Consider the following 72,089-nt stretch of genomic DNA (forward strand, 5'->3'; position numbering starts at 1 on the left):
ACCCATAAAAAGGATGAAATTTGAGCATTATTAGAGAATTGAGTACATGGAGTAAAAACATCAGATTTTGCACCCTGATGGGGTCAGCAAACACCATGAGTACAGATCTAAAGTTCTAAACTATACAGGTCAGATCAGAACCAGTTATCTGTGCTGCAGGCACCTTTTCTTTGTAAACAAAGAAAAATGCGTAAATGTTTGGTCTCTCAAGTCTAATTAGGATGTTTGAATTACAATAATGATGGACAATAAATAATGAACGTCTGCCTGTCTAAATTATATGTGTGGAAACAAGGCTCCAGGCCCTGTCTGGTTATCCGTTTTCAGAGAGCTGTTTGTGTTGAAGTCCTAAGCGACAAAAGATATCCACTGTACACTTCTCTGTTTTCCTCTTCGCAGCCCACGTATCTGACCTGCAGTTGTTTGGGCCTGCAACGCACAGTGTGTAGGCGTGCTTTTTCAGCCCTAACGAAGGGTGGGAGGTCACCGAGCCTAGGCGGGAGAACAGACGTCTTTCATAAGCATTTCTAACATAAACACATCTGACCAAAAGACAAAACAACAAAATAAACAAACACTCAGAGACACAACAAATGGAATAGTGTGTTGACTGTCTTCAGGTGTGAACCTCGATAGCGTCCTTGTGGAATGCACACATACAGTGTGGCCTCCGTGAAACCAGAGAAAAGAGTGTTTTGAATGAAAACTTTTGACGGCTGCTTCTTCATCTCACAGAAAGCACTTTTCTCGAGGATAATTATGCAGCAAACGCTGGTTTCTGCCTGCTGACTGACTCAGAGGAATAAGAGAAATGACAAAACACCGTGGTAGGGGCTCCAGAGAACACTAACGCTTGATGCAGTGGCATGAGACCACATCCCCCAAACACAGAAAGAGGTGTCTTGTCTTTGATGCCGGCCATACCCCAGGTTTTCCTTTTTCTTTTTCTGTGCTAGCTCCCACTGATGCTATGTGGGAACCTCGTCAGGTATTATGGATGTCAGAGGCGTGACGGCCAGATCTAATTACCAGGCTTCACTGCTCTGTCCAGATCCCCATGTCAAAATGAATGGTGTGGATTGGCAGGGTCCGCTGGTCCTGGGTCTCTGGTGTACCCATTAGGAAGCAGACTCAACAGCCTGATTAGTTCTACAGCCTCACGTCTGATGGAGGAGAAGCTCTAGGTCCACCTGAAGTTGTTATGTAGTGAAGGCAATGCTTACTAGTTAGGGCTCAAATGGCGAGGGTTACAACAAGGTCAGTGCTTTGGTGTAAATGGGATATGTGTGCAGAGTAAGAAATCCTAGTGTAATGATAACTGTTGTTGAAGAGATATAGGAATGTTATAAAAATGTAACAAAATATATTTGGTCATTTCTTCTTCAGAATTCATCAATTTCATTTGAATTTCATTTGTTATTAACATCTAAAGTGACCCTTTAGAAATTAAACCATTATGGATGACAAAAAAAATAGACAGCTAAGTTCCTGATTATCAGGGCATGCTGTGTTACTGAGACTGGAGGAGTCACGCTTGCAGGATATAGCCCATCCTCCGAGGCTCATCGTCTGGACGAGTTTGCAGCCAGGGCTTGCTGCTGCATGCTGTTTTATTGTTCGCCGCTGTGATAATGAGCCCATCACCCAACCGTTGTATGGGAAGCACAGCCTCTCGCCTAATCCACACGGGGAAGGCCGAGAGAGAGAGAGAGGAATAGAGAGAGAGAGAGAGAGAGAGAGAGAGAGGAATAGGTGGCTGCTGTGATGAGTGTCGTCCTCCAGCACAAACAATGCCATCGTTTAGCAGTGACAACCTTTATTCTTCTCTGATCACACATCCGCCCTATTTGATTTCTCACATCATCCTCTTCAAGGGCTCCAGTGCAGTGGCCCTCTCCCTCATTCCTCCTCCAGCACTCGGCCCAGCTAAACAAGTCGTCTAAGGCACCCTATGATTTTCTGGTAGATGAGCTCAGTTGAGGCGGTAACTGGAGAAAATTGCCTTGAATCACCTAATATCTTTTTTTTCCCTGCAAGGTTTCATGAAGGTCATTGGTGAGAATAATGTTCTTTACACTCCCCCGTAGATGACAATCACCCTCCTAATTTGCCACAGAATAGTTTGTGTGAGGAAACAAAGTATAGTAAACACCACCTTGTTCATCGCAATGGTGCTGACTGTGAAAAACAGACAGGACAAACTGGCTTCTACTGATAAAATAACAGAGGTTAAATAACCACAAACCAGTAGGATGATAGTTGAAGATGATAGCAGCATTATGAGAACAGTATGCCATCTAAGTCATCACCACAAAGATCAAGTCATTCTCCAATTGTTCTCATGAATTTCACAATACACTTGGTACCATACACCACCACCGCATGGGGAAAAAAGGTTGTGTGTTGTTATATTTATCCACGATCTGAGATGTTGCTATTCATGTTTTAACGGCGGCAGGAATGACAAATAGGGAGGTGATGCTTATTGTGTTCTCCACAGGCGCAGTGGTATGTGCGCGCACAGCTGTCAGTGCAGTGCAGGCCTAACTGCTCTACGAAGGGACCTGGCCCATGTGGTAGAGCTTAGAGCTCCACATCAAAAGGAGAACTTCAGAGGAACACTACGGCAGTATCTCTACCCAATCCCATCTCACTGACTCATTTGCCTTGTGCTATGTTGAGCAGAGCACATTACTGATAATGGTAGACAGACTTCTGAGATTTCTCAGTGCTGATAGTACATTGTGATCTGCATTCTTTGAATAGCATGGCTGCATTGTGTTCTTTACTGAACATACAGCCAATTGTTTGGATTCTTCCTCTGAGGATCTGTCCTCATGAGCCAAATGTTATATGTAGTGCAGGGAAAGGATGTATTAGACTTATTGCAATCAGCTTGATGATTCAATTGATTTGGCTATTGTTCTGAGCAGTGTGCAGGCAATATTGTAGCCTAATTTGCAAAACCATACTATTTTTCAAAGATTGCCATTCTGAAAAATTGGACTTTTGCTGTGTTATTCAGTCATTGAACTGGACCTAACACACAAAGTGTTCAGAGGTATAGCAGTGACAGTACAGTGGAACAGTTTTAAGGCCATCCTTGACTTTCATTACATTATTCTTTGCTTTTTTACTTGATATCAGGTCTATTCTGGAGCGGCATGTCTAAGTTTATTGGCTTCACAAGTCGATAAACTGAGGGTGAACTGACCGCTGTTCATCAGTGAGGCCTGCCTTATCTTACAAGGGTGTTTTCCATTGGGTAACGCACACTAGAATCAGACCAACATAGGCCTACGAAACTCTATTATCCTCGCTATAAAGGGCTAATGACCCAACAACGGGAATACCTTTGCCAGGGCACCCATCTCCTCGAAAGGGCTGAAGGATAAGGAGTCATTAAAGCAGCGTTATCTGGTCCAGATAGCATTGGCATGTCTGCGAAGATCATTATTTTCGCCCCTGGAGCCGTTTGCGAAACGGGGGAGACGGGCCTGCGCGCAACCCAGCACTAACTCCAGGGTCAGTAGCTGCGCAGGGATGAAGCCGCTAACGATACACGGGCTGGCAGTTAATGTTTTTTCTAAATGCTCCTAATGACTATTTTGTGGGAGAACTTGGGTGATTTTTTTGTTGTTTTCCTTTTGTGCTTCGTCAGCTCGCAGTTGCTGTGGGGGACATAGATGCAATGTTTCTCTTTTTTTCTCTTTCTCTATGTCTCTCTCGCCCATCTTCATTTCTTTTTGTGTCAAGGAGCGATATTTAACAAACGCCCTTGTGAGTTGTGAGTGCATCGCTTCACAACAAAGGGCTTCTCATGAAGCACTGTTAACTGCATTGGAATCCCTGTGGATGATCCAATGGTTTCCTTAAATGAGATATTGGTCTCGAAGAAATAAAGGATAATGTTTGGCGAATTCAAATATTTGCACATTATGGAGAGGTTCCCCAAGCAGAAAGACTGTCACATGTCAATTGTGCTATCTTGGTACAGTAAACTTAAACTTAAAACTTTTTAAACCTGGTCAAATCACTTTTAAGTGGACCAGTGAAATGCACAGTACAACACAGTACCATTCTCAGTGTGTTTTTTCTTTCCAGCAAGCGGAGGCGTATATTCCTCTTGCCTGCTCTAGATTATGTCACTAGCAATAATAGGAACCTTAGTCTTGGAAAGAAACTGATGGTCAGTTCAAAGACATATGATTCAATTAGGCACAATCTCAAACAATTACAGTGTAATGACATGATGTAGGCGACTAAGGCAGGACTTTCTTCCAATTTAGTTCCTGCTGAATTGGTTGCAGGGGCTTTGCTTCTGAAGCCATCCATTGAACGTCTTAACAGCTTGAGTCTAATCAAAGTTTTTTTTCTCCCTGTGTGTTTCAGGCTAAAGAAATTCAATTAGTTTAATTGGCCTGCTTATTGTGTGGTATAATGTAATGTAAGCACTGCTGTTGTCAAACTTCACAGGATACTTTAAACTGTCTCACTAATTAGAGGGAGAACTTTAATCTCTGTGCTTTTCTTCTGCACTGAGGAGGATTTTCAAACGCTTTCCCAGTATTCTTTCAAACTACAAAATGGTTCAGATCTTCAGAGGGTCGAACCCCGATCTGAGAACACTAATAAAATCTGAATCTTGCATGGGGAAACTATGAATCAATACCATATGCTGGCATCAAATACTATCTGTAATATTGCATTATGAACACATTTAACCAGTTAATGCATTTTATCATCTTCCTTGGACATAAGGCGGCATAAGAATGGTATTGTTTGGCATTTTAAAAAGCCCTCTTGCATTTCGTTTCTCTATAAAAGGTAGAGAAGAGTGTTTTTTGGAGAAGAGATGACAACAAAATGGCTGACAACATGATTGCACTTACGATCAATCATATTGCAAGGACCGAACCATGGTCTGATGGTTGGGGTAATGGACTGGTGAACAGAGGGGTTTCTGGTGGCTGGTTTGCATCTACTTTTATGCCCTTGAGCAAGGCACTTAACCCAAATTGCTTCAGTAAACATGGTGCCATAGAAATGGATGACACTCCATGCAAAGCTGAACGGCTACTCCATTGACAGCTGCTAGCCTGGCTGAGGCGAGGACAGTATAGAATGAGGAATGCACACACCATTAACACAATAAAACTGTATTACATTTGTGCTTAAAATGATTACAATACAGTATGTACAAGCGTTGCTCTAAAATAACATCTCATGCTGAATGACACATAAAAAGAAATCATTATACAACAGCAAGCAAAGGAATATTTTCTTTATGTACAACCATGATTTACAAATCAGTTCATATTCCTATAATTTCTCCTGCTCTGTACCCGCAGGGTTGAAGCGCGTGATCGTTGCCTGTCGTCACCAGGATGGCGGTCTGCTGTTGCCTACAGGTTGCACAGTAGCCAGCTCTTTTTCCAAGTTTGCCAGCTGACTTGTGTCAACAACGAAATGGCATCCCACCGGAAAGGTGACCTCTCGAGCCAGGGATTTAAGGTGACATTTACCCCTCCAGAACAGGTGACCAGCGGTGTCTTAAGGCAACCACATTGGCATTTTGCTTGACAAATGTGGCCTGAGCGCCGTAAGAGACATCGACGAAAGTAAGAACAGAAAAGGTACAATACAACACTCATGTCAAAATGTGTCGTCAGTGATTGATCAGTGATTGAATTCAAGTATAAACACATTGGGAGTGAGGCCTTAGAGGACTAAGTGATCACTGAAAGCATATTAAATAAATACATTGTACAAAAAGAGTTCTCCACCCACACTTCCTCCCCAGGCCCCTCCCACCTCTGCCATCACCAACCTGCTGTTAAGGGACACACTTCAACTCTTCTCTTGCTTTGTGTGTATGCACACGCACACACAAACACACACACGCACACACACACACTCTCTCAAGCCTTTATGAGGCCATTTGTTAACTTAAAGGCAGACAAAGCTTACTGAAAATGTTAATTTGTTGCACTAGAATGGTACTGATCTGTTTTCTGAGTCCAGTCTGCACTGGGGATCGTAAAGACAAGTCTCAAGAAAGTTAAATACTGTGTTTCAGTGATGGCAGCAGGTTAGTAGACATTGCCATTGCGAGGGAAAAAGACAGAGAGAAAAAGAAACCCATTCAACCTGAGATCTTATGTTGACCTGGCACCCTGCTTGCAAATGTGTGTGTTTTTTTTATTTTTTTATTTCAGCCATTTACATTGATTGTTTTTTTTTTACTTGAGGGTCCTCAGTCCAGGAAAGAAATGGGAATTTTTCGCAGTTGTGGTGATATGGAGCGGAGAGTCTGGTGGTCTTTCGAGGGGGGTTGGCTGATGGGGCTGGCTGGCTCCATAAGGCTTGTGTTGGTGGCAGGAGGGAGGCAGCATCTTCATGAAAGAGCAAAACGTTCACTATCGACTGTCACATTATAAAGGGGCTCTCCCCCCTCTCCCCACGAAAAAAAGAAACCTTCAGAGTCTATGGCTATTCTGTACACTGGAGTCCCGCTGGAGGGTTCTGTTGGGTATGTACATGTGATGATGGGCGCTGGAGAGGAATTTAGTGCTTTTGGCATCTGATTGCAGGTGCTCCGTTAGTTAGTCTTCATTTTCATGTCGGATTCAGCCCCCCACCGTCCCGTCCCTCTCGCGGTCAGGAGATGTCAGCGGACTTGGGGCGCGTAGCCCTCCTTCATCAGCCCCTCCTCGTAGTCAGTCTGGCACAGGATCATGTTGTTCTTCAGGAAGAATTTATCTCCCACACAAAACCTAGAAGACAGAGCAGAGAACACAACGCTGTTTACATAACATCAAACAGCTCTACCGAACTACTGTTTGACCCTCTCCCCCACCAGCCAACAACTAAACCAGCTTCATCGGTTTTGAGTCTGATATTCAAAGATACTGAGAATCTCCTGCATTATTAGTATAGGAGTCGGCCCTGACCTAAAGGAGCATTGTGTTCCACTGTATGTAGACACGGCGTATCTCCAGTGTGAATCACAACAGCACGGTGCTTCTCCACACCTGCAGTGGTTTCATAAATAAATCCCACACACCACAGTCCCAGACGTTCCTTTTTTTCCAGAATGGGCCAAAGTCGCACTTGACCTTTTTGGAGTGAAGATTATGTCGGATGAGGAGAGACAGAGCGAGAGAGAGAAAGAGAGAGAGAGAGAGAGAGAGGCACAGTGAGGGAGAGAAAGAGAAGCTTGGAGGAAGAGAGCACATGGGAGGAGGTGAGGAGCGAGAGAGAGAGAGAAAGAGAGAGTAAGAGAGAGAGATAGAGCTCCTTTGGCATCGTGAGCCGTCCTGAGGGCCGCTTATCTTGCTCACAGCAAGAGTTCGACAAGGTCGGAGTGTGAGCAAGCGCTTATGTTTACCGGCACGGCTGGCTGGTGTTTGACTTAGCCTCTCTCCCTGAGCCCGGCTCTGGCCAAGGGGCCGGTGGGGGGCTGTGCTGGTGCTGGTGGTGGTGGTGGTGGTGGTGGTGGGGCCCCAGCTACCTGCCACTGCGGGGCTCAGCTCAGCACAGCCTGGCAGCATTAAAAGCCTATTATTCCTCATGGCAGGGGGCTTCAGCAGATGCCTCCTCTACTTCTCACTCAAACAGTAGGCAACACCTGATTATCACAATTTAAGAGTAAACAGTTAGTGGGATTAGAAAACCCGAGCACAAATGAAATGGGCCGATCTTTACGGCCTGTGTTGAATGTACTGTTCAGCAATAACAAGGCTGTGACTCTGAAGAAGCCCCAGAGTTTTATATAACCTTTTCTCAACTTTTGTCCCTGCCAGTGAGAACTTGTATGGGTTGTTTTGTTGTCAGGAAGCCTATGGTTAGAGCACTGCTATTACAAAGGTTCAAGTACCAACGAGTAATATGCATCCATTGTGCTTGTTGACAGAGAGATTAACACAAAGCCGAGGTGTGCTTAATGTAATGGTGTCATCCGCTCCAATAAAAATGTCCTGTTTAAATGACACATTCTTCCTAGGAATCCATTAGTGTCTGTCTTGGGTGACACTGTGGCCCACTCCTCCTCCGCACAACCTCGTCCCTCGTTTTTTCTCTCTCTCTCCCTCTCACTGCTTAACCGCTCCTACTATATTTATTTACAGAGGGCTTTTTTTTTTTGCTTCCTCCCTTTCCCCCTTGTCACCCCCCCCCCCACACACTCCCCATTTCAAATTGTTTCTGCTTGGTGAAATGTCAACAGCATATGTGACATCTGTGTGCCAATTATGACAGGGATATTACATTTGGCCCATCAGAGATAAACGGAACAACTGCCCTTGTGTTGCCCTTCGCCTCTCACTTTATCCAATTAGAGCCCAACACACACCGCTGTCAGCATTAGGTAGATGGGCCTTTCACATTTACCTGCAGTCACATTTGCTTTAGTGTGGATTTCTCCTTCTAAACTGATAACTGCGTTCAATTTTAAAAGAATAATTGACATAAATAAAACCTATTTTTAAAAGTGACAATCAGGGAACATATTCAAAAGCCCAGCTTTAATTAATATACTGGGTGATGTGAAATAGGTCTAGCAGAAAAAGATATAGTGATTCAGACACTGCAGAAGTGGATCATTTCCCATTCAAATTTAGACGCAACAAAGTCAAAGCAGCCAATTTGCAGTGCTAATTTCTCCCACAGCGCCAATGCTCTCTAGTAAATCCGCAATTGTAAAGTCTCATGACTAGTTATGTGTGTCCAGACTAAAGCCAAGTGGAGCACATGAGAAAAAAAAAGAATCAATGTTATTTTGCGGACTTGTGCTCAGAAGCCAAGACACATTAAATGTTCGGACGCCAGTGAGGCTTCCAAACGCAGCCCTAGCTCTGCTCTCACTGAGCTGGCCAGGGCAGACCTCGTCCCCTTATCACCGCTGACCTCCCCTGCCCTGTCACCCAGCTCGGGCCCCTGGAGTGCTGCAGGCCTCTCGGGGGAGCCTGCGGAGAGCACCGTCCCACCGGCTCATCAGGCAGAAATTGGGCCAGGAGAGGCTGGATGATGAGGCCAGGGAGGAGGACAGGCCCATCGATTAGCTGTCTCCGCAGGCCTGATCTGTGGCTAACGGTCGGCTGAAACCTCATCCCTTCCCTTCCATACCGCTCCCCTCCCCCTTACAATCACACACACACACACACACACACACACACACACGTACGCACATGCTCACACACTCCCTCCCTTCTCTTCCTTGTCACCTTCCCAGGGAAATAACACTGACGCAGGTAAGGGGGGATTTATAACGGAATCACTAGTTTAAGGTCAAACTGTAGACATGGGCAGTCCAACACTGCAATAGGAATTCAGGGGGGTATATGGTAAAAAAAAAAAACAATAGGAGTCTGCATGCCAACGTGTGAAAAACTGCCTGGAAGAAGTTATTTCTGATCATAAATTTGACAGACCTAGCAGGTCTGACCAAAATCGGATTGTGTTGCTATTGGCTATTGTAGCATCAACTAGCCTGTCTTGTGATGCTATTGCAAAAGCTAATCCACTGGATACTACAAATAATAACATCACTAACCACATTAGTAAAAGCAAGAATACAGTCTCCAATTTCTAATCTCCCACCAGGACAGTCATAGAGCGAACTAACCGAAAACAGCCAAACACCAGGGAACCATTCCAGCTCAGTGCAACTCTTGGAAAAAAATCAGGCTTGCCTCATTGTTGGCCTCAACTGTAGTGTTGTGTGGGCTGGACTGACTAATAAAGCAACTCAAAATGAGATGATGGTCGTGTGTGTGTGTGTGTGTGTGTGTGTGTGTGTGTGTGTGTGTGCGTGCGTGTGTGCGTGCGTGCGTGTGTGCGTAGGGGGCTGGAGCATTTCTGTGCTTGCGTACAAACTTGATCGTAGCAATTTAACCTTCAAACAGTGACACTAGCTGCAGCTGACCGTGGGGAGTGGTGCGTAATTACACTTGGTGACCCCTGGTGACCCCTCTTGGCTGTTACGTTCATCAGGCTTCCCAGTTTTCAGACGAATGTTTAAAAAAAAAAAAAAAAAAACAACCACCGTTCAATGGTGTGTACACTGCTTCATGCAAGTCTTAGTTGCCTTGGTGGTTGGCAGAGCAATAGAAATAAGATGAAAGCCTTTACATGGATGGACAAATCTGACTTATCTGACATTAACATCTAACTTTTAGTGCATCTCTTAAGATTCCAGAGACCTCACAGCTAAATCAAGTGATTCATCTTAAAACAGCAGTTGTGATGTATGCCAGAAAATGCATGCAGCCATTCAGATCCTGCACTGTGCCTAATTCCAACTGCTCTTCCACTAGGCAATATCAGATGACTAATCGTCAGGCAGCTGACAGGATCTGCCTGTCCTTACTGATATTTATCCAAGTAGATCAGTGAGCAGATGCGCACTCGTACGAGTGTGCGGCGCACGAGAATCGCTGTGACGGACCTGTCACCACGAGAGGCGTGCTGCGAGTCCCACATCCTTTATTTCGGAGATAGAAAAAAAAAACGTGAAAATCTGTGCGGCTTTCGCAAAGCTTTGCAAGACAACAAAGCTGCTCAGACAATTCGGGTGGCTCGTGTGTCGGCTGAGATAATGTCTCGTCACTTTGTTGACAAATGAATTTGCTCGTGGTCAGATGACAGGGAGAGGCGAGATTTGCATATCGCACTGTAGATGCCACGGCTCTCCTGTGTCGTGTTGTGACAGTGGAGAACTGATTCACCTATTGCTCCCAAAGCTGGCAGACATCATCAATTCACAGGCCTCCGCCAGGATCTGCACTAGGTGCTCTCATACTCCCCTTCCGTCTCTTCATTTCTCTTTATTCCTCTGCGATCACTTTCTCTCTCTCCCTCTCTCCATCTCTCTCCTTTGATCCCTCTCTCTGTTCTTATCGCTCTCCTTCACTCTCTCATGTCTGTGCATTTGTTCAGGCTTGGAGGCAATAAGATACGGAGGTCTGTTAAGGACATTCAGCACAAGCATTACTCCTCAGAAATCTCCCAAGGTGTCAAGGAATGAAATAGAAAACAACAACAAAAAAAACCTAAAATGTAGCAAGGCTAAATCTGAGAAACAGCTACAATTAAGGCAGTTGCCATGCCATAAATCTTCGGTTGGGCCTCTAGAGGAATTGTGATGGGCAAGTGAGCGACGTCAGGAGGCCATGGTGGGAGCGTGCAAACTGCACTGATGTCAATTTTATTAAACAGTTGATCGGCTGCCCTAATGCGAAAAGAAAGGTTTGCCCGCGCTTAAATGGGTTTTTACTGCCGTGGACCGGACTTGCCTGGCTCGAGCCGGGCTGATGAAGATGAGCTGACTCCTTGCATTAGGTGAGGCTGTGTCGTGCAGCCGGGGGGAGTGGCAAGACATTAACCGCGCGCTAATTGTGCGTAGCCAGACCGCGTGATCCACTCCAGTTCGACACAGCGCTTCCCAGGTCTTTTGGCCGGGTTTAACTATGCATGTGTGTTTGTATGTATGTGTGTGTGTGTGTGTGTGTGTGTGTGTGTGTGTGTTGACAGAACTCATTGCAAAAAAGCACTTTCAGCATAGAGCAGCACAACACTGGTCTCTCAGCAGGCCACGTGTTCAGAAATAAAAGTCCTCCTCACAGGACAAAAACAGCACTCGATCTCCTGACAAAAATCACGTGTTCTCACCTGGCTGTGAAAACCAATTAGATGCTATTTAAAAATCTCGTACATGCAGCTTGTCGTGCCTATTAAAGCTTGGTTTCGAGGAAAGACAAAAAGGGATTATTTGCTCTTAATGAACATATGTGCAGCTCATTCCATCTTAGCCAAGTCCCAAATTGTGTTCTCTGCAAGCCCCCTCTCTGGCCATTTCTCCAGCAGTCTCTCTCTTTATTTCTCTCTCCCTCCCTCTCTCTCTCTCTCTCTCCCTCCCTCCCTCTCTCTCTCTGTCTCTCTCTCTCCCTCCCTCCCTCCCTCTCTCTCTCTCCCTCCCTCTCTCTCTCTCTCTCTCTGTCTCTCTCTCTCCCTCCCTCCCTCCCTCTCTCTCTCTCTCCCTCCCTCTCTCTCTCTCTCTCTCTCCCTCCCTCTCTCTCTCTCTTTCTCTCTCTCTCTCTGGGTGTATGTATGTGGGGATGAGGGCCAGGCCTGGGCCTGTGACTCACCTCTGATTGCAGAGCTGGCAGGCGAAGCAGTCCAGGTGGTAGACATTCTCCTTCGCTCGCATCACCATCTCGAAGGCCGGGATGAGCTTGCTGCAAGCCGCACAGTTCCCCGTCACGCCAAACAACCTGTGCAGAGAGACCACAAAGAGCAACAACCCCTCTACGTTAGGGAAAAAAAACACACACACACAACCCACACAAACAAAAAGAGTTTTCACATCCAGTAAAATGCGGCCAGGCTTGAGAGCGCAGAATAAGACATGAATGAGCCATCCTCCGAGGGGAAAAGCATTAAGGCTGATTTGAGAGGCTGATATAAGAGTGGCTCATAGTTAGATGATATCAAGGACAGGGCCCTTAACTGACACTAGTCATGTCGGCCATGTGAGCGTGTGCCACAGACATGGACTTGATAAGGTTGTGTTGTGGAACTGGAGCGCCACTGGCCCCACTGCCCAGAGAGCGACCCTATTATTTCAGCTTTCAGGGCATTAGTGTGAGGATTCATTAGGGATTCATGGCTACAGCTACACTGTGACCTAGACTGAGTATTATGGGGGGGAAATATCTGATAACGAAATCATACAACAAAATAACCTATTAGGCCGACTTCTTGAGGCACTTTTAGCCATCGTTGTTAAAATGATAAAACTGCACGCCACTCTCGGAGTCTGTGAGAGATCACAATCTGATAAATGATCTCAGGGCCCAGGATATGCAGGGTTGTTTATTAACCTTCAGAAAGTATGTTTCCCACAGGCGAAAAAAAGCAGATAAATTGTGCCCTCATGTATACCTACAGAATTAAGGGCTACTGTCAACACACCTTGAGACAATGAAGGATATCTCTTGTAGCACTGGAGGTAGCAGGGAGAGAAGGGTGGAAAGCAACTCTGATCTGATGGATCTGTGCTGATTTAATTAAAGGAATTATGCCTTTCCCTTTGAGCTGTCTAAATATAGATACATTTGTGTTATCTTCTCTTTGCTCTCTCTGTGCAAATGTACATCGCCTGAAGGGCTCCACATGAAATAGATGAAATGATGACAGAGGTTTTTTTTTTGGAGAGGCTTGCAATTGATCTAAAATATTTTAAAATGAATAAAAATGAGGATGGTAGATTTAAGATGAGATAATAACCAAGCAGTAGCTTTTATTTATTTATTTATTTATTTATGTTGCACTCTATGACTTAGACACAAAGCAAGAGTGTTTGCCGTATTCAAGCACATTTGTCTGCAGAAGGGGGGTGGGGGGGTGGGGGGTCTTTCCATTTCCTTGCCACAAAAGTCTAAGTTGCGCTAAGCGCTTCTGCTGATAAATGATGGAGGATATGTGCGTGAAGAGTGATGCTTAAAGGTTTTCTCTTGTCAAGTCGAATCAAAATAGTGCTCTATTTTGCCTTCCCTGCTTTCTCTATGCATCCTCTCCAAGTCTCTTGCAAATTTAAAGCAGCCTACACCTTTGAATGGGACTGTCACGCTATTTTGCTTTGTATAACCGAGGACAAAGGTCTGCACTTCTCACAAAGTACCCGAGCTATCGACTGTGTTCAACCATTCATGGATGGCTTCAGTAGTACCCCAATAGTTTCTTGTATTACGAAACCCAGAATATCAGAAATAGTGGCAAGAAATGTGCTTGGCTGGCAATAAGGTATTGTGGTGTCTCTTCAGTCACTATACCACATATAGATGTTAGACTTTAAAAAAATCAGATACCATTACATAAAGTTTAGGTGCAAACTCTGTGGCTGCTTTGGCACAGACTACATTTACCTATGCAGTATTTTGGATATTGGAGCATGTCTTTAGCAACATGAAGAGCTGTACTGTAGACTGTGTGGTTTAAAAAAGTAAAAAGCGGAAGACCCATGAGTTCCCACAGCTCAGATTCAAACTCTTGCCTATTTCTCTTCCCCATGTTTTCTGCATAATTCATCCAGTATAGTCCTATGCTGCTTTAACCAGCACTTTAAATGATTAAAGGAAACTCTGAACCTGCCCTGGCTGAGGGGAACAATACATACATTGCATTTCTCAAATCAAACATTCTGTTTAGAGCATCCGACACACAGACACACAGAGAGGCAGGGGTGTTGGGAGTGCCGGGGCTAATAATAGACATCAAAGATTCATCCCGACTGAACCGAGAGCCGCGGCAGCAGCCACCCCTTTTACTTGTGTGGCTGTGCGGCAAACGCGCCTTCAAAACTCCCAACAACAACCGAGCATTCCCAGAAACTCCTGTGCCTCACCCTGCAGGGGGTGGAGGGGGAGTGGAAGCCGGCGAGAGGGGGGGTGGAGGCAGCGGAGGTGGAGGTGGAGGGGGAGATGGATGGAGCCTACCTGCCACTCGTCTCTCACCGCTCCGTCAGCTTGACGCCACAGCCGCTAATGGCTCTCAAGGGAGGTGGCAAATTAAGCGTAGTTGGCTCGTAATGAATTCAAAGGCACACTTTGGAACACAGCCTCTGCTGGAGACACCAGAACCCTTCTGCGCGCACACCCACACACACACACACACACACACACAAACCCAAGGCTCCTTTTCCACTCCGTAGTGGGTTTTAGTGGAGATGATCATGATTGGAATACACAGGAAGTGGATAGACAGAGCGGAGATGGCTGAGCCTCTGTGTGAGGGTTGCGAATATCGGCCTTCGAGGTCTAGCTGGGAGTCCAAAAGAGAATAGTGTATGTACTGCACAGGCCTAACGTACACCAAAATCCATAGCTGGCACTGTAACATGTATATTTGAAGAGAGAGCGGATGCAACATTAAATGAAAATTCCTGTCAGCTTCAATCAGTATTTGAAAGAGAATGCCAAATCATAGCAGTACCTTATTTGAGACAAAGACATTCCCAAAGAATTATAGTATCATTCGGCTCAATGGTACCTATTTGATGAGAGAAAAACAGACACCAATTAAATTATTCCACAAGGCTTTAGCCCAGTGGTCGCTAGAAGTGTCTCTGCCTCACAGCAAGACTGTAATCATTAAATGGTGTCCCATTGGAAAATGCACAGGCACTGTCACCTCAGTGCACCCGCTGAGCAGCACAATCTATGTAATTTACTCTGTATCAGACTGAACCATGTGAACACCACAGCTCACCACAGCCACCGCTATGCAGCCCGCAACGTAAACAAGACACTGTGGTTTTTTGGTCCAGCAACGCTGTGGACTTAAAGCTGCAACGCGTAGTTGTAGGCATGAGCAGCATGTTGAAAAATCAGGGATGCCTGTCTAATGTGACGGCATACACAATGGTGTACCAATCGGCAAAAGCGCGTTGTTTATTTGACATGAAATAACAAAGGATCGGCGCTATTTCTGTGCATCCAGGTCCACTTCCAGGCTCATTCGTTTGAGCAGGTATTCTGTGAGCATCAAGGGCAACAAATGAAGCGCTACTTTGTTCCAGGGACTTATTGCATTTTTTCCCCCCCACCAACTTTTTTTTCGGACAGGGGTACAGGGGAGGAAAAGAGAGAGAGGGATAACACTGCCACCTCAAGAGCCATTTGAAATTCTGACAGCGGTTCCCTCCTCGCCCCCCCCCCTCCTCTCCGCCACCCCTGCGACTTCAATTGCTCTGGCCTCGGCGTGCATTCATCAGCTGCCGAATTAGAATTTGTTTCCTCACAAACCATTGATCATCGGCCTATTACCAGCCAAATGACAGTTAATTACCCACTACATTAACCACCGGGACCCGGGGACCGGCTCCCCGTGCCATCAGTCAACATGATGAATGTGGCAAGTTCAGTAATGCACGACCGTTCCCTCGTCCGCCTGCCACGCTGAGAGCAACCCCTGGATCTCACTTCCCCGGCACCCGGGGAAAATCTATGGCAATCTGCATAATTACAGGCTCAGGGTTAATAACAGACAAATGATTTGTTGCGTCTGAAACAGGGGCTTTCGGCGGGAACACGTCGCGCCGCGTCCAGTGGCTCTGAAGAGCGAGCGGACAGCATGGTGGACACTGGAGAAGTTTGGTAAACTTAAGGGAACCGTGTGGGTGGAGGTGGGAAGGGAGAAGGGTGTATGTTAGTCAAGGCGTGGGGGTGGTGACGGGTGGGGGTGGGGGTGGGGTGGTGACGGGTGGGGGTGGGGGAGGGGGTGGGGGTGGGGTGGCGCTGGCACATGTAATCAGACTTTCAACACTTTTTTCAATTTGGGGGCCTCCTGCATGTGTGATTTTCGGAGATTAAACAACTCTCACAGCAAAATTATTTCAATTACTACGGGCGTGACCTGGGAATTGTCCGTTGGATAAGATTTTCCTCCATGAGTGCCTCGCCTTGCCTGGCTGCTGGCTCTATCAGTTCTAATCTGCACCTGGACTCTGATATCCTAATGATGAATTATGGCCTCCACTCGGTGCGAGGGCCGGGCGCGCAGAAACATTCGAGTGAAGTGTCAGTCGCCTGCGACCGCCGCTGATAACTGAGCTAATTAAATCTAAGACAATGCATATGATTACAACACATGAACAGTTGCGCTCTCTTTCACTTTTACTCGTTCCCTCAGTCACTCACTCATTCTCTCTCTCTCTCTCACTCTCTATCATTCTTCAGTCCTGGTGAAAAGGATCTAGGCTCCCATCACCAGACTGTATGTGAACACGTGCCTCAAATAATAACTTTTTTATCATCAGATGTTGTGAGCATGAGGGTTTCTAATGGGGTAATTTTTGTAAACAACTGCCAAAGAACATGGCTGCTTTTGACAATGACGGCATTATCTCCTTGAAAACAGCTATACTAATAAAAGATAAGGAGCCAAATTGAAGTCACTGACTTATGCACAGCAGCGAGCAGATTCTGCGGCTTTCTCTTAAGGCTATATGAAGTGTCATTACGGACGACGGAAGAATAGATCACGCTCTAAGAGCCCATGAATACAGACAAAATGACAAAGATGAGTCAGGAACAGATTATGCTACTCTTTCCACTGAAAAACACAGTACAGGAAAATAATTATGCCCTCCCTTAACACAAGCACCAGACAAAAAAAGGGGAATGGAAGACCTTTCAGAGACAAAATTTGGCAGGGCTGTACGGGGATTTGGAGGGCATTTTGAAGAGGGTGTAATGAAAGTTTTCAACCCCCGCCGGGGCCAGATGTGCACTCCGATAGGCACTTCTTGGTGCCAACCCACCTGCAATCGCAAGCTGGGTGCCAGGGTGTACCACGCTAGCCCTGCAATTATCTGCACCAAACATGCACGGTCCCACGAGTCACTGCTCTTCACAGCTAATTAAGCTAATCTCCACTGGAGGGTACCATCCAAAAACATAATGTGTCCAGGCGACTGAACTCACAACCATTTAGTTCAAATGGAAATGCCGCCGTTGTGAGCTGGAGCTGCACACATGGAGACAAAATGGTGGCGGTAAAAACAGTGGGGCGCCTGCTTTCTAAAGGGAGATGCTGAAAGAGTGTTTGGTTGGGCGAGCGCAACGAGATGCAGCAGCTGCCTTCTGCAATGTGCTCACACTGGATGTGTTGCTCCAGGCTTTATCAGAGAACTAGACAATCTGGACCTTTACGTAATAATCAACAGGTCAAGCACAGTAATTGATTGGCTCTCGGAATATGCAATGGAGGGGCTGAAGATGCAGTGGTAAACAGAATAAAATGGGCCGCCTCTTATCGTGGCTAAAGCACTAAAATTCATCTGAAGCACTGACGTGAGGCCCTGATGGCTTTTCATTCAGCTGCCACAAATCTTGAGCAGCATTACATTTCTTGTGCTTCAGTGAAGGAAAACAATGCCACTTTACCCTTGACCCAACCACAGCAAAGTATGACCTCTCCATCAGGATAATTTAGCGCGGGAGAAAAATAGAGGATTAAGTATTTGCAACCCTACTTCAGATTCGATCGATGGTGATTACAGGTGCCCATTTTGACCCCTCTGCGTTTTCAGATTACATGTGAAAAGCCCAATTTAATTACAGGAAGTCAAGAACGCACACATTTGCAAGATTGGGCATTATTGGCGAGGTAATTGCCAGACGTGTGAAGTGAATTGTAGTGTAGGGAGGTTAATGGTGGCCAAGCTTTTTCCAAGCACAACATAGCAATTACAGAATGCCTTTAGAGCTTTTAACATCTACGCACCATCTCATTACTCTGAAAACAGGGCTGAGAGAGGACATCACATTTCTTTGTTTTGTGGAGTTCTTTTAGGGGGTGGATGAGACATAAATTTCTGTCAAAAGAACAAAAAGTAGCTTTTATGTGTAATGTGGTGATGCATTCGCTTAACAGTACTAAGAGTACAGCAAGAAAATCACAGTGACAACAGCACAGCACTGTAAAAAGCCCAAGACGCGGCCGTGCTGTGGAAACACTCATGCCTGTGGTCTTGTTTTGATATGGATTCAACTTAAATCTAAACATTTTTTCCATTGCTAATGTATCCTGAAGTGTTAAGTGTGCTGGTGTGCTGTAAAAGGTCTCCATCACTACATCATGCTAACATGAATGCTATTCAGGACACTGGAGTCTTCCCATAGCACACATGTCCTACTACATGCCTCTTTATATTCCACTGGACTAAATGACAGGCTGTTACCTTACAAGATCCTGATGCATTCTAAATAGCCATGCTGTTGAAATGAGCACACTGCCTGGGGGGTATCAATTCAGCATTCATGTTTGAGAAGCTGCCAATTTCTATACTATTTCATGCTACTTTAAGCTTAAGTGAACTCAAACCTGACTGTGAGGAGCCATAGGCAGGGAAGTTATGGAAAACCCCCAGCCACAGGGCCTCACAGTACACGCACAGAGGGCTAGCAACTTCCAGAAGTCTCGGAGAAGACAAAGAAGTCTCCATGGTACTTCATTTGCAGATCTCATCTTTAAAGTGAACTTCAAAACCCATACCTGATTAACTCCCTTCGCTTTCATAAAAATGAATTAGAGAATTAAGAAATACTTAATGAAGGATTTTAATTAGGCGGAATCCTAAATGGCACCCTGCATTCGGCTGCAGGGCTGTTTTTGTGGACATAATGATTGAAATGCTTTAATCACTGATAAAGTAAAGATTGAGATTTAAAAAAAAAAGGAGAATTCCCTCTGGTGCTGAATTGAAAATCCACCCAGAAAGTAATTAGAGGAATGAACTCTTGATCAATATGTTTTTTTCCTCTTCCTCTTATGAATCAAATTAATTATACACTCTCTTCCATATCAAAAAGCTTTCACTGCTCTGTGCCCAGTAAATATGGGATATCACAGTAATGTATAAATGTATAAAGCCAGCACTACCTACACTTCCTGGGGGTGTAATGACTTGTTATTGTTCAGACAGGGGGTCGCAAGGAAAATCAGACAAAATGATCTCACTAACCAAGTCTCACAGTGGAAGAGTCTCTAATGAATGAACCAAGAGCAGCCAATTATGAGAACATACAAAAGAAGTGGATCTAATCAAATCCAAATGTGCAAGTGTGAAGAACAGGCCCTGCAACCAGACCACTGCAACAACTCTGTTATTCATCTGAGAAGACATTCCAGAGTTTTCTATGTATTGGCTCAATTAATCTTTATGTCTTTCATGGCTTTAGATGGACATACTGTATCATCTCTAGGTACTAAATGTTATTTTTCACTTATAGCACAGTATATCTATACATACCCCTTACTGAGAGAGCCACTCATATAACCTACAGCACTGTATTTAATGGGTTTAAGGTCTAGTCCTATGGGGCCGTAGCTCTTATAGACCCTTTCAACAATAAAAACAAAAACAATGCTTAAACGTTCTATTTGGTTCCCAATCTACTTCCTCTGCATTAAGATAACATATGGAATGTTAAAACGGAAGCCTTGTGGGGCCAACTATGTAACTGATAATGGAACTCTCTTGAAAGGGTTTATAGGCTGTGTTCGGAATAATAAGAAACCATTGCTGCCAATAAGGAACCAATGTTGAACCAATGCCTGCTTCTTTTACCTCCCCATCTTCATTCTCATAATCAACTGTGTTTACAGAAATTCACTAAGAGACTAGTTAAACAGTTTAGTTCACTTGGTGTGCTACTACCTTTGAAAAGGCAAAGTGATATTATATCATCTTGGCTGAGTTTTTACATTCTGTGCACATGACGAAATCTGGATCATTTTGATGTAAGAATGCATTTCTGCCGTTGTGGCTATGTTCACATTTGTGCATGTGCAGTATTTCGTAATGCTGGGTAGGCATCGAGACCTTGACCAGCACATAAAACCTAAAAATAAATGAGATGGAGGGATGGAAATGTAATGGTCAGCCGATGAGCATCTCGCCCTGCTTTCCTTCTTAACCGAAGTCGGTTTACTGAATGTTGTCTCTCTCAGCAGCAGCAAAGCAACCAATCAATCAGCACTGGCCTTTTGCATGAAAAAGAGGGAAATTGTGTTGGTGCGCCTCATGCGGCTCTCTCTCAGTGCAGCCTGTAGATGATTGATCAGGGCTTCCTTAATGCGGAGGAGCTGGGCTGAGAAATCACCGGGCCTGACTTGTACAGACGGCTGGAGCTTTGACGTGAATGCCGACGATCCCTTTGATTGCCTCTTTAGCATTTCAGAGAGATTAAAAGAGTATGGAAAAGTGTCGGAGATTCTGCACAATCAATGCTGCAGCTTTAGCAGCCGGTCCTGGCTCCTCTCTCAATCTCTCACTCTCGCTCTCTCTCTCAGGCGAGCCCAGTGCCCTCACACACACACACACATGCACATAAACACAGCGCACATACACATACAAACACATTACATAAAGCAAAATACACACAGACACAAATACATAAACACTCACACATCCAGACAGTCAGAAATGTTCAAACATAAAGAGGAGAGAGAGAGAGAGAGAGAGAGAAGGCGAGAGATATCCATCCAGGCACTATACTGGACTAATCCCATGGCCTCATTTTCCTGGGCTGAGGAGATTTAATGAAGGGACCAGGCATGAGTTTGGGTGTACATTGATTACTTCCAGCCCTCCTAACCCCTCTCACTTCACATCCTGAATTATAGATTTGATGGCAGCCGAATAATAGGACCTCCAATAGATCCCAACCTGAGTCTCCATGCATTTCCCATGCATCTGACAATCCGTTTTATACGGGCCTCAGCAGGCTTCCTTCAGAACAATGCCATCTAATTTAATAACTTCAGAGCGAGGAGCACAGATGGTTTCGCCGGCTTGTTTATATATTTCTTTCAGAATGGCAGACATTACAGTATTTTGATGTGGATTTAACAAACTGTCTGTTTTGTCTGGGCTAGCTCTCTTGACAGCAGATAAATAGTCATTCAGGAGAGTCTTACCTGGCAGTTGACAGGCTCATTGTCAGGTGTGGCTTAATAAACTTGTTAATTTCTTGGGTGAGACTGACTTGTTTGTTAGTGTGCCTGGGCCAAGGGCAAAGCCGACACATCTCATTTGCATGTTCCTCTTTTCTTGGGTTTCCTCATGAATAAATCAGGGCGGTAAAATGGCCGCATTTACATCTCATTTTACACAGACGCAGCACAAGCACCGCAGCCGCCCACTCGGCTTTGTGACGCAATGAAGTGTTTTTCTTTTTCATTATTATTTTCTGAGACCATTAGAGTCATGATAAAATTGCATCTTTTATAATGCATTTAAATGATGTATTGAAAATGAAATAGTATGTGCTTATGAATTTCTTGAATTTCCCCTGGGGATCAATAAAGTATCTATCTATCTATCTATCTATCTATGTGTTGCCAGGCAACTTCAAGCCAATCTTGGCTGTCATTGATAGGGTGGTCAGAGATGTCTTTCGAGCAGCTATGCTGTGTTACAGTATAGTCAAGTGAGTGTACGGCGGGAGGTCCTACATATTACATACTCAAAACAGATCAGAAATAGCCCATAAGAATTTGATGATCTGAGAGATCTCTCTGGCCTTCCAAAGAGCAGGCTGTGTGGGGAGATGGGGAGCATGCAGTGGTGTCTAGCAGTTCCGCTAGGCCGCACACTAATTGAGAAGTCGCTCAGGGACTGAGTGGCGGGGGGCTTCGCTGCACTGCGTAACCTATCCAAATCCAGCCTCCATAAACGGCCCTGACATTGACCAATTGCCATCTGGAGCCCCTCCCCCACCACCTCAACCCCATCCTCTAGTCCCCCCCCCCCATTCGCTTGCCCCCATCCCTACCCCATGCCCCTCTACCCTGAGTGGGGGGGGGGGCGGCTCCTGCCTACACGTCCCATACACCCCCACTTCATCTCCATAAGGGCCTCATTAGGCTTACGGGTGTGACGGAGGACCTATGTCCCGCCCTCCCCTCCTCACATGGTAGCCCCGGCTAATTGCCGGTGAGTGGGGCTGACGGCCGCGCGGCGGCCCTGATGAAGTGCGGGGAGCTGCCAGTCACGCGGGGAGACAAAGAGCGACGGGCCTGATTGATGGGCGCTGGAGCCGCGGTAGGCCTCGTTAGGGCTGGGGGCCTGAACATGACTACTGCATGCATAATGCCACACCAGTAACCGGCAGCATCTCTGGCAAACTTCCTCATCAAATTCAGGCCACATTGTCATGGCAAACATAGCATTTTCTTTCTTTCTATGTATTCCGGCTTAGACAATGTATACAATAATTCCTATTGAAATGTTGGCATGTATCCCCAATACACTATGGACTACAATGGAGAAGTCAAACTGAACATTTATGCTGATTTGGTGCAGGTCAGTATTTTAAATGTTAACTGTACAGGTACACCTTTTTGAAGATCTAACACCCCATTGGGGACCCAACACCACAACAAAAAGCACATCAAACTGAGGCCTAGTCCACACGTACCAAACCGATCTTTTTTTCCTCCGTCTTCCCTGGAACCGTATCAAGAATATTTGTGTCCAAACGGATCCATCTCAACACGACTCAACACGTTACTTCATACCCCAGGCCTATAGGTGGCACTGTGTCTTTACAGAAATTCACCAAAACTTGCAAAACTTACGCTTTAAAAACAGACAGAATAGGCTACGGCGAAATGGCTAGTGCAAGGAAACCAGAATTGTTTGTGTGGACTGATGGTGAACTGTCAACTGTAGCCAACTGTAAAACTAATAAACTTTATTTTACGGTTTGTGAAGGGGTGCAGTCCCGTCCTTTATTTGGCTAACGCAGGTAGGCCTACTAATCACCTTTACTTTCTTTGGTTGTAGGATAGTCCGTGATTCACATTAGTTTTGGCTATCACCGCAATTAGGCTACTAAACGCAAGGCTTACCCAAGTTCTAGGCTATTCTGTCGCCACATTTATAATATTGCTATAAAACCTTCGTTAGTAACAGTCAATACTTTTGCCTGCATCAAATCGTGCATTCGCATTCAGTGTGCTACCATCGGCTTAACGTGAGTTCTAAGCGTCTTTGTATGCTTATATCTGATTTCACTCGACTGTGAATGCATGTATATATGTTGTAAGACATGTAAAATAAATGAATGACACTGGCACTACACACAAATTAATGTAGCCTAAACTTACACCGCACTTTCCTAATAACTTAAGTTCTCTCACGTCACTGACAGTAGCTAGAATGCATAAAAAAACACCGGGAAAAACAGTGTTCAGTCCACCAAGTCATAAGCTATCGGCGCTGCACAGCATCAGTTGTGATATTTATCTTAACGGAGTGTAATCGTAGGTAATGTCATGTATGAAAACTAGTATTGTTAGGCAATACTATAAGTGCAAGTCCAGGGCAGCTGAGGTGTGGCGATGACATCATCGATACGCAAGCAGGATGTGCGGTTTCGCTGTCTAAACGAATTCAAACGGGCTACGGTTTCAGATTTCTCCACTCTGGGACCAGGTTTCAGAAAAGTGCGGGTTCGGGCAGTGCGTTTACAGGATTCGTTTGGACGCTCGGCCAAGACGAAGCAAAACCTCTGCGTTTAACCTAAAAAGCGTCTCCGTGTGGACAGGCCCTGAGTGTGAATCTATCTAAGGATTGTAGGCATACATCAATGTGTATTTATCTTCTTTGAAGAAGCCTGACAGTATTGACAAAACATAGCAATTGTGTGGTTCCATCCCACACTAGTTCACAAAATAAGAGCTAAAAGTAAGCTAAGAGTCCAGATGTGTTTGTGTTGTGTCTGAGTGCAAACCAAAGATTTTCAATTCCACAAAAAAATCCTACACATCTGTATTTGTCTGCTTTTACAACACCACTATTATTTGTGTTTTTGTAAGCTCAGTTTAAACAGAGGCGAGGTGTTTTCATCATTTAACTGAAAATCACAACTTACAATGCTTTTGTGTCAACCCTCAGCTCTGTGTTGGTAGCTGAACATGTGGACATGTGATGATGGCACCAGTCACCCAGCGTGCTGATGCAGTGCTATTCCACCTGGCCCCCTTTAGCCATCGGCCCAGCACTTGTGCTAAAAGGCTGACAACACTGCAGTTCATGAAACCAGGCAGTGCTTACAAGGCACTATATAGCGCAGCCGCTCTCCCGGGATCAAGCGGAGCCTTTCAACCTGCTCTTGCAGATGGTTTATGCCGTTACTGAACTTTACATTTACCATCATAAAGAGGCCAAGCACTACAGGTGAAAGGTCAAGACGCAGGAGTGGAGAGAGTCCTGGGAGAAGGGGGCTGGCTAGCGCTCTCAGCCATTCTCTTCCTCCACACTGTCTTCCTTTAAGGCAAAAAAACCTCCAGCATTTTGGATGTTCCAGCAGGACAGATGAATCATGTATGGCGCCATTTGATTCAAACACAACACCGTCTTCTTTTGTTACTCCAAGTGATTCAGCATCAATAGTTTAAAAGGTTTTGGGCAGAGAAAGTGAAGCTTTGTTTGGAGAAAAAAAAAGAATAAAATATATATATATATAAAAAAAAACCTTATACCCTTCCCCTTGGGGTACAAGCTGGGTTCCCAGTTTCTGCTTCCAGGTGTGGGTCTGTAGCTTTATCACAGGTGAGGAGGGAGATGTTTTTGGCGGCCAGCATGGGGAGGGGGCTGGGGGCGCGGACTGGGAGCCTCTTTTTTTCTGGAAAGCTCCAGAGTTCCGGCTCCATTCAGAGGCGAAACAGGGGCTAGTTCCAAATGTGCGGCTCGGCAAAACAAAACAGATCGGTGTCTGCCAAGGCCCCCCGGGGCAGCAGGGGGGGCCGCATATCTCTGTGTGTCAAACAGCAGGGCTGGTTATCGCGCTCGCGCATGCCTGCAGAGCACGCACGGGAGCCAAGTATGCGGTGGCACCTCACCCCGCGGCCCGTGCCAGGCGAGGCTGGGGATGCGGCGCTCTCTCTAGGCCTCACAGACAGCAGCCCGGCGTTTTCAATTAGAACACACACACCACACGGCACAGAAAAGCCCTACAAAGGGTTTCACAGCAGGGGGGATGGCAGAGTGATTGTGACACAGACATTTAAAAAGCTGGAGCATCTTATATATTCAGGTCTCTGCCACAGAAAAATCAGCAAAGCAGCTCAATGCTCATTTTCACTGAAAAACGTTTTGAATGAACGCAATACATTTTCACAATTTTGATGAATACAGAATGTATTAAAATTCCACAAACAAGCTACCGGTAACTCCACAAGATCACAGTAATCAATACTGGTCTGCAAGTGTAAGCACTCACATACCAGATGTCACATAACAAAGCCTGTGAATTTGCACTATAGTATGTGGACATTACTTTTGGCTATGCTACCCAAACTGAGACTTACACCTGTCTGGAGTGTTACACTTCATCCTCCCTGGCAAACTTAACCTGCCGCAGATAAAATGTGGCCAATCCGCCTGAACCTCACCTCGGCCTAATCTGCAAGGCCTGATGGATCACTGCTGGCCAGGCAGGGAGAGGGGTAAAAATGGTGGTAATATATGCATGGAAATGACCTGCGGCTCTGCCCACAAAGAGGGGCTGAGAAAGGTCAAATCGCCTCCAAACTGCACTCCGGTTTAATTAAAAAGACAAAGAGGAGAATGATTTCCATACGGCCAGGCCCGATTACCACTCCTGAAGTAGCAGAGATGGGCCTGGGCTCTTTCAGGAGGCCCCAGGATCCCTTCCCAGAAGGCCTTGCGTCATTCCTTTGATGTCAATATAGACCGTTTATTAAGGGCATAAAGGTTAATCTCTGAGGAGTGAGGATATTTAATGGTTAGGAGCAGAGAAAGAGGAATCCACATAAATGTCTGCCGGTGAAAGTTAAATTTAGTTTGAAAGAGTACAAAAATGATCACCCCTTTGAGCTAGTCAGCAGGTGCTGGATTTAATTCCATCATTAGTTTAGCTACAGTTTCTGGAAATTAAATGAAAATTGAGGAGGGAAGATCCCTTAGGGCTATCTAAAAGCTATTAATGCCTCAAACATTATTTTGATACTTACATTCACCTTACAATGTTCATCATGTTTAAAACTGCCACTTGTGCCAAAAACGTTCCATTTCAATGTTGTCCACAATCATTGCAATTATATTATTTACAAATGAAATTAAGTAACCTAGACAAATTTAATTACTGACAAACATCACAATTGAAGTTGGTTGGGCTTCTCTAGACTTGCTTCATGCTATCATTAGCAGATAAAAATGGTCAGGGACATACAGCACACAGATAAATATGCCACGCCTCATAGAACACCACATGATAGAGCTCAATCTAGCTATTTGTGAGGCTGTACACGGCATGTATCATCTATTTTTCCTCTTTATATATTGCACATCTCTGTTTGCTTGTTGAAAGACTTCAGACCTCAGAGAGAATTATGTAACTCTGCAAAAAGTATGATGGGCAAAAATCAATAGAGCAACAATAACAGGCAGAAATAGCAGGGTTGCACAAACACAGGTACCTCCAACGCTGCAATGGTGATAGATAGTATGACACTCTGCAGGTGGAGGGAACAAAAAGTCAACACACCATGTACCGGTACCTGCCTGGTGTGAAGTCCACATGGTATGTGAAAGCTATACTGTACACATATATATAATATCAAGCGACTCTGTCAACTGAGTCAAATAAGCTATTCGTGGTGCAACTGAATGGACACACTCATGTCTGAATGACTTCAGCTTCTAATGATTAATTGGTGGTCAATTAAGAATAATAACAAATATACATCAATTACCCTCAGTGATTAAAGTTATATATTTTTTTCTGTTTGCCTGTATGTCAAAGATAATTTACATAGAGTAGCATAGAAGAGAATAGCATAGAATAGTATGATACACATATTTACTTAACCATAGCTTGTCAACGGCTATAAATCCAGACTGCCAAAGACACATTTTCTGCTTAGCACAGAATCAAACCCATCACTACCCCCTGGGTGGCTGTTTCTGATCAGCAACAGGGTCAAAGTTGACATTTAATCTAGCCCTGGACTCATGGAGTCTGCCCACGCGTGGCACAGCCCGAGCCATCCGACATTTCACTTCCCATAAATCCACAAAACAAATAGGCCCAGAAAAACTGCTTTTTCAGAGCCGCTTGCACACACACACACACACACACACACAAACACACACTCTGGAGAATGTAACAGGGGCTGTGAAAGGTACAGAGGATTAGACTTTTATATTCCTCCCCCAGATTAGATGGAAATCATAACACAGACAAACTCGCTGAACTCTGACCCCCGCGAAACCAATTTCATTTGGAGCGATTGGAGTGATGTATCTGGATGTCCGTGTGGTACACCAGAGAAAATTAAAGCAGGATTTGTAATGCATTCAAACGGCAAGCACTGGGGAGGGATGTTATGAGGAATAAATTGCTGTCACTTTCCCCCTCCCTCACGTCAGTAATAACATTTATTTAAATGGAAGCCTCCTGGATTAGGCCTGGTGTTGGAGGTGTAGAGATGTATTTAGACAGGTAAAAGACTTGTTTGGAATTATGTTGACCTGATCAAAGCAATCACTCAGGAAGTGACAGCAGTGACTCTATTTTCCTAAATGTGTTTTCAGCATTTTGAAATGTCGGTTGGAGATCTGCAAAGTTAGCACTCCTAGCCCTGCTCACTGCCTGAATACTCCAGCTCTATCTTTGTTTCACATCCATTTTTAGAGGGATGTTATATAAGTTGCATTCACTCAAATGTACACCGATACTTCAACAGCATGAGTCAATGGTTTTTATAAAATTCTCTGCCTTAGTTGGCATGAATGGCCTCACATAACATCACATTTACATTAAACATCACCGTGACAGCAATGGTCTTTGACAAGGGTAGAGAGACTACAAGAAATGTGGGAAAGGAGGAGATAGTCACAACCTCTGCACAATTTCCCTTCTCATAGACGTCCTCTGTGTACTATAGCAAAAAGGTATGCTTAACAGCACCAGGTGGTGACATCTTAATTTTTCACCGGCAAAAAAATGGCGCTGCACTTCTTCTCAATCTCTCCCATGCATTATTCTTGCCTTAAGCACCGGTCCTCGGGGGAAGTGGGGGGAGGGGGAGAGTATTGTTTTACAAGGCGTCCAGCTGCGGCCTACTTGCCTCACCCTGGGTACTTTTCAAGGAGTTGTTGTGGGTGACCCCCTCTGGCTGACAGTTATTAATAATAAGGCACAGCGGGGAGTAGTTCACCTTGTGGTGAGGAGACCGCTGCACAGCTACACACACACACACACACACACACACACACACTAGCGTGCTCACCCCTGGAGGCTCCGGGGGGACAGAATCACACGCAGCCGGAGGGGGAAGAATAATAACGCCCAAACAAACACGGAGCAGGGGGGGGGGGGGGGGGGTGCACAGAAACTTCGCCGAGTTTTCCTCATGAAGCACAATTAACTGTTTTTTAAAACAACTGGTTTCCAGCTGACTCAAATTAGTTTAAACTTTTGTCTCAGAGAGTCCTGGCTTCTGCCTGGCCCAATCGCCGTTTCAGCTCTCTTTTTTCAGGTGAGTTCCAACTAGCACACCAGGCATCGGCACACAATGTGACATCATCAAAGTGGTCAGATGAATGTCCTTGAGAGCCAATAGAAGTCTGGACAAGAGAAAAGGGTGTGGGGGTGGGGGGGGGGGATGAGGAGGCTATCTAATGAGACACAGGAGATCAGGGTGGTGCACCATACACCTCAAGCCCCTCTAAAACCTTCGGCGGGAGAACTCTTTGTGCAGGATAAGTGTTCTATTGTAACAAGTGCCGCAGAGACAGGATGCGAGCCAGGCTCAATGCCGTGGCGTGCCAGCTGAATCCACACGGCCAGAGCCTCTGATCCTCGTCGAAGGCCGCTCCTCGCGGATCTCTTCCTCCTGAAGCGCCTGCGTCTCCAGCCTGACTCCACTTTGTGTAATTGCACCAATAAGAGCCATTTAAACGACACTGAATGCCACTGGGTATGTCTCACACAACCCAGGGGTAAGTATGCTATTTAATTGGACAACCTCAGCACAAAGACTGGCGTCTGTCCTGCAGAGAGAGAAGAAAAGGTCTAAATACCTTTCTAATGTGTCAACAATTCCTGCAATGGCTTGCCCGTGTACACAATGAAGCTACAGAACATTCATGGGTACAAAACAAACCGTAAAATAGAGAAAAGAGGTTTACATATACCCATAACTAGGGAAACTAACACACAAACAGGAGCTTATGATGCACACAAAGCCAGTACAGCTAGTGGCATTCGCTTGCACAGTGCCCTTTGTCACCTTCACAAGAGGAACATTCTTTACCAAGAAATATGCAATTAGGCCACAGGTGCACCTACTGCACGCTGAAGACAGCATTATCTTCCCTTCTCCATATGTGCTCAAGTTGACCTTGCAAACCTGCCCCTTGAGAGCTCAATATTAAATCACAGACAGAGCAATACTGGAGACATACTCCAAACAACAAGCTCAAAACCTTAAACCTTAACCTCGGGTTTTAGACTAAACTACAACAATATATGCATGGCATACTTTATGCATTAGAATCAATTTATTTTCACACATTGCCACAAAAGAAAGTTTCTTCAAATTCTGCAACGGATTCTTCTCTACAGTTTCTATCCAGGGTCCAGAGGTTAGCACTCGTCAAACTATTGATCAAATTTTGATGTAATATTTACAAGCCCAAACACGAGAGAAAGTATAGGAACACCAATGCCCACAAGTAATTATTTCCCAAGTACTGAGATCTTTTGCCCGAGTTTGTACCTCTAAGCCTTCTATTCGTAACCCACACTCCATGGAATATTGATTGATATCTGCCATTCGCTGCAGCTTTACTGGCCTTTCATCAATAAGAGATTTATGCCCAAACACTGTGTGATATACAATCAGTGTCCATAAAACTCACTGATCCTATCTGAACTTCATGTACACATCCTCACAGCTCACTCCAAACACTCTGGCTTTTGTGAGTTTGACAACCGACAAAAGTCTATGTGTGTGTGTGTGTGTGTGTGTGTGTGTGTGTGTGTGTGTGAGAGAGAGAGCGTGCTTACACAGGGAGGAGAGCCCCGTGGTGCGGTCAGAGGGACTGCGTACAGGCTGTCTGAGGCGCGGCGTCTCTCCGATGCCCTTCAGTGCAACAGTGGCGTGCGCCCGGCGAGCCCTGTGCTACATGTGAACATCTGCACTGGTCATTAGGCGAGGAGTTGGCCTCAATCTTTCAGCCAGCAGAGACACTTGGAGGAGAGCCCATGACAAAGTACACTGGGCTTTACTGCACCAGTCTCCACAGAGATACACTCCACCACCCCACCCCACCCCACCCCTGCCTGCCAGCTCTGTTGTTGTTTTTTTGCATTGCCCCGATGCTCAGGTTACTTGTGTCAGCAAATGTGTGATTTCGGAGGAGCTTCTGCTTTTTCAAATGATCAATCATGCACTTGAAGACATTAAATGGCTGCACTGGGCTGGGGAATTGTCATGACAAAATAAAAAAACTCAAATTACTTAATTTAAAAATACTTAAATGTCTGAGCAATATTAACTTGTCACTGCCTATATTAGAATAAGACTCAAAATGTCTGATTATAATAATACTGTATTCTTCACAAATGTGGCCTAATCTTGCAACTAATGTGATGCATTTTTACAGGATTGTGTCAGTGTCTTGGCAAAGTTCCAAATGTTATTTTATGTGCCCATGTCTCTCAAGGGCAACGGTTCACAGACCAGCATTTCATTACATCAAAGCATACTGTCAGACTGCTGGCAATACTTTTAATATGCTTTTATAAGACTTCCATTCTACCTTCAACTTTTATTAGTACTCAACCTATCACTCACCAGGTATATATACCCCTACTATGAAACATTGCGATTTCCCCTAAAGGTTTTTTTTTTTGCTTTAACAAATTCACATTCACATTAACAAATACATTTTTTCCAACGCTAAACAAATAGAACATCAGACATACATTACATCAATTACTTCATTTATCAACAACGCAGAGAAACTTTGGAAACTTTGTGACAAATAGATGAATACACACTGGACGTTACTGACAACATGTCGGATGCAAATGCAAAAAAGATGAATGATATTTTCAAGGCTCATTTCCATGGGTTTATACTGTGCCTGGTGGATGTGGACCACAAAGCTGTTTCTGAATGAGAAAGTGGGAGAAATAGAAGTTATTACAACCAAACCATGCTTTACATGTTGGTTATCTCTCACCGATAGCCAGCTTTCCAAAACGGTAATAAATCCAGGCATGTTGACGGCTGTGTGAGCTTGCTTGCATTTACAATCTAAGTAAAACCACTGTAGAGGAAAATTGAAGTTGGATTAAAAAAAAATGAATGAATAGATAGATAAATAAATAAGTGGCCTCCCTGTGCTGTCTTTAAAATGGATGCCTGAAATTTACAGTTTTCCATTAACTGATGCCCAGCAGCTTTCTCCCCGCCTTGCTTTCTGGCCTTGGTGGTTGGCTGTGTTGTCGGCGGAGACTCTCTGTGGGCTGTGACACTATTCGCTTTTCCCCTGGCTTCCTAACTTGAATGTGTCACTCCCTTTTTTGTCAGGCCTTTTAACCTTATCGCTTACCGCCGAAAATGCAAGCACATCAGCATATAAACTGCTACAGCGGTTATTACCATTATCATCAATGCAGGCGTCAGAGGGAGTATCAAAAGAATCATTTGTTGATAGAGCGCTCCCAAAACATTCACCTATGTTTTGAGTGCAACAGAGGATTCATGTAACACAAGATAAAACAACCCTCGCCTAGTAATCACCGTCCCAATTCGATGCATGCATATTGACCATTTTCTCTAGACCAAACAAAATCTCCCCCCACTTCAAACACAATATTTGTTCATAGTAAACCAGTATAAAAGGTCTGTGTAGCCAGAAATCAGTATTTTGTCCTTATTCCATTTTTTATGTGTGTGTGTGTATGTGTTACGATAGGGATTATTATTTCTCAGCTGGTGGGATCACATCGCTCATGGTTGTAGACCCCTGCGGAATTCTATTAACCCTGGTTATGTCAGCCCTAATAACATGCCACACTGCTAAGCAGGATGGGATTGATTCTCTACGAGGGGGGGCTGTATAATAAAGCCTAGAATAATTTACTTTTAAATAGAATCTTTCAAATGGAACACAAAATTGGGAGTAAGCATTGCATTCATCCCCCCATCTCTTTTTCCTCCTTCCACTCTTTCCTTCAGCCTCAAATCTTTTAACCAGTTAAACTTAACAAAATAACAAACCCCCCAAAGTGGAGACCAGAGCCAAATGGGTTGTTTGTGAAAAGGTGTGCTTTGCAAGGGTGGCCATTGATTGCCTCTGTGATGGAGCCTGCTTGGCTTTGTTGTGCGACGTATCAGATGTGAGGAGACTGGGGGCTTGCTATATTTGCCATTCATTAGCCGACAGTGAGGGGATGTCAGGCTGCATTCACGGCGGGCCACTCGCGTGATAGCAGGCATCAAATCAATTCAGTCACCTTGAACTCTGAAGATGAGAGAATAACACGGTGCAATTGGGCCCTCTCTTGCGCCCTGTTTGGCTACACAAACAGAAGCACACTCGCTTTTGATTTATAGGGGTGAATCACACCGTACAAACAAAAACTAATATAAGGAATGAAGGATGCACCTTATGAGTTCGATACCACTCAGACCACTCGCGAGGAGCGTCGCTGCTCGAATGTGCCATTGTGCTCTTAATTTACGAGCCAGTAAATATAGTACATCTTGTAGCAGGAGAGAAAAGACAAGCTGAGGGTCATACACCACAGCTGATGTACAGAATGCATTTCCCTGGACATGTTGTCATATTTGATGTATATATTAACTGTGTCTCTCTTTAAATAAATGCAAGCGACTGTGTGTGAATAGGGAAGCATTTTCTTTTTTGCCAGGCCCAGTCAATAAGCCGTACTGTCGGATGGTAATCTCTCTCTCTCCATGCCCTCTGGCAGTACTTCACAGCCACGTCTCCCCAAAGCCTGTTTGTGTACTGCGTCTAATGGAGACTCTCATCCCCAGTGCGGAAATTAAATGAACTGTGCCATTTCAAAGCACCCGCCGCCTTGTGTGTTTACAAGGCCTCCAAAACTCCCCGCAGTGGCACACTGAGCTCATCCACATACATGTTCCCTCGCACATGAGCATGCTCTGTGGGGCCACACTGGTGAGCGACAGGCCATGAGTTATAACCACACAGACCGCTATCTTGCCCACATCCTAACAACAGGTAGCCTGCTCAGGGACTCGGCTGTATCCTGAAAGGCATCTCACTCTGCCTGTTGAACGCGGTGAATGCCAACTACTGTGCGGCTTTCCAACAACAGTGATGCATTATAATGGCCACGACCTCCACACATCTACGCAGATGGGGAACTAAAGAGGATGTGTTATCATGCCGTGAGTTATTAAAAATGATAGACAAGACACTCGTGTGAGTCACCTTTGTGTCATTTCTAAGATGGTACAACATTAAATTAATAGAGGAGGCAAAGGCCCCGGCACTGATGTGGGGAGGTCTCCACCCACACAGCTGAGGTAAGGCCTTGGAATGCAGTGCTTCATGGAGGGTGAAGGGCCACAGAGAAAGTGCCGGGTGGTCCTCAGCAAAACAATGGCCTGCCCTCCACATTTGAATGTGCTGATGAGACCAGCCTCAAAGCAGTCGGCGAGAGCCCACAAATAACAACGTTGTTTATGAGCTCATAAAAGACACCCTGCTGGCCGGCCCGACTGTGAAGAGCTGAGGATCTCAAACATCACAGAGAGACAAGGGGCTGCCTACAAAAGCTTCCTCTCAGAGTAGTGAGTGGTCTTTCAGATCGCCTCGCCAGCCAGGTCAGAACCCCAGGTTGACAGTGGCATGAAACTTCTTAGATGTGTTTCAGTCAGTTTAGTGTTTTCATAGAGGAGAGTTATGACAAACCCGAGGGTGACCAATTCTTTGTGACATATAAGGTAGATTTGAAATGAATAACTAAGGTAATTGCATGTCCATGCACAATGACAAGACTGGCTTAGTGGGTTTTTTTCACTGACTAGATTCACACACAGACACTAATACATTTTTGCATCACACTGGGGCCAAACTTGTGCAGGTAAACGACAGGTATTGGCAAGGCTGGTCTTACCGGAGGTAGTCACGCCGGCAGAGGATGAGGTTGGCTTTGGTGTACAGTGTGGAGCCCACCTCGCCAAGCCGGCAGTCGCAGCAGGCGCATTTCAGGCAGTCCTCATGCCAGTACTTGTCCAGGGCCTTCAGCAGGTAGCGGTCCTTGATCTTCCGGTTGCAGCCGGCGCAGCCCTTTGGCTTGGTGTCCGGCTGAACGGAGAGCATTTGTATACCTGTCGGATGGAGGAATGGAGGGAAATGATCAAACCAGAGAGATTTGTAACTAATATTTTTAACATTGTTAAAACTAAACCACATCGACAGCAAGCGAAAGCAGACAATACACAATAAAAGTATTGTTGAAAAGACCTTCTGAACAGTGGAATATTTGTTGAAGGGAAAATCATGACAAGAGAGAAAAAAAAAACATACTTTACAAACCGAGGACACTCATCTCACAAATGTTGCGTGGGTTTAAAATGTGTTTAGCGGAGAGCGGCGTTCTATCGAACTGTAACTTCCTCTTTCATCTTCCCCCTTTCAGGACATTGCTCTCCCCTTTCAGGACATTGCACTCTTTCAGGGAGAGGCTGTGAGAAGCTTTCTTAAGGCGGGCAACCAATTGTGACGTCCAACACAGGCCATGAAAGGGTTTTGTTAGGCAACAGGGCGAACAATGTGAGCCAACGCAGCCGGCCAGTAATTAGTATTCTACCTCCATACAGAGCAAAGAGGAGCCACCCCTCTCCCCCAAAGCACAGCTCAGCTCCAGCACCTCTTTTGTCCTGACAGAGAAAAAAAGTTCCTCCCCATCACACATACTCCTGATTCGGCAGAGCTGGCCCAGCAAAGCGAGGCGGCGCGCTGTTCGTTAATTTGGGAAGCATCACATAGTGAGGTGCTTGTTAGACACAGTGCATCTGTTGTTCCAAGGTTAGAAGTGTCATCCAAATTCACTTCATTTCTCCCTGAAATTTCATGCGCAAGTAGTTCCTCTGTGATTCTCTATAGCCTGATGGTGTCTCTGAGGTATAGCCTACTCTACTCTTTGAACAGATTATGCTTCAGTTAGAACAAGAAAATCTGCTATTATTTATTTAATTCTAATCTGTTATGATAGAGCAATATGGAATATGATACTCTCAGATGTTGCATAGCCTTAGATAGTGATGTTAGAATTATCATGGTGGCTTAATTAATAAGTGATAGGCTACAACTTTTGTATTAATTCATGGCATATTCTGGGGGGTCGATTTAAAAAAATAATTTACTTGCAAAACATGAATGACAGATAACAGGCCACTATCTGGGGTCTCATCATAATATGAATAAAAAAGACCTAACAAAGCCAAGTCGTAATCTTCAACAGTGTTTGGAGATGGGAAAGCATTCAAGACAGCACCATGGTTTCAACAAGCGCATTACTTTTCGCAGGACCCAATGAGAAGGTTTTATTTTGACTATTATGTGTTTGTTCAGAATGGGTCGTCTTCAAAATAGCTAAATGGTGTATCAAAACGCGAGGACAAGCGCTAGATAACTCTATAGCCTAGTCACAGTGTTTGTGGTAATAAGGAGACTGTTTTGAACAGTTGTGTTTCAACTGTTGAGCTTTTAATTGGCCAGATTGAACTGTAAGAGCAGTGCACGGCTGATTGCCTCCGCTGAACGTCCTTGTTCAGTGCCACTCATCCGCGCTGTCCCAACTTGGCTGGTTAACACAACAAAGTCAGATTCTCATTACCTTCAGAAGTAAGAGTTTCTCTATGGGCTGCAATCAGATTGAGGCTGATTGTGCCACCAAAAAAACAGCTTGATCGGTTTCAAATTACGGATGCACGACTCGTTCTCTCGGCTCCTTGTTAAAGATGCATTCACTTCAACATTTCCACTCTTCTAAACAGTATTGTTTGACAAGAGGGGCGATGTTTTTTGGAAGCGGTAGGGCTTATACGCATTCTTTATACGACGAAAGCAAAACACCGAGTAAGCTACGCTTCCAATTTGATTTCTCCTTCCTACATCACAGCTGCGCGAGCCCGGGATGCTGACATTTCACCCTCTTATCAGTTTAATTACTGTTGCCATGGTAGCATAGTGCTCGGTAAAGGCCAATAAGATTTGCCACCGACAAACCAATTTTCGAGGCATCTTGCGAGGCGATGACGAACTAAAAAAAACATCTCGTATCCTAAGCCTGGAAATAACGGCACATGTCCCTTGACGTTTAAGGAAACTGACCCATGCATCAAGCGGGAAATTGCCTGAATAGCCTACAGTGCAGCCAAAGAAATGGCGAAATAAATCAACTGTCCGATGCAACGTAGGCTATGACACTGTCTGAAAATGTAACATCTGAACTATGAGTGAAAACAGGAGCTTCAGTCTTGTGTGTTTCCATACCGTAGGCTAAACATTCAACCACATCGGTAGAAACACACTAACTCAATATCACTATCAAAGCGCAAATGGTACGTTCAAATTCTATATAAGAGAACATACAAGAGCCTCTTACCGAAACTTTTCTCCCTTTTCTGCATTTGTTGACCAGCTTCTGTCACCGAACCACCTTGCAACAAGAGGAACCACAAGCCGAAATCCCCCGTTAGTGTTATCAAGTGAGCAGCTGTATGCGCGCTCGCGGAGGGTGGCTTCGCTTTTGTTAGAAGTAACAATCCACCTCGCCACACATATAAAAAAGAATTAAAATGAGAGAGAGAGAAAACACCAATCAACAACACACTGCTAGAACGGGAGAGCTGTTGCTCACTATCGCAGAGCACCACACGGCGTTAAAGCCGTTTGTCACAACAGAGCTCGACTATGAAATTAGATCGAGCAGCAGCCGCAGCTTTGGCGAGTGGCGGTGAACAAATGACAGCGGATGACAAAGGCATATGCTTACCCCTTCGCGGCGCCGTAATCTTATAATCCTATCGTCCTCCGAGCTCGCATAGGCTATTCCAAGCAGTGGATACGTGCAGGCAGTAATAAGAGTACGGGGTAATAGTCAACTTGCGGAAGAGGACAACAATTTAAAACGACTGGCACGTGTTTAACCGAGCAAGCTGACGATTTTGAAAAAAAAAAAAAGAAATAAGGAAATCAGACTTGATGTCTTGAAATGATTTCCGAATCAAAACCAGTAAACAGGAACCCCATAGCCAATGCACAGTATCACTAAAAAGAACACTGATACGCGATTGTATATGATTACACCAAGGCATTCGTATACGTTTCTATGTTTCAGACATTTCAACCAAATTAAAGGATAGACCGAGATTCTTCACAAGCGAAGTTATACTGTTACATTGGAGTTTAACAGTGCCTTTTACATCAGTGTTCGTAACCATTTCATGCCATTCAGTTATGAGACAAGCCACACTACAGAGCAGTAAATCAATTAAAAATGCATTAAAACAAACCATAGCTTAGCAGGATGTGTAGAAATGTATGCTTTACCAAAACTACATAGTTCCTCAATGCTACTACGTTTCCATTCAAAGGTAAATGCAAAATCACCAAGTTCTACAAACAGGGAAAAAGCTATAGGCACCCACTCACCTTCTTTGCCAAGTTATGAGAAGGACTAACTTCAAATCGGGCACAGAGGTGCAGACGCCAACTATATTCCTGGCAAGCTAAAGTTCAAGAAACTGACATTGCGCGTTAGAGCAGTATGATCTTCAGGTTGAAAATAATGAGGTCCACAAGGATTGTGTGCAAGGAGTTGTTCGCACCAGAAGCTACAGGTGTTCCTTTCGCCCGCACTGCTGCGTCGTCGGAGTAGCCTAGTAGGTATTCTGAAGAGCTGCAGAACAACTTGCCCATTGAGTGACTGAGGAGCGAAGAACAGTGAAGCCTCGTTTTATTATCTTCAAACTCAATCCCTCACCAGTGAGACATTACACGACGAGGAAAAGGTCATTACCAACATATCCAGCAACTGTGCGCAGGCATGCGAGCGCGCGCCCGCCACGCTGAAACAGGCACTCTGACGCGCGCGCAAATGAGACCTGTGCCGAGTGCGTTAAAACTATAAAATCAGGGGTTGGCGTGACAAGGATATCCTTTATGGGGATTGTGAGTGTCTGAAATATGTGCAACTATTCCTTGCTATAGTTTAATAATACTGACAGATATAATCAGTCAATCTGATATGCGCATTTGCCTCTCCCGATGGCTGATTTTGGACACATGGGCACTAGGGTATCTTTTGATACGAGAGGTTGAAAGGATCCTTTTTATTTGTTTAGTACTGATCACATTAGAAGCAAAAGTACATCATAACAAGGCCATTATTAAATTCACATCGGCCCACATGCCTAAAACGCAGTTGGTGTTGAACTTGCTATTGAATATTACCTGCAGGTGTCCCTACATCAGATCATCAACACAAGTAGAAATTTCACAAAGTGAAATGGCTCACAAAATGGATTCGTCCTTTCCCACTCAATCACAAAAATGTCTTCATAGGTCTACCTCAGACACCACTTTGTTAATTGTATTACAAAAATATATGTGAGCTTCTCTTCAATGTTTCAACTTCCTCTTGTAGGTTACGTAGACAAAGTCTCTGTGAGATAACAGGACAAAGAACCCCTAACCAACTTATTCTAAGAAAGAATCTCAGACAATAAGACTGCTTTAGAGAAAGGTATGAAGTGGGAGAGAAAAGAGAATAGGCCTACATAAAGAAAAGGAAAGGATAACAAAAAGAGTTTAAGAAGAAACAAAAGAGTGAACGACTGAAATAATGGAAAGAAGGACAGAGACAGGTGTTTGGTGATGGACATTATATAGATAGCCTACATATGGATAGGGAAATATATCCACTTAAATATAAGAATATATCTACACCAACACTAAACTGAATCTGATACCCAGAAAAGTTTGGCGAAAGAAGAGGAGCGAAAAAGATGGGCTCTGATACAGCGAGACAGTTCGGCTGGAGAATAGTCAATAGTTGGCTTGCGGCTTCACGCCAATCACTCTCTGCCTAAAATGCAGCGATAATGAGATGGGTCATAAAATGCTCTTCTCTCCCATTATGAGTGATGAGATGCATTAAAGCTGACAGCGTATTACCTGCCAGTAATTAGGTTTTGTCATGGATTGAATTATTTCAAAGCAGGCTATCTGCGTAATCAGGCAATTTGCGGGGGAGAGGCTTTAGCGGGTCTTACAGAGACAGAGAGACAGAAAAACCCTGGAATAGGTTACTGCAGACACGGAGAGGAGAGAACTTCATTCTTTTCCTGTACCCACGCCAACATTTCATCTTACGCCATTATCACGTAAATTATTCACCGTGGACGTGGATATCTGGAATAGACATTACACTTGATGAGGTAAAGGATGCCATTATCATATGCCATGATAGTCACATGACTGGATGAATGAAAAAGTGTCCAGCGACGAAAGGGTGAAGTGCAGTAACTGTGCGTTGACACTTCGACAAAAGCACAACATTAATGCGAGGACACCGCTGTTTGTTATTATTCTCTCTCTCACTCTCTCTCTCTCTCTCTCTCTCTCTGGAATATAACAGGAGCTCTGGCTGCGAGTCCAAAGGAGGAACACAAAGGGGAAGGTGTGCAGCAATTCTTCTTTTCTGGTAAAAATAAATGAGGGGTTTAATTACCGGGTTCTGTGGAGGAAATCTTTCCGGGAGAGGATTGAAGTTAAGCATTATTTCTCTTATTTCCTCGTCTACTATCCTCGCTTAAGCCGCAGAGTATCCAGCGAGCATTCATTTAATGGAAACCTCAACTTAATCCCTCCTTACAAACCTCTTGCACTAATAGGCCTATATAAAGTTAGAACAGCACGTTCCAGTTCACCAGACAAAAATCTGTTACATACCTTATCTGTAGCGAAGGAGGACGACAGAAACTGACCAAAGTTGTCGACGGCTCTTCTTTGTGCCACTTCGTTCCGTTTTATTGAACGTCACATAAAACCAGAGCGTTCATAGTTTATTGTAGTATGACCATGCAGTCTGGATAAAAATGAAATTGCGTCCGTCAATCCTCTTATAATGGAGTATATTTATAACACACGCTGTATTAATTGGTCAAATATTATTATTAAAAATCTGTCTGCCAGGGAAGTTGCCGCGTGTAGGTGTCACACGTGTCTGTCTATATTTTGAAGTATCAGTTGAATGGGACAAGCCCCATATGCCTCGGTTGAACTCCCTCTTGCGGATTTGTGATTCACTCTCGATCTAAAGGAGTCCTCTCCCTCTCCCGACAAAAACCTGTTTCTTCTTCAATCTCCCCGTTCTCTCTGGCAGAGCAGCAAGACAGACCTGAGCCGGCCGCACGCCTCCTCGCCTATTTAAGCACCTCCACCAGGTCCCTAGTTAGCAGCACACTCCAGCTCATCCAAGAAGCTGACAAGCACCGTTAGGGAAGGCAGCGCATGTTGCTCTAATGGACCTCATTAAGCTCTACTTACAGATGTTCTCTTAACATAATTGATCTGCAGCGAGTTGAGAGGACGGCAACCTATTCCCCAGCCCCCAATTATGGGCCGGTAATTAGATCCCCAACCTCCAGTTCTCCACATTCACCCTTCTAACATTCCGAAATATCAAAGTATCTCTTTCTCTCAAAGCAAACCCTCCTGCCCCCCCACCACCACCTAACCTCCATGTCTCCACCTCCTTCTCTCCCTCCCCTCCCAAACACTCCATTCCTCTGACAGTATTGACAGTCAGATCTGCTAACCTTTGTAGTGAAGCCAGACTTAGTAGTGCACTCACTCCCATTGACAGAACTCAGTCTCTCTCTCTCTCTCTCTCTCTCTCTCTCTCTCTCTCTCTCTCTCTCTCTTTCCCCCTCTCTCTCCTCTATAGAAATACCTTGAGAAAGAGGGGAGGGCAAAGCTTGAGACACATGGAGGGTGGGGAAAATAGGTTTGCACTTTTGATAAAAGGTTGTAATGATAATAACTGTCTGGGGAGGTTCTTCTTTCCTTATGTCTTTTTATCTTAAAATTCCTCTGGTGGAGAGACTTTGAGGAAGAGTGACAGAGGGAGGATGGGATGACGAGTGATGGCACAACTTTTAGAATGCCAATCAGTGCCACTCTTGGCCCATTTCATTACCTGCCATCTTTAAACAGAGAGGAGTTTGGGGAAAGGGTGATGTTTTGCATTAAGTATTAAAGTTATTGTCAAAAAAAGTTACTCGGATCGATGTGCTTGCCACTTTCAGTCTACAAAGTCAACGTCAGTAGACAAAAGTTGACGATTTGATGAAGCAGTCATTTTACCCTAGAAAGATATTCTGAGTGCTAAGAACATTTGTAAACATGTAATCATTTCATGACTAACACTGAAACAATAACTTAAACAAAAATATTATGATGAAGCTATATGAATTTCTTGTCCTTTTGATCTCTGTGTGTATTCTGTATTGTAGGTTTGTCCCCGTCTTCCTCGGGACACATCTTTCTGCATCAGTACCAGTTCCTCACCGCAGTGCAGCCATTCCAGGTGTGACGCCATGTTTTAGGACTTAACATCTATCCCCCTCTGATTCTCCCCCTCTGTCTGGCTGCTCTGACATTTAAAAGAGGCTCTTGGGCCTCCTCCATATTCTCTTCCCCACACCTGACCCCTCATTCTGCCACCCTTGGTTCCAAGAGTGGACTCCTGGAATGGTAACTTCGCCCTACTCCCTGTTCCTCCTGCAGTCCCACACCCCGAAGGATGGAGGGGAGATCCAGAGACACGTGACTCCTCTAACGACCATCAGGGCTTCTCCTTAAAGAGACACTCAGTAAGTGCTTCAGGTGTATGACCTTCAAGTAGGGTCAAAGGATGCATGGCTTTAATGACAACTGTCTCTCTCTCTCTCTCTCTCTCTCTCTCTCTCTCTCTCTCTCTCTCATCTCTTTTTTTTCTCCTACCCCACAGGCCAATTGTAGCCTATGGCAAAGAGGCAAGAGTGGTGAGTTACAGAGGCCCTCTCCAACTGGGTCTAAAGAATGACCGTAGTAATAGGCCTGAGGGGAGTCCTCCAAATTTAAAGGATGTTCAGGCCACCGGATATTGGCCATTCTCATTAGCCCACTGAGAACGGATAGAGATTACTTAATTCAACTGACAATTAATTTCCTCCTGAATGTATACTCAGGGACACTCCAAGAAATCGTATATCCTGCTGAGCTGTAATGCCTTGCAACAGAGTGAGTATAGCAATGTCAGGGTTGATGGTCAATATCTAATGGTAATACTACATGCACGTTTCTTTGGAAGATGGAATTGAGTGAATGAGAGCCTTTTAGTGGAGAATATTTTTCAGGGGTGTTAGATACTTACCAAGCAGCCCATTAAATTTAGCCTGTCTGACTAAAAATTCATAATCACTAAGGCAGCATGAATGAGGTACACAACTGGAATATGAACAGATCTTATAAAGTAAACAAAAGTAACAACATTTTACATTAGACTGGTATCAGTTACTGATATGGATGATATTTTGTGATCAGATTGCACTGGCAATAGATGCGCTTCATCATAAGTGGCAACAACCGTCAGCAGTTGTTCAGTGTATACAACAGTTGCTTTTTCTCAGAATTATGCTGTTTGAATTGATCTTGTGTAGTGACACAACAAAGCCATACTACCCAAGAAGTGAGTGTTTAGACATGAATAAACAAACAAAATTGTAGTGATAACTTGACATGTACCTTTGAGAGAATTGAAATGATCCATTTCTTCTGCGCTCATAATTAAATTTTTAGGGTTTATTGATCTGAACAAGATGATAACAAGCAACACTTTCTTCCTGGAGAGGGCTGAACAGGAGCTAGTATTACACGTGAGAATGCTAGTGTGTACATAATTGTCTCTGTCAAAAATGCTTATTTGATGGATGTGTGAATTTTAAAAGGAAAGACAATTTACAAGGCCTAGACTTATTTAAAAATGAACTCAGCATGCTTTAGGTGTTTACATGGAACCTTCTTCATATTGGCATTTGGAGGTTACAGATGTTCTTGTTTAATGGATAAATCCCACTTTCCACAAAAGGCCTCTATTTCACAAACACACACACACACACACACACACACACACACACACACACACACACACACACACACACAAACACACACACACACACACACACACACACACACACACACACACACAACCACAGACTTTGTTCAAAACCACAAGATGAACCTTTGAATGTTTTGGGAAGCCTTTAATGATAACCTTGAGCGATGTGATACTGGTAACTGCTACATAATATCTATCCATTCCATCCACCGTGATCTCCATGAGTAGCTCTGCTGAAATTACTTATGTGTTCAGAACTGAGCATTTCAAACAGACTGCTGTATACCTCCGCGGCAATCAATCAGCCTTAATCCAAAACCAATTTACTCCGCCTGAAGAGGAAAATATCTTTTAATCTCTCGTCGACAATCCCTGATTGCTATGCCTACCATCAGTTGACAGTCAAATAGTGCTGCTTAAAATGCCACCACTGTCTTTTTTTCCGCCACACAAAACCTTTCAGCGAGATTTGTGTTTGCTATTCTAGCTTATAGATGCATAGATAGACATTTGATTAGATCTATATGGCCTAAATCGCCTCTTCTAATGAGCTACGATCCCTTTTGTCAAAATGTTGAATGATAGTTTTTATTTAAAAATGTGTACTTGCTCAAGCTGTGAATGAGATCCAAGACAAGAATGTTTAAATCTGAAGGCAATGCCTCCTTCATTGACAGAGAGCATTGTTAAGAGAGGGGGAAAGGCACCCTGTTATATGTTAATATTAAAACCCTAAATATGAAAAAAGAAATCTCTGAAATATTCATTTTCCCTCTAGCAAGCCACCTGCTGTACCACGCAATAGAAACCTATGTTGCATAGAGAGTGGATCACATCACCATGGATCAGATACTCATCCAAGCAATTCCCAGGTCAGTAATGCAGTTTCTTTCAAATGTGTCGCATTGTCCATGACCTTGTATATCACCTCCTATTCACTGAAGAGCACTTTAATTACTAAATGTATTACTCAGTGAAAATGCATAAATAGTATAGATGGAACTACAGCACATTTTGTCCAAGAGCCTATTGTTCTGCCCACTTATAAAAAGCAAATGCTTGTGAAAGCACTTCTATATGCTTTGTTAACAACATGTTATGTCCCCTGGCCACATTTGCCTCATATCACAGATTTGGTATGAGGTGTGGTGTAACGGTGAAAACACAGGACTTTTATTTTAGAAAAGTGCTGTATAATAATGCATCATTTTCTTTCCACACAGGTATCAAGGATAACGCATAATCTCTGCCACAGCTGTTATTGGACAAGGGTGTCTATTTATTCATTGCAAGGTAAAGCCATCGTTTACAAATGCCCTTCTCTCCATGGCATCATCATAGTCCCGCTCCTGCATCACTAAGAGGACAAGGACGCAGAGTGTCAGGCATTTTTCATCAAACTGAGCCCTTGGGCCCATTCATGTAAACAGGCGTTGTAAAATTACATTTTAGCATGACGCTGCAGGGAACTCTATACTGTCCCTGCGTACTTTAACAGCTGCACCTTGATGCGTTTGAATGCTGAGGGCATACCGTATGTGCATCTGCTAACAGACAAGGAGAAGCATGCACATGGACGTCACTAATGAGCCTCATGATCTCCTGGCGGTTCCTCTACTTCCTCGTGTGTCAGTCATCATAATTGTATTAGCCTTGTCAGTCTCCGTCTTGAGCTGGTGTAGTTCTGCTGCAGACCTCACTCTGTTCACAAGGTGTCCTTCTACCTTCTCCTCCTCCCTCTCTCCCTCTTTCTTTCTTTCTCTCTTTCTCTCTCTCTCTCTTTCTCCCTCGTTCTTTCTCTCTCTCTCTCTCTCTCTCTGGCTCTCTGGCTTTGTCATTAAATAGTGGCCTATTCTCTCCCCACTGCTCCCTAATTGACTCATACATTTAGGAGGTGTTAGGCACTCGCTAATGCTAAAAGCCTTTGCAGACTGGGCACACAATGGCCCCATTACAGTCTGATGTGGAACAATTCCTCAAAAGTGTGCTAACAGACACCTTTCACAGGAAGGACATTAGGGCCTTGAGAAGTGACATTTTTGCCCCTCCAGCCTGCTAAATGTGTCATTAGGGTGAGAGGAATGACAAAGGTGGAATTCTGATTCACAGTGGAAGGCCTCAGAGGTATGCTGTAAAGCTATCACAGAACATTTTGTGTGTAATTCCTATTGACTTTTACACCTGGAGCATGATCTTGGTGTTCAGGCAATGCTTTCTAGAGTGTTTGCAGACAGGGCCCTGAAAATAATTTAATGCACCACAACCTGCTCTTTCTTTAAAGACTAGCCTATTAGCTATAATCAAGAGATAACAAACAGTCTCCAGGTGTATTAAGAATTAAAATGAATTGACATGCTTTAAAGTCAAACCTATTAAATGTACTACATTGTTATTACACATTCATACATTGCAATTATTTATTTATTTAATTAAAAAAAAAAAAAAAATGATTTTAAGAGTTTCTTAAGATATTTGCTGTTAATGACATCCCTGTGGATTTAATGCCATAGCCATATGGTGGTATATCTTAAAAGCTGTAATGAAATATATATTTGCTATGTGTAGGTTTTGTAAAAAGAGGCAGAATGGCCGTTAACAAGCCATCTTTGGCCCCCAAAAAAGTTTGGAATGGAGAGATTACAAGGACAACTGTGGGTGGGCTGCATCTAGCAGGGATCGATCCTTCCAGAGAAACTCTCCATCTGCCAGGGAAGGCAAGCAATGAAGACGACAGCTAATTAAGATGGCTAATCGCTGTGTTTCACAGAGGCTGGTGCAACTGTCACTCTTCCACTGAGTCCTGGTATTGAAATCATGGCTATTGTTGCATAGCTGTCACTAAGAAGCATTTCTCAGCAACCTCTCTCACATTTGCCTACGGTTCAAAAAAGAGATACTGCAACATGCTAAAGAAGCTCTACAGCTCATTCTGTATGCCTGGCTAATAGTGTCTAGTTTGTACGGCACATATTCTGACAGTTGAAGCCAGGATGACAATATAACTGCAAATTGTTAGAGTGCCTGAGTGTATGTCATGCAAGTCATGCATGGCCCTGTATTTCTATGGTAGCATGATTCTGTCCTCACTGGAAAAGCAGACGAGGAACAACAGATGCTGAATTGGTAAACATCATGCAGATGCGATGCCTTTGTCACTTTGTGGCTGATGTTGTAACCAGAACGAGTTTGATGGAAATCTGCTCCCCTGCAAAGCAGTGCATCAGGAATGTAGTTTACAATTCTTTTGGGTTCAAAGCATCTCAGAAGATGGGCTCCCACCCTAGTTTCAGACAGAACACAGCTAAGAAAACCTGAGTGGATACATGGCGCATAGCAAGCTGCAATTCTCTGCATCTCACTCGTGCCTTTTTTGCAAGGAGCATAAGCCCCCTGCCTTCATGTTTTAATTGGCTGCTCTCTCTCTCTGCTAGTGTGGAGACCCAGTGGAATAGTTAGCTAATCCCCTCGTGATCACAACAGATCCCATTCTCCAAGGGACGGGCACGCAGAGCGCCACGTCTCTCACATCACGCTTCATTGTAGTTGTGACGGTTGTGACGTGACTTCTTCGCAAGCAAGCGCTTTTTCTCTTCCAAAGGGAACACTCGCTTTGGCCCTCTTAAGTATTCGCTGCGTGTGAGGTGCTTAAAAGCTTCGTGGATTTTCTGTTGTCACACAGATAGGAAGATCACAACATTTGACAGGCCAGTAAAAAGGCTGCACTGCCTGAACAGATGACACTACCTAAGTGTTGTTTTGTGACTGCAAAAAGAAAATGCAATTGCTTGTGCAAGCTTCCTCATTTTCCAAACTAAGGCTATGCGATGCTGGAGGCATGACTTCATCATGAGGGTGGAAAAGAGATTAGACAGGAATGCCATCTGAAGTTGAGGCCCCATCAGTAACAGGCCACTCTCATGGTTGGTACACTGCTCATTGGCTCTTGGGCCTTTTTATTGAAAGCGATTTGCCCATCCACAGCGTGGGGGATAAACAGAGCTGGGCTAAGCCCTGACCGGCGCTTATGAAAGAAAAGTGTTTGGGAATGATTTCCCATCTGGATTCAGCCCGGATAAGCAGTTTTAAATTGCAGCAGACTTATACCTTAGACTGTATTACTGGAGCTGCCGGTCCGCAATATTACATCACTCCTGCATTGTCTGATATGTGAATGGCACAGCACTAGTCTGAACAGGTATAGAAAAAAAAAACGAGGGAAATGGGAGAGCATAACCATCTTAAAATCTTATGAAATGTCGTGTGTACTTACACCAACTAAGCTTGAGATTAGAAGTTTACTTCTCATCCTTCTTCAAGTCACATGGGAGGTAATGGTTGAGGAGACGAAGTCGGCATTGTCTATATTGAGAGGATCGGCACATTGGCTGAGCAAAGACTCATGAAGTGATGAGTGTGTGAAGATCTGGGTTTCCTGACACAATGGGGCTGTCATCCATCGCAGCCATTTGTGATATTTTCCCAGTCTGAGCTTTCTTTTAGCCCAGCTGAGCTCCAGTCTCAAATGTACTCCTCGCCGAAACGACAAGATGAAACAGGAGTTAGCAAGAGGCAAGGGATCTGATGTTCTTTCAGCATGTTCTGCCAAACTTTTAGCTAGGAGTTACTGAAGACAATGTCATTGTTCACAAGCACATCTTAGATCAGTATATATTTGGGAATGACACAAACAGGTTACATCTGTGATCATGACTGCCTCCCCTACTAACTTCTGAAGATAGTTTGCATGATGGAACTTCACAAAACATAGCTATATTGGAACCAGCATTTGACTCACAAAACAAAACAACAGAGCGTGAAACAGAGTCATCCTGAGAAGTACAGGTTATATACAGTGTATCTGCGTCAATATTATTGTTGGCAGAATCAAGGTTTAAGCCACCACATTTTGTGTATGGGATATCAGCTGTGGTCATCCATGTGTATGCCATAGTGTTACAGACATGACATTGTCTTTAAAGCGTTTTAGAAACATTTAGGGCTGTATTTTAACGATCTGAAACTCACAGTGTGAAGCGGATGGTTTAAATACATTTAGGGTGTGGCCAGTCCAAAATCGCTATCTTGACAGCGTAAAACATTTACCAGACACCAGGCACATTGTTCCAAAAAGTTGTTCTTCTTAATCAGTCATGGATGTGTTTTGGGCGTAACATTCATTAAACCAATGAGAGTGACATTTGTTATTCCCTTTAAGAGCAAGGAACGCAACATCAAACAGTGCATTGGTATTTTAACAGTCAGCACATATGAAGGAATCTGCTTGCGCTAGACCGTGTATGCAACACCAGGATTCCACTAAACTTGCTTTACTAGCTTACTGTGTCCTATATTATATTTTGTAGTGTACACCATTCAGGCAAACGTGAGAGTTTTTTTTCTGTTTACCGGTATGTATGTTAAGCTAAATCCACAAGGAGACACTAGCCTAATTTCAAAGTGTTTACATTAGATGGCTGCTATGCTACTTGCAGTGTTAGCATACAGTTCATAATGATCTTGGATAATATTCCATTTCCAGTTGTTGTCTTAGGACTACTTAAGACACTCTGACACCACAGTCAGCTTTCCATTGTTATTCCTGACAAAGCCTATGAGCTTAATGCACACAATTGTGATTAGGCTACTCTGGACTAATTTAATGTAACTAACTAATTCATGTTTGTCAAATATTTATCCATAATCTCAATTTAGGGAGTCAATCTCTCTCTATCAAACTAATTAAGGGGGATAGAGCACTCTTGGTTGGCACTGTTGTTACCTATACCTATGCTACCACTTCTCTGCATCGCGCTGTCTGCCTCCCTACCTGCTTTGCCGAAGTCATTGTCATTGCCGAAGTCACTGTCTCGCCTATTGAACAGCTGAGCCAATAGCAGTTCAGAATCAGCACCAGCTCTCAAAAACCTGAATGCAGCCTATAGGTAGACCCAAGAGAGAGATGAGTGGATGACAGGTTAACTGCGGTCTGATTCGCAATGCGTTGAAATGAAGCGCCACTTTAGAAAAAAAAATCTTGTGATTTTGGGTGGGGGGCACGTGCCCGCCCTAATTGTATGAGCCCAATGCCACTGGTCACGCTTGGCGCGACGTTGTGCCGGGTGTAAGATAGGGCCTTTAGAGTCCATTTTGGTTTGAGGCGTTGGGCCTTTAAGAGCAGTCTTTTGTTGATGCAGTATGTTTTTCTCTTTTCCTCTGAAGATTGTTTTTGCAGGTTTTTTTACACAGAAAATGGACTGTCAGGACTCAGCATATGGAAATCCAGCCAGATGGCTCACCTCGACACTGAAGTACATACCCCATTTGTTTATTGGTCTCCACTTGGCCAGAGGGAAATGACTTCTGTTTTCTTGTTTTCCCAAGCTCCCACTACTAAATTCAACTCTTACCAAACATTACAACAATCCTTTTCTTTTGTGTAGGAAATGCTCAACTTGAGAAATGTGTCGCCTCAGAATAATTGCTTTAAACAAATGAGCTGGTAAGGGTCCATTACCCAAGCCTTTTTTCGCCAGCTAATCATGCTCAGTGATATCAGCGATTGCTGGAGGGGGTCCTGCCATAGAACAGATGGGGCTGGCCTCTTCTCAAGGTAATTCAGACAGGATCCTTAGCCTTCATCAGAGCCCTCTGATAAAAAGGAATCCAATCAGTTCTGCTTGGGTCAGAGTTCAGCATAGGATGCTCCTCTCCAGTAAATGCCTAAGCTCTCCATTTTGGTCTTCATCCAGCTCTGCATGTTGTTTTTTACATAGGTACATAACCTGCACCATATGTCTTCCAAAGAATTGGTTGTACATTAATGATGCGTGTCTGTAGTCGATACAATCAAAACAACTGCTAGAAGGACAGCATGTTGCTTCTCTGGAGCTAATTAACCACAGGCAGACACTCATCCAAGATACGTTTTTTTTTCTGAAGTTGTGACTTTTCCTACTTTAAGTTCAACAAGAGAGTCATTCATTTAAAAAAAAGATAAAACTTTTTGCAAAGATTAGCGGCAAATAAAACCCACATCTGCGGAGATTTCTCAGGGATTATCTCATAGATTAAAGTCTATCATTACCATGTTAGCACACCTCATGTGCCAAGGAGGCATATTTCAGACAGTAGTATTACTGCAGACAGACTCCTTTGGGCTTTTCTATTCCCAATGAAAATCTCATCCATAGCCTGGCTGGTCCACTCAGGTGTGTGAGTTATGTTCCGAGGGCATGGTCCCCAGGGGTACGTCCCCTCCTCCCTCACACTGAATAACCAATCGGTTTGTAGCGCAGATCTAAATATCCTGGGGCTTAAATTGCTTTCTGAAGGCTGGGCAGGTGCTCAGTCATCGCCCTCACATCTCACTCCTCAGCAACTGATAGCAGATTAATCAGAGGCTCAAATATTTCATCAGACAATGGTGCAACACTGGCCAAGATCCATTCATTGACCAGTTGGTTGAGTCATGTGGGACTCAGGTGTGCGTGTGTGTGTGTATGAGTGTGTGTGTGTGTGTGTGAGGGTGTGGTGTTGAGGGTATGTTGTTACTACTGGTTTATAGTTTCTTAGAAAATCACTTATTAAGAAAAATCCAAATGACTTGAAGAGCTATACATAAGTATGAATGAAAGGGTGACAGCAAGAGAGATAGAGGATGTGTGTGTGTGTGTGTGTGTGTGTGTGTGTGGTGTGCGTAGGGTGGAGTGGAGTGATAGTGGGTGGGTGCTTTTGTGTGGTAAGGGAGTAGTAATGATTTTCAGAATTTCCCAGGGTGTTGTTAGAGAAGTAACAGAAGGCAGCCCTGGCAGAGTTCTCAGCTTCGATTATGTATACTCTTTTATTCAATCATCGCATCGCTCTGTGGCTGACATTTGGTCAATAGTGCAATCTTCTAGTGATCAGAATACGCCAGACAGCCCACCACACAGAATTCCATTAGCTTAGCTTTCAGTGGATGCGCTTAAACAAGATATCTGCTTGGAAACACCACAGTATGAACCACTTCCCCGTCTTTTTCTCTGTTATTCAAGCACAGAAATCTCATTGTTGCTAAGCTAACAGTTTTAGCTGCCATTTCAAAACCACACTAGTTAGAGCACTAGCCATACAAATATCACATTGTCAACCCTTATCGCTGAGTTAATTGATCATCATTTGTTTGCATGTTGCCCTCTGTGTTTAAAGACTGACACTGACATTGATTTTAACTGGAGGAACCTTTATCTTATAGTATGGTTAGCAGTAAAATCATATATGTGTGGTCCCTCTGGGAACAGCAATCTTAGCTACATGATCAAAGTACTACCGTAATTCTAACCACATTTCATATCAAAACATACAAAACGCTTTTTCTGACTAAGTTGACAAGTGGCCACCTCAATAGAGGATTCAATGTTTCTTCACATTTGAATGTGGATCTCATGGTAAACTGAACCCTCTTCTACATACTTTACCAGTAATAAGCACTGGATAAACACAGTTTCCAATGTTATGGCTCTTTAACAATCCAGTACCTACAATGAAGATTCGAATGTCTGAGGTTACAGTTCCTACAGTATGTCATTATGTCTATGTTGGCAATAGTTAGTTAGCTCTTTTAAGTCTTTTAAGTGGACAGATGTATGAAATGGGTCTAAAATATCAGACTGGATAAACATTTGGCTCAGTAAAATCCCCTTTATTAGTGATTATAGATTTTAGTGATGTTTCAGCCATTTCTGTAGCTTGTATGTATCTGTTGTGATGTGAAAAATTGAACGAGATAAATTGAGTTTCGTGGGGGTGCTGACTTTTTACTGTCAATAAAAAGATGGCTCTCAAAGATTTTATACAGTTCATTGCCATCTTTTCAGAGAAGCTCCAGCTACCTTGGGATTCTAATCATTGATTTCCAAACAGAATGGCATTCTTATTATGACAGGATATGAAGGGTTAAGGTGCTTTTCACCTCATTTGCTCCTGAAGGTCAGATTTCAAACTGGTATTTGAAAGACTGCATGCATGTAGAAAACATTTCAATGGCTTAGTGCGATGAACTGAATGAATGGTGAATGAATTAAATCTTTACTACACTTCTGTTGGCATAATAAAAAAGCAACATGTACAGAGGTATTATAAGGTTTCACAAAGTTTGGCCCTTCATAAGGTTATGTGTAAATGGAGTTTTGGAACCTGTCAGTGAATATGTTTAATAATTTACTGTCACAGGTCCCTTTCTCTTTTGACTTGTAGGCCTATGGCACTGAAGATACACAAACTGCCAAAAACTGCCACAGACTGTAAATATCACCACAATGTAAGTATCGCTGCTGTCGGGTGGAAACCTTGTATGTCCAATTCAATTAATTTTCAGGAAATTGTAAAACAATTATTGTTTTATGAAAATATTTCAACATTGCATAATCAAAAAACCCGCAACAAATATGGAGTTACGAGGTTTCCACCCGACAGCAGCGATATATACAGGAAACAACATCATCCAGATTTCATACATGCAATGTAAGTTGGATCATGTGCCAGTAACTAGGACATCAGAAAATATCAGCATCATATGGAAACACTTGTATGTTTCCATATGTCAGATATTCTTAAAGGAGAAATCCAGATCTATGTGAAAACTCGCCGGATTTCCCCTTTAAGTGTTTGGGTGGAACACACCAGACAATCAGTAATCAAAAAGATGTTTCAGTATAACATGACCCCCATTTTACAGGTGTCAACCCAAATGGCCTCGAAAGGTGAGTGTCGGGGGAGTTTTGTGTTCGGCTCAACGTGGGTCTCACAGGAGACACGGCAGTTGTTTTTTAATCACTTACATGAATTTGCGAGTTGACGTCACAGCTGGGCCCACATCACTTCTGTGGGTATTGTAGCTGTGTTAGACTCAGATTGTGTTTGTCACGTCCTTCTGTGGTTAAGTTGAATTCACAATAAGACAACAGATTGTTTATTTGGAGTATAAGCAAGCCCTCAACTGTCAGTACTTCTTAGGTGTTGTGTTGATGTTGATAAAAATCATACAATTAAATAAAATATAAATAATATAAATGAAAAAAATAAATGTATTCTTTGTTTCTAAGAATATAACTTTTGAACTAGCAACACAAAGAAAACATGACACCAAAAAGGTATAAAATACAAGAAGGTGTAAAAAATTAAATCAAACCATTCTGCTTATTGTGTTACTGTAAAGTTAATTATTCTTAACTACTAAGTTCACATAAATGTTGATGTAACCTGCAGCAAACAGTGAGATATAATAGAAGAGATCTAATTGGGGTCTACAGTTCAATACCAACACACAGAAAATGTCCACAAAAACCACTATGTCCTCATAATACAGGTCACATATTATGAAAGTTTAGGACTAACATTATTGGTTATTAAGCTTGCATCAACAGTCTGCCTGCGCATAAAGCGAATTACATTTGAAGATGATATGACGACTTGGTATTACAATTCACAGTTACAGTGCAGTACATCCTAGATCTGTACGTGAAAGAAATCATCAGAGAGCTGGGTGGTTTCAGCAGTGTCTAAAGATGGCTTAATATCACAGGGAAAATCAAAAGAGTGGAAAGGTAAATAGTAACCTGCAGCAGTAGGACGGCCACTATCAAGGCGTTAAACGATTTCTGAATAGTCCGTGTCAATAAGAAGGGGAGGGGCAGTGGGCATTTGTCAAAGTTCTGCTTTATTGGCGATTTACATAGAAATTGCCTTATTTAAGAGCCAATAAGAACTTTTTCATACATCCATCTATCTATTGTCTGTAAAAAAAATATGGCTTAGATGTTAAATGCCCAGAATCAGTCTTGAGGAACACTCTGCATACTATATACTGTAAACTATATTGTCTTTATATAAGGTCAACATTACTATGATTAAGAATGCAAGGCATAATCCCCAGATTTGCTAAACAATTTAGTAAGCAACATTGCTGAAATGTATGCTTGCCAAGCCCAGGAAATAATGACTTTACTTTCCCCCTGTGTTTGAATGTTTGCACACAAAAAGTCCATAAGAATAATTATTATTTCAGGAGAACAAATATCACCCCTTGGGCCCCAATTATTTTCATGCATAGCTCCTTCAGTTACTGATGGAGTCTCTTTTTCTTCCTAATCACAAATTATTTTGTTCACTCGCAGAGTGGGTCTTCCCAAGGAGTGAAGCAGCCATTTTGCACCAGGTCAAAATCTGAGGTCATTGTTTCTAAAAACCTGCATTTGAATTTGGTGAGTCCAATCTGAATGTTGCTGAAACAGTACTGTTTTGAAACAGTAATGGTTGGTTGAGTTTACTGAATGGCCAACCTGCAGACCTGCAGGCTGTTTTGATGTTTACTTGTAAATGAAGTAGCAAATAAAGTAGTACTAGCTCAAATTAAACTAAGAATACTCAAATTAGATCAACCTTAAGACAAACTGGGTGTTGACCAGCAGATGAATATCCTTATTAAAAAATATAATCATTGTCAAAGGCAACTTAAAGTTTACACCAACTAATTGGCAACAACATAAAAGGGGACTTGGAAAATGACAGAAGACATACTGCTCCTCTACCTTTTTAAAAATTTGTGGAAATATTTTCCTCCAATAAAGTGAAAACAAAGCACTTGCTCGTTAACGATGAAGGAGCTCTCCAAGTCCCCTGTTGATTGACGATCAGTGATATGTATGACACCTCTCAACTTGTCATGGAGGAATTATTTGTACTCGGCTGCGATCCGTTCTGTGAGGAGAGACCAGATGTCCCGTCTTAATTAGGCCTGCAGTGATGTTTTTAATGACTTCTACCCCATCACGGGTGGAGGAGAGAGAGAGAAAGAGAGAGACAGAGAGATAGATAGAGAGAGAGAAAGAGAGAGAGAGGGGAGTTTGAAAACCTTCCTTGCTGTCACTCCTCTGAGTTTCTGCTCCTTTCTTTGTGTTTGCAATCTGTGCGCTTTTCCACATACAAAAAAAAATTCCCAAAAGGAGGAAGGGGGACAAGGGAGAGGAGGAGTTGTCGAGGAACAAATGCAACTTTGTTATTACTGCCCTTGACATTCAGTGAGAAATGTGCTCGTCTTGCACGCTTCCTGCACACTGAAGTGGATACGTGTAGTGTAAAATATTAACTCCATCATATTTAGTCCAGAAAATTAGGTCAGACCAGTTTATGTGCGATGTCTGTCCCTGAAGTAGTAACAGCACAATGTCTGGGTATTTCTGCTGAGGAGGTAAAATGCCCTGCCAACTTTTGTACGTATATTAGTAATTGGGTAAATATGGCCTCCCGCTTGACCAAACCCATTCATTCTATGTAACTTGGGAAAGAGGGTCAGGCATTTGATTTGTGAGGTGTAAATCAAATATGGACGTGTCCTATTTGAAATTATATAATTTTCTCTGATTTTTAAATGGGTTACATTTGCTGAGCAAATGTTTGTGGGTTTTTATGGTGTGCTTGGGGCACACACTCCCTTCACCTGCTTCAATCCAATCAAGGAAATGTGTAAATCACCCCAAGGTAGCAGCTAAAGTAAGTTTCTCAACAAACGTTATTGCTTGCCATAATGAGGGTATAAAATGTTATTAATATTTCAGAACAAGCCCTATTTTTCATTTCACAAACCCACTATGGGGCTCCTTTTCAAAGGGTTTCAGTCAAAACCCAATGGGAGATTCAATTGACTTTAATCTCGCATTCGTTTGAAAATTTGAGCCCATTAGTTAACTTTGGCTTTTCTGTGCAGTTTTATTGCATTTCAATGAAGGCGCTTTCCTGTGGTGTTAAAACACTAATAGTTGCTTCAAATAGTAAATGAGAGGGGTGGAATAAGAGGTAAGATGGGGATAGATGTGGAGACCAACCTGAAATATTTATTTGACACATCTCTGTTCTCATCCAAAAAAAACCTAAATCTATACACAGACCTTGTACATAATGTCCACACATCTTATAAAAAATCCAATATGATGGTTAAAGGTATAGAGCTCAAATATTTATGCGTTATTGAATAATTGGCGGATTAAGATGCAACCATTATGTATTCCACACCACTTCTGGACTTCGGACAACATATCAATTGCATCCAGGTGCCAGAGCTAATTGGTGAAATGCACTGTGGTCCCAGGCACAGGGAGGTCAGAGGACTGGCCGTAATCAAATAAAGGAGGGACCTGAATAATTCTCTTTGAAGTTGGGCACACCTTGTGAGTCGGTCTTGCTCTAATCACGCACGCTCGGCACGCAGTCACCCACACTCGGCACGCAGTCACCCACGACAGGTTTGTGTAGGTAGGCAGTCTCTCGCCCTTCCCAGCTCTCTCTCTCTCTCTCTCTCTCTCTCAAGTCCTTCCCAGGCACCAGCATGAAGACCTCGAGGACCGCGGACACATCCTTGACCGGTGCTGGGTCCACAGCGGTCATTTCGCACCAAACCCCCCCCCCCCCCCCGCGCAGTGCGTCGAAACATTAAAATCGCACCAAACCACGAGGGCTGTGTGATTTCCTTGAGACAGACAGTGTGGCTGTCTCAGGGTTTGTCCTTATCGGTGCCTTTCTCCCAGCTGCACCTTTCCACTTCCCCCGCTTCATAACAAGCTCTTCCCAATCAGCGAGACACCCTCAGCGAGACACCCTCAGCGAGACACCCCGCCGGGTCAGACGTCTCCCTCGGCCTGCTCGCTCGCCCGTCCTTGAATAAATAAATGATGTCATTATATTTTTCATCAACAGATAAACAGCTTCTTTTCCACGCGCAGAATCCCCATTAATGAGAAGTAGGTCAAGTGTGGAGGCGAGCCGATACCCCCACTCCCCCCCCCCCCCACACCCCACCCCACCCCACCCCACCCCCCCGGCGAAAAACCTGCAGAGTAGCTGCTCATACTGGCAATTCATCACGGCCCGCAGTTAGAGGAGGCTCAAGTGAACTGTACACACACATCAAAGGATGCGCAGAACCGGCGGTACAGTCTGGGTATTACTGGAGGAGATACAAGGCGTGGGTCTGGAGGTAAAGCCTTGTTGTTTGTTAATGCCTGTTAATATCCAACATACGGCATCATGATTACCCAACATATTTGCATTTATTGACTTTAAAAGTTTAAACCTGTTCATTTCATATCAGCAATTTGTATCAATTTAAGGTAATTGGATTGCCATGTTTTGAAATCGTTATCTCTCTTTTTTTTTTTTTTAAAAAACACTCTTAAATAAACAGTGTGAATATGAATATGCACTAAGCACTAATCTCTGTCACTTGATCCACTCTGTGACAAGTCCAGCTCCTTAATGTGGTGTCAAAGTGGCCAAATGAGCAAACAAAGGCCCCGTGGTGGGATTAGCAGGATGAGAGTGGTGGTCAGTGATGCCCGGTCAGACTGCTGCCCTCCCAGCGCTGACAGAGCCGCGGCCGAGTCTCAGACAGTCTGAGCCGGGGCCTGGCGGAGTCCATCTGTTGTGGCCTGAGACCAGCATAGCAGGAGGCCTCTGCACCGTGCACCTACTGAGGGTGAGCTCCCCTCCTGCGCCACTGGGCTTGATCTTGCATTGAACTCTAGGATAGGTCGACATGAACTGTGCAAAAACTGCTATCCATCCAGTATACAGCTTGAGGTCAAAATCACAAATATTCCAATTACTATTGCACACACACACACACACACGTTTGCAAACATGCATTGAAAATCCATCTCTCCGAGGTGCAATCTGTGCTTGATTTCTTATTTTTCTGGATCCAGAGAGAAGCAGTTCCACTGAGCCCCAGCAGCATGCTGTTACTATGCAGGATGGGGAACATTAATCACTCCAGGACAACTGCCTGTAGGATGCTCTATTTAGGAAGCCAAGTCCATCACTGATTCTGTTTTTTTCCCCTGTCTGTCACTTCAGATGTAGAGCAGAACAACACTGATAGCAAAGAATATGACACAGTTGAAATAAAAAAAATCATGCAAGTAGTACATACAGAAACCATATGTATCTTTACAAACATGCAAGAATTGCATTTGGTGTTTTTAAGAACACAGATAGGGCTCTGCACAGTTATTTCCTCATTTCATTTGTTTATTTGTATATTCCAGGCTAGATGTTTGTGCACACAGAGCAGAGGCGTCTCTGTTCGGGGGAAGAGTTACCGTGTGGGGTCCGTATCGAACCCTGGCCATCGAGCCACTATCCCAGCCTGCATCCAATTTCAGCCTGAACGCTTCCTGTTAAACCCCCATCAAACAGACACACGGCGGCACAAAGGAAAACCTCATCTCCACAGGAAACTAATCCGCCGGTGTGCGCCTGTAAGCCTGTCAGTTTTTTTTATTATTATTGAAAGAAGTCATCACTCATTTCACCAAAGATTAAAAGTATGGCTAAATTGAGAAAATCCGCTTAGGAATTCTGAATTTAAATTTGGAGGGGCAGCAGGGAGAGATGCCAAGGCTTGTGAGGGGGAGGCCAGGCAGGTATGGGAGGTGAGATAAATTAAAAATATATAGATTTGTTTCTGTCATTTGATTTCCCCTTTTAAACCATGGCCTGCTCCCATTTAGTGACTCTTAATGGAAAGGAATTCTGGGAGGAGACAATGGCAAGAATACAGGATAGCTATGAATGAGTGTGCAGCCCTTCCAGTTTTTTTTCTCAAACGCTCCGTCTGGTTGCAGATTTAGGGTGAAAGGACATGCATGTGAAATGACTTGCCTGTCCAATTAATTGCATCTCTGCTGACAACAAGATGTTTTAGTGGAGAGAATAACAATTGCTTACAGCTAGATACACAATGGCAAGGTCTGTGGGAAGTTCAATTCTACAGTCAGATCTGTACTGCTGCACATACACAACTTTCACAGGTATGATTAAGGTAAATATGGCAAAATAACAGGTGAAGACCCTAAACACAGTGATCACATTTTACAATACAAATAACAGCTGAAAAAACAGCTTCATAACAACATCTTGTTGTTATGAAGCTGTTTTTTCAAGTAACTGTCATCATGTGCAATTGTTGTGAATTCACAAAATACTCTCTGTTGACCACATAATGCCACTATGTGGATACTGTTTTTAGAATTGATTTAAATTAAGTGTTATTTAGTATAATTTGTATTTTAGTATATTTAGTATAGTCTTTATCTTCTACTGTCCTTATTGCTTAGTTGTGTTTTTTATATTATATACTTTTAATTACTTTTTTCTGCTGTTAGTGAATGTGTGTGTCTTGTCTGTATGCTACTGAGGCCTTGAATTTCCCCTGGGGATCTATCTATCTATCTATCTATCTATCTATCTATCTATCTATCTATCTATCTATCTATCTAATGCAGTTCCTTGTATTTGCAGATCCTGTACTCCTATGTTGCTTTTGGAAGCAGAGTCTTATGTGCATTATAGAGGGAAACGATGCCCTTTCAGGAGTGTTCAGGCTCTAGCCTATGATCCTTTGCTACCATTGTTGTTTCACTTGCTGGCCAGAGCCCTCTTCTTAGCTGGTAATTATGTCAGGCCAGGCCTAAATGATTTATTATTTATTTTGCCCGACTGCTGCCAGAGAGACAGCTGCCCCTGGAGTGGTCATTAATCTGCTATCTGGCCGGGCCGGGCGCGGCTCCTATGATCCCGACCCAATCTCAGATCCTAATCCAAGGAGGAAGGGGGCTGCAGGCCAGGATTTGGCGGCCCCAGCTATCTCCCTCTCTATAATTGATAGGTTTTAGGCGATTATACGCTTCACGTGATTAAGATCTATAACGACATATTGATTCGACTGTACTGGGATTCGACAGCGGTGTGAGACACCCACATCCCCCACACCCCCTCTCTTCCCACTGTTTGACATTTTGATGTCTGACATTAGATAAAGGCACGCGCTTTTTTACAGTTACAGCAAGCAGGGCGGATGAAAGAGCTGCATGCCGTTTGGGTTTGTATGTACACGTATGCTTACAGTATGGCCGTCCACACATTTGGGTTTGTATGTACACGTATGCTTACAGTATGGCCGTCCACACATTTGGGTTTGTATGTACACGTATGCTGACAGTATGGCCGTCCACACATTTGGGTTTGTATGTACACGTATGCTTACAGTATGGCCGTCCACACATTTGGGTTTGTATGTACACGTATGCTGACAGTATGGCCGTCCACACATTTGGGTTTGTATGTACACGTATGCTTACAGTATGGCCGTCCACACATCCATCAGCTTTAAGAGCGGAGATCAAAGTAAACACACATGTCTGTGAGGTGGCAGAAATGGATATGTGGCTATTAATTATGATTTAAAAAAAAAAAACTAATCTGAGTCCTGCCTTTCAATGCCCATGGAGCAAAATGATGGGCGAAGCTGTGCATTGGAAAAGCCATGCCTGGTCATTATGCTGCTTGTGCTCTCAGAAGAACAAAGCCAATTGAAACACTGTACTGGGCAAGGGGTCAGTAATTGGGGTGTGAATGGTTTCCAAATGTGACAGAAAAAAAATAATTTTGCATGGAACAAAGTCAGTGGGTATCACATTTGTGAATCCATCACATCTTTAAAAAGGGAATGCAGTGAAGGAGAAAGCAGTGTGTTCTGATAGCATCAAAGCAGCCATGTGCTTGATGAGCAGCAGGGACAAGATGTTCCTAGTGAGAAGGTCTGAGGCATAGAGGCACAACTCATTAGCAAGGCACCTTATGCAGACCATAGATATTAGAAAGCTAGATGTCCATTGAGTTCTATTAGGTGGCATACATGAATGCAGCAGCCATATTGCTGGGGGCAAACACCTTACTGTCTATGGGCAACACTTGCCAGCAATCAGACAGACACCAGACACCTGTTTCTCCATTGGCCTCCAGTGATTGTTGCCCCCACCATGATGTCGGCATTATGTATGTACGTTCTGGAGCCCAATGCGGTATCTAACTTTCTAATATCTATGATACAGACCACATCCAGACTAGGACCTGCCCAGGTGGGAGGAACCAGTCAGGACCAAAACCAATCAGGTCTGGACCACTCAGCAGTCCTGCTATGGAGGGGGGGGGGGAAAGGGCTGAACAGTGAAGTCTGTCTGATGCCAAGTTGCTAGCCCTCTCCTCTGTCGACTTACCACGTGAGTATCCATCCTTCTCTCACTAATAAACTGAGCTCTGTTAGGGCATTAAAGAAAAGCAGACAGAAGCACTTCTAGCTCATTCCAGTATTATGGTGCATTTCCATTTTTTCGCCTCGGTCTTAATCTCCATTGAATGACTGTCATCACCCTGCGGCAGTAATTAGGTATGGACTCTGGACAACAACAGACGAGTCGGCCTAGCTCGTCACAAGCAGCAAATTACCTTTAGCTTATGGTAAGCAATATTCCGTGCCAGGCAACTTTTACTGCTGATTAGCAATTAGCCCAAACTACCAGCAGCCGAAGCGCTAATGTTTAATTTGCTCCTCTAATGATATACAGCATTCTAGTGCACACGGGCTCGGAGAGAGAGAGCGAGAAAGTGTGAGTGGGGGTTGAAATGTATGGATTTCTTCTTAATTCCTTTTCATTTACAACCTGACAGGCCTGCAGGTAGGAATGGGAGGAAATTTCTTAGCGATTAGTAATGGCTGCCCCTCAAAGGCGGGCGACTGGTGAATGCTAAAAAGGCATACACAGTCTTTCCCAGGCCTCTCCCTCCTGCAAACCTCATCTCACACAATCATTCACACACACCGGGGCCCGGGAAAAAATAATAGAATTTTTTCTCCAAGACAAGAGAGTAATTACTCTCTCCGTCCAAAATGGGGCAAGTGAGAGGTGTTTATTTTGACCATATCTGCAGCCATACGAGCGCACAGTGACTCACGCCTGCTCAAAATGGAAATAGATTCGGAAATATACTATCATGAGACTACGCGCCTTATTATCAAAGAGTGCCGCTGAACAAAAGTACGTAATCACTGGGTTCATTATTTCAAGGAACTGTTGTTCATTACTCCTGTGACATCATCGCTGTCTTCCAGAGATGCCAGTAAAATATTACAGCAGAGTCATCGGGCTAATTGGGCCCTGGCCTACACTACCCACAAGGCCTGATGCAGAGAACCTTCTAATGCCTGTTTTTTTTTTTTTTTTTTTTGCGGTAAAGAGCCAGCGCCTTGTTTGCAAACACAAGCAAAGCAGTGTCAAAGGAACCTCCAGTGTGTTCCCCCTGGACCGGGCTAATCTGCAGTGGATTCTCGTTTAAACAGGAGGAGAAGAAAAAAAAAAAAAGGAGGCGCTCATGGGCTGGACTCGACAAATCAGGTGGACTCGCGCCGCGCCGGGCCTCACTGGAGCCTCATCTGGAGCTCAGGCTTGTTAAAAAATGGCAATGGGCACTGTGGGGATAGCCTTCTCCCCTGGGGTTAGGGAGTTCTCGGCACTAATGAACGCCGAGGATAAGGCTCGTTATTCCTCCCTGGCTGCCTGCTATTCTCATCCTGGTTAGTTTCTCTCGCACCCCTCTTCTCTGTCTCTGTCTCTCTCTCTCTCTCTCTCTCTCTCTCTCTCTCTCTCTCTCTCTCTCTCAGAAGGCCGCACTGTTTTTGCGAGAGCCCAATATATTTATGATATTTCTTTTAGATGTTTTCATATTTTGGAGAAAGTATCCCTGTGAAATGAGGGCTTGTGTATCATATTAAAAAGGTGCTCTTGCACTTACCGTACTCTGTTTTACTAATTAGAATGCCATGGAACAGTTTTGACCACTGCAATGCACTGCTTTAGTTGAGTCCATTGATGACAACCTGATTTCTAGTAAACATTGACAGCAGACTTGAAAATAAAGGAAATCCCATGGGAAACACTGATTTAAATAATAAAAACAATCAAAAGAATTTGAAGATAAAAAAACTGTCCACCCAGACCAGCCATGCACAGAGGTGTGTTTTCTTTTTCAGACCAATGCAGATATGTAGGCAAGGTGTGCTTTTGCTGTTTGGAAACTTCAAAAGTGCAGGGGATGTTTTCCTTTTCCTTTTCAAAGTCCACAAACCCAACTTTTTCAAACCCGCGCTGCTGGTTTGCCCAGGCTCCTGGGAATGGCAACTCAGAGAAGGGGGCCTTCGGAACAGAGAGAGAGAGAGAGAGCTTGGGAACGCGGAGCTCTCTCACTCATCTCCTCACACAAAAACACAAAAGACTGACAGGCTGCGGGTTCAAAGCTTTCACTCCTCTCTCTCTCGATCCTCTGGTGTGGAATTTCAATGCTGTATTTCATTTTTTATGGGTGGGATGGGGGTGTATTCTCTCAATGATTCTCTGTCTGTCCCTCAGCGGCCTCCACATCACACTGATGAATTTTGGTAAACTAACAAATAGAGTGTTTCGGTGTCATGGATACCACAGTGTGAATAACTAAGTTCCTGTTTATTAAAATGCATGACGGCATTAAGAAATAACACAGAGCGCGTGATTTACTGCCTCAGCTAAACAAAAGCCACTAGGATTTTTTTTACTGAGTTTTAGAAATTCCTTGCATTCATTATGTCCTAATTAGGAAGCAATTTGACGCAATTCTGGGATTTGTATGATTTTTATACAGTGCGACCATACAGAAAAAGACGGTGTTCATAACTTGTTATACGTTCTGAAATCAGTTGACTGAATGACCTCTGAGGTCAGTTGACTGAAGGGCTTAATTTTTAGAGCAGCCACTGCAACCAACATGCTCGCTAATAAGAGAAGTCACTGGACAAAACAGACACAAAGCTGGCGCACAAGTTCCTGGAGGAAACGCTGTGCATTCAACTGCAACATTACATTAGTAACTGCAGTACCTTTCAGAGAGGCTGGAGCACAGCTATATACGGAGCAATGTCCAAAGCCAATATCTTCAGGTCTACATGGCTGGAAAAGCAACAGTGAAAGAAAGACAGTGAGTTAATTTAATCACTGTAAATATCAGCAGGACTAGCTGTGTGACCTAATTCAGTGAGCAAAGAAAAGATTACTCCTTTGAATGTCACTCACTCACCATCTCATTTTAGGGCAACAGCGGCCAAGAGTATGTGTCAATATTGTACAATCACGGACACTGAACTGTGCTATTATTGAGTAGGAGCAAGACTGGGAGGTTTTTGGAATGGCTATAACATTGCACACTCCCTTGTATGACCCAAAGGTCTCAAGGATACGGAGTCTCTCAGCCAGCTGCGTCTCCTGTGACACATCAGAGAGGTGAGGGGAGGAGGAGGAGAGGTCAGACCTCTGGGGCACTGCTGCTATCTCCGCTTCCTAAGGAGATGGCTGTGGGGACTGTGTCTGAGCGTCATCTGCCCTCTATGCCATTTAGATAAGGAAAGGTCAGAGCACGGCAGTCAGTTCCTGGCCCAAGGCCCCTGCAAAAGCAGGAGAACGATACTTCAGCCACATCAAGGTAATGTTTGAAAGGGCTTTTCATTCCCCCCCCCCAAAAGTTTCGAAGTGCCAGGGATTTCACATGGCCTCCTTCAGCACGTCTACCTTGTGTATGTTCCCATCCGCTGGAGAGGCATAATGAAACAGGGTTCGCCTCACGTTACAACGCTTTCCCACTTCTCGTTCCTCCGATGACTAAGCACACCCATCCCCACCCCCAGCCCCCTTCAACTGAACTCACTCTGTTATTCCTGATTAGTTGTAAACGAGCAAATATTTTCCCAATGTTCGCCAGGTTAGATCCCCCATTTAATTAAACTGGCTCATTATGTCGCTCTCTGATTAGTGGAGGGGAATCAATTATTCAATTCACAAACATGGGCCGCAGGAGCTAGAGGTGCACAACGAGCTGCTCATTTAATTCCAAGGACACTAATTAGCTACAAAGCAAGCAGCAACTTTCTTTCTTTCTTCCCCCCTCTCTCTCTCTCTCTCTCCTTCTCTCTCTCTCTCCCTCTTCCTCCTTCCTCCCCTTCTTTGCAATTACTGTACAAGCAGGATGCGGGAGGAGGAGTGTGGCAGAGGCGCTCGGCGTGAGAAGGAGGGATGGTGGGAAAAGTGGAGATGCAAGAGGATGGGCAGGGCGGGTCAATCCGTTCCTTATTTAGCCGGGTTCTACCCCTCGTTGGCGGGGTCAAGACAGGGGGGGGGGGGGGGTGGTGCACAGAAGGGAGGCTTATTTGCTGATATGTAGATCAGTGGGGGAAGCCGAGCATCCAGGAGAAACGACCTCTGGGAGTTTTGGATGCTTCGAGCCGGAGGCCGGCTACTTTTGTTCTCCACAATCAAACAGCGGGCAATTATCCGAATTATTGACAGCAGATTTCTCATTTCAACTGCAAATTAAGGCTATCAATAAAGCTTTCTGATGCAAAAGTGACTAATTAACCAACGGAGTGAAGCTCTGAAGCCTTGATATGCGGGGGAAAAAAGCTTCCAGTCGGCTGTACACTGTGGAAACACAAGGGAACTAATTAGTTTAATTATCAAAACAGCTAATTAAAATTACACAGTTGCCTAATTAGTTCTGTGCTTCTTGCTGTCTCCTTCCCCCCCCTCTCTTTTTTTCCTTATTGCCCTCTCACTCTTTAATTGACAGGTTGAAGTTAAATATAAAACAGGAAGAGAGGGAATGAGAGAGAGTGAAAGAGAGGGAGAGAGATTGAAAGTGTGTGGATGTGGAGGAGGTGATGGGGTAAAAGGAACACATGGTGTCTCCTGAATATCTTAGCTGATGCTATCTTCTCGTGTGGCAGCTAACGCTAACAGGAAAATAAATGGCTCCTATTCCTTTGGTGAGCACTTCCAAATTTTCCTCCCATTAATCTGTCCTTGGCATGGCCAACTGGAAGGGTTTATCCTCCTCTTCCTCCCTGGGAACATGGGATCCTGACAAATGAGCAGGTCACAGTCAACAGCATGGCCAACTCCGCCTCCTTATCCCCAGAAAGGCTCCCTCTGAAGCGTTTACTTTTGAATCAAATTAAAATAAGCATCTTAGCCAGAGATGAATGCACATCAGAAAGGCCATGCGGAATCAGGACAACTCAAATCTGTCAGTCAGAGTATCCCAGAGGACATGTTAAAGGACAATATGACCAACATTTGTTACAATATTTGAAAAGCCAGACCTGAAGATGACTAGTCTTACAAAAGCTGCAAAACTCTGCAAAGTGCTGACAACACAATTATCTGTAGGTAGTTGATGTAACAATATAAGACACTTTTAGGTTGAAATTGCATACATTACAATCACTGGATGACATTTACTAGCTGTGGTTGCGATCCTTCCATGACTGCTAAAGGGATTGGAGTGGCTAACCATGGCACCCCCCCCCCCCCCCCCCCCTCAGTCGTCAGTCCTTCTTCCTATAGTAAGTCTAGTGGATAGGTCTGGAGCTGCTGAAGGAGCTGGGCTAATTGGCCAATGTTTTCAGCATCATGTGCATCAATGGTCCTCCAAATGGTCTCATTAAAGATTTCTGCCTGACAGGTTAAAATGATCATCTCTAAATATTAGATGGAGCTGGTGAGAAGCTAGTTTTGACCTGCATAAGCCTGTGCAGGATGACGAGTTGTCTCTCCTATCGTTATGTCAGTATCATATTTAACACAGATTAATTTGCCCTAACATGGCTGAGCACTCCAACACAGCCATGTCCGATTAGCTTATCAGTGCCTCCTGGAAAACACAGAGCATACCTCCTCGACATGGAGAGAGTAATGTGTGTGTGTGTGGATGTGTATGTGTGTGTGAGAGAGTGTGGATGGGGGAGTGGGGCTGGGGTGGACAGACGATGGAGAATATCATATGATTATCTAGGAGTCCAGGGTCCATCTCGGCACTGATGTGATCTGGACGGCGCAGCAACACAAACAGCCTCTGAGCATGCAAATGGGCCTTGCCCGGCCCTGGCACCTGGCCCCTTTCGGCCAGAGGTATTTTTAGTCGCGCTAATCAGGGAGCTTATTATTTCTTAGGTTCACGGTAACTTTGAACTCCAGACTCCCTCCCTCCTTAAAGATTCATGAAGGCGAGGCCATCGGGGAGCCAGCTCCAGATTGGTAGGGGTCAGAGGTCGGTGTTACCCCTACGGCAAGCAGAGAAAAACAAATTGCATGTTTCAAGGGCAGGATTATTGTGTACCTCTAAAAAAGCACTGTACACATGTTACTGTACGGCATCATATCTATTTCCCCACCACCACCCACCACTCACTTCCTCTCCATTGCAACCATGGCGCCATTTGAGCTCAAACTCAAGAACACTTAAATGTAACCACATCCAGAGTCTGACTGCAGATGGAGAGTAGTAACCTGAGCAAAGTTTATGGAGACCCTAGTTTGAGCTGTTTTAATAGCCGACTGTTTCAGACTTGGGCCATGGTCTTTCCCTGTGGTGCCTTGCTGTCTTTGGTGGCATCAGTAGTGCAATTAAATTTAGCATTTTACAAAGTTGACAATTGCAGGAATGGTTATGTGATTCCGGTGTTCGTCCTACTGTCTATGTGTGTTCCGTGCGGACAACATTCCACATTGTGTAGACAGAGATTGTATTTAAAGCAAAAACGGAATAGTGTAAATGTAGCCCGAATATGAAATGGAGATTAGTAATCTGAGCAGAGTTTATGGAGAACCTAGTTTGAGCTGTTTCAATAGCTGACTGTTTCAGATTTGTACCACTTACTTTCTCTGTGGTCGACATGTAGATTGGATCGAGTACATGGCCACTACACAAAGCTGCAATACTGTAATCCATCGGACAGGCAGTCAATTCATGGATTAGATGATTGGCCATTGAGCCTGTGTCTAGACCAGCCACTGACATGGACTAACAGAACAATGGGGGAATATGGAATTGTCCAGATAACAGCTGACTCTTATACAGATGTGGACCAGATCTGGGCCTAATTCACACCAGAATCAGCTGCGAGCTGCTAGAGTCATAGGGGAGTCTGAACCAGAGACAAATATGGGTACATTGTGTGGAATTACACTATTCAAATGCCTCAGTTTTCTTCTCCAGGATATTTAGCTGTCAACAACTGGGGATTTCCATCAGTTTGGCTCCACTAGGAACATGGAGTTCATGAAGGAAATTAACTTGATTTTCGAAATCCCCCCCTTTTTTTTAATACATTCAACAATCTTCCAGTAGTGTTATTGTGGATGCACTTGTAAACTTCCAGACTTTATTAGATTGTGACTGAAAGCAATGGTGCTCCGAAGCAGGGCCCTTTGTATATAAAATGCAATCTGGTCTTGGCTGCCTGGTGAGGGATGCATGTAGATTGCCGGGTGAATTGCCTGCAAAGAGCTGTCCGATTTGAATTGTCAATGCGACTGCTTCCATTTGGCTCATACAGAGACCACTTTGGCTCAGATAGTGCAAAGACAGATTCCATCAGGTCCTTATCTGTTACAACCTGCATTGCTTGCAATTGGATTCAATAGCTACCAATAATAGTGTTATTTTTTTAAACATTAGGATACCTGGATTTTGTGCACTGGTCAGCAGTGGGGTATATGTGTATGAGAGAGGCATATAAAACGAGACCCGCTTTTGCCAACCCTTCTCCCCCCACACTGTCCAATGCCATGAATAGTGTATTATTTCCATCATTTTTCTGACTTCCTGGGGAAAAAAGTAATTTTATCTTGTAAAGGACGTATTTTTTTCTCCCGGCCTGTCCCCAGAGTAGAGTGCATTGTGCTGGGATGAAGAAATCTCCTCACTGCATTGATACATCACTGTAGCCAACTGCAATCACCATCGCCGAGATGTCCACAGGGACCAATTTGGGCCCACAACACTTAAGCCGTGATGGAACTGCTGATGATAATGTTTTTGGAGATTATTAGAAGATTAATACAGGCAAAGCTTTGAAGGCAAAACTAAGCTGTGCTATCACCGGATGTTTAAGTACTCCTGAATCCCATAATCATTTTGACTACGTAATACATTGCTGTAGATTACACCAACCTGTGGTATTGTTGTGGGGTCTTATACGAATATGTTTGTTTGGAGGAGAACTCAAAAGGTAGTTCAGCAATTCATTTTTTATACGTGCCTGAGCAAAATCACCCCAAACTGATTACCCACAACTTTTCAATTACAATTGAACAATGTTCTACCTTTACACTGTCTGAGTATTTGAAACGGCACCATCATTCAAAATGTAAAGCTTTCAGGAAAGTTTTAAACCATGTTTTTTAGACAAATGTTTTTACAAATTGTAGGGTTTCCACAATTGTATGTCTTGTTGCTTTATCTGTTTAATGGAACAGGAAGAAAGAAGATTTCTCATATCTATTCGCTCCCTAGAAGGTCTGGTCTGATCAGTGTGTTCTACTCATACATTCTCAAACTTCAGAGGCAGAGGCATGTCACATAATATTTAATACTAAAACAAACAAATGTCTCATCACAAAAACAACTGATTTTACAGCACACCACAGAGGTTCAGCATAGACCAAGATCACATGCTTTGTCTTAAAAAGTTACTTTTGAATTAAAAGTTAAATATGCTAAGCTGTCAGATACAATACATCAGCACTTGAAAAGTTACAGGAAAATGGGCAGCGCAGTTTGAGGCAAAGTCTCAACGTCTGATTGCCTTGCTACACATTCTCTCTCTCAGAGCGGAGCAGCATGAGCGACAGACTTCTGTCGTATTTACATTTCTTTTCTCTCATATTCTTCACTGTTCCTTTCCCTAAAAAAATGGCAGGAATGAAACAGCCAGAAATATAAAGGCTGCGTTTCAATGCCAAGGTGCCTGGGCCTCTTTTAAGCGGTAAATGTTCTAACAGGGCGAGAAGAGAAACGTGATAATGAGAGTGGAGCCCCTTTCCAAGACGGATGCATTGTTTTAATTGTTGGAGCTGTGAGCGGGAAAGGGAAGGAAGGGAGGAGAGACTGGAGTCTCAGAGCCAGCGTGTAAAAAAAGAACAAACCTGGCTTTTCCCGGCAATGTGTTGGAGCAATTATGTACAAACCCCATAATTATGCATATCTTTTGGAAACATGTAAAGCTGTATGGAAATGAGACGGCGCTGTTTTAACACCATGCCACACACCCCCCACGGCTGCACATTGTTTGATATTTCAGGCAGTTTTGGAGAAGTAATGGGGAGTTTAAGTCGGTGTTTGTGTGTGTGTGTGTGTGTGTGTTTGTGTGTGTGTGTGTGTGTGTGTGTGTGTGTGTGTGTGTGTGGTTGGCGAGGGAGTGTCGGAGAGGTGTCTGCAGGTTGTTCACTGAAGGCATCAGTGGAAAAAAAGACATGAAAACCCTTCTATCCCTTCTTTCTCTCTCTTTATCCATCTCCCTCTCTCTCTCCTCACTCACTGTGTACACTTCAGTGCATTTCTCTTCCTTTCTACCCTTCCACTCTCCTCCTCCTTATCCCCCTCCCTTCTCTCCCCCCCTTTCTCTCCCTCTCTCTCTCTCCCCCCTCCTCTCTCTCTCTGTTGCTCTGCATGTGCTAGGTCCCACCCTTAATTAAGTCTGCTGGGGTTTAAAAGTGTTGAATCTTGTTTAAAGCCCATCTCAGCACATTTAGAGGGCCAGGAGTATGCATGGTAATCAGGACATCCTAAGCAGTGCGCTTTGCAGTGTGAGAACCTCATTTCAGGCTGATTTCTTCACACTTGTTTTCTGTATGATTCTGGAGGTTGCTCGGAGGGTGGGGACCAGACGAGTGATTATTCTCAGCTGTCTCTTTTGTATAGGCCCGGTAGCCTCTCTTGCTCACAATTACCACTAGTTAATCTTATCTGAGTGAAATTCAATTACTTTTATCAAGGTTATTTCATACACGATAGACACAGCCTGAGAAAAACCTAATTCTAAGCCAGAGAAAGCAGTCATTGTGTGCCAAGCCACTGTTTATATACTAATAATTGAGCTGGGCATTTTTTCCAGGAGAATGATTTGCCCAGAACGCAACAATGCAACATGTTACAGCTCTATGAGAAACCAATAATGGGGACATTATTACGGTTCACCAAGAGCTGAGCACCTGTTACCCGGCCTCAATTCAGAGCCCACACACTGACATTTAAAAATTTCATTTTCAACATTGATAACAGGTTATGGACAGGGCTGCAAGCCAGGAGCCTGATGAAGGCTATTTAAATGCTTGCAAAGTGGCTAGATTAAAATCGAATAAGTGCAGATTTTTTCCCCCCCTCTCTTCCTTTCCCTTGTCTGTTTGACTTATCTGGATTGGCTCCCTCAGACCCTCAGCAGCCACTGGAAAGCAGCAGAGTTTTGGCTCCCCCTCCCCTCTCCACCAATTACCCCCGGATGGATTTTTTTTTTTGAGTGAAGCGGGATAATTGTGTAATTATCTGGTTGAAATGGGAAGTGTAATGTGTTAAAGTGGGATT

General features: G+C 43.9%; 1 protein-coding gene across 5 annotated transcripts; it reads right to left on the reverse strand.

The window, feature by feature from the left end:
• Positions 1 to 5,143: 5,143 nt before the first annotated feature.
• Positions 5,144 to 41,012, reverse strand: lmo3 (LIM domain only 3). Of its 5 annotated transcripts, none has more exons than XM_042079443.1 (4): positions 40,568 to 41,012; positions 34,722 to 34,935; positions 12,147 to 12,272; positions 5,144 to 6,776 (listed from the first exon to the last, which is right to left on the reverse strand). In XM_042079443.1, the coding sequence occupies exons 2-4, from the start codon at positions 34,925 to 34,927 to the stop codon at positions 6,671 to 6,673; spliced, it is 438 nt and encodes a 145-aa protein (XP_041935377.1). In that variant the 5' UTR covers positions 34,928 to 34,935; positions 40,568 to 41,012; the 3' UTR covers positions 5,144 to 6,670. The 5 variants fall into 5 exon arrangements, with proteins under 5 accessions (XP_041935377.1, XP_041935373.1, XP_041935375.1 ...); XM_042079439.1 differs by lacking the exon at positions 40,568 to 41,012 and adding an exon at positions 38,267 to 38,607; XM_042079441.1 differs by lacking the exon at positions 40,568 to 41,012 and adding an exon at positions 37,608 to 37,686.
• Positions 41,013 to 72,089: the final 31,077 nt, after the last annotated feature.

Source organism: Alosa sapidissima, chromosome 22 (genome assembly GCF_018492685.1).
Source record: "Alosa sapidissima isolate fAloSap1 chromosome 22, fAloSap1.pri, whole genome shotgun sequence".
Lineage (NCBI taxonomy): Eukaryota > Metazoa > Chordata > Actinopteri > Clupeiformes > Clupeidae > Alosa > Alosa sapidissima.

Excerpts from the sequence above, each read along its gene's own strand:
- lmo3 (XM_042079444.1), bottom strand. The coding sequence starts at position 37,242 with ATGCAGAAAAGGGAGAAAAGTTTCG. Across the intron at positions 34,936-37,217 it reads GAAAAGGGAGAAAAGTTTCG|GTATACAAATGCTCTCCGTT; the intron begins GTAAGAGGCTCT and ends TCCATCCGACAG. Across the intron at positions 6,777-12,146 it reads TGCCAGCTCTGCAATCAGAG|GTTTTGTGTGGGAGATAAAT; the intron begins GTGAGTCACAGG and ends TCTGTCTTCTAG.